Source organism: Cucumis sativus, chromosome 3 (assembly GCF_000004075.3).
Source record: "Cucumis sativus cultivar 9930 chromosome 3, Cucumber_9930_V3, whole genome shotgun sequence".
Taxonomy (NCBI): Eukaryota; Viridiplantae; Streptophyta; class Magnoliopsida; order Cucurbitales; family Cucurbitaceae; genus Cucumis; species Cucumis sativus.
In genome coordinates this window covers 9,887,639-9,958,890 of record NC_026657.2, presented here as the reverse complement: position 1 = coordinate 9,958,890, position 71,252 = coordinate 9,887,639, and the positions used below count along the sequence as shown (strand labels likewise).

At 31.0% G+C, this 71,252-nt stretch overlaps 7 protein-coding genes across 7 annotated transcripts; 3 read left to right on the top strand and 4 right to left on the bottom strand.

Annotated features, from left to right (window-relative positions):
- Positions 1-9,521: 9,521 nt before the first annotated feature.
- LOC101203694 (protein tesmin/TSO1-like CXC 2) lies at positions 9,522-14,274 on the top strand. Its single transcript, XM_004134078.3, has 10 exons — positions 9,522-9,870; positions 10,559-10,719; positions 10,837-11,584; positions 11,982-12,454; positions 12,561-12,638; positions 12,818-12,998; positions 13,075-13,170; positions 13,260-13,326; positions 13,458-13,617; positions 13,700-14,274. Exons 1-10 carry the CDS (start codon positions 9,817-9,819, stop codon positions 14,046-14,048), a joined length of 2,367 nt encoding a protein of 788 aa, XP_004134126.1. The 5' UTR covers positions 9,522-9,816; the 3' UTR covers positions 14,049-14,274.
- Positions 14,275-21,234: 6,960 nt separating this feature from the next.
- Positions 21,235-29,563, top strand: LOC101218746 (protein NETWORKED 1A). Its single transcript, XM_004134387.3, has 5 exons — positions 21,235-21,555; positions 21,698-21,868; positions 22,283-22,550; positions 23,340-27,595; positions 28,071-29,563. Exons 3-5 carry the CDS (start codon positions 22,448-22,450, stop codon positions 29,184-29,186), a joined length of 5,475 nt encoding a protein of 1,824 aa, XP_004134435.1. The 5' UTR covers positions 21,235-21,555; positions 21,698-21,868; positions 22,283-22,447; the 3' UTR covers positions 29,187-29,563.
- A 1,203-nt stretch (positions 29,564-30,766) lies between these two features.
- On the bottom strand, positions 30,767-32,971 carry LOC101203444 (40S ribosomal protein S3a). The gene is made up of 7 exons (XM_004134077.3): positions 32,838-32,971; positions 32,697-32,744; positions 32,501-32,606; positions 31,860-31,997; positions 31,579-31,764; positions 31,208-31,408; positions 30,767-31,070 (listed from the first exon to the last, which is right to left on the bottom strand). Exons 1-7 carry the CDS (start codon positions 32,846-32,848, stop codon positions 30,975-30,977), a joined length of 786 nt encoding a protein of 261 aa, XP_004134125.1. The 5' UTR covers positions 32,849-32,971; the 3' UTR covers positions 30,767-30,974.
- A 1,472-nt stretch (positions 32,972-34,443) lies between these two features.
- Positions 34,444-35,801, bottom strand: LOC101218509 (leucine-rich repeat extensin-like protein 6). Its single transcript, XM_004134386.3, has one exon. It carries the CDS (start codon positions 35,747-35,749, stop codon positions 34,589-34,591), a length of 1,161 nt encoding a protein of 386 aa, XP_004134434.2. The 5' UTR covers positions 35,750-35,801; the 3' UTR covers positions 34,444-34,588.
- A 2,789-nt stretch (positions 35,802-38,590) lies between these two features.
- Positions 38,591-43,934, bottom strand: LOC101203205 (sulfate transporter 3.1). Its single transcript, XM_004134076.3, has 12 exons — positions 43,535-43,934; positions 43,247-43,454; positions 42,985-43,156; positions 42,823-42,888; positions 41,258-41,371; positions 41,010-41,126; positions 40,693-40,819; positions 40,000-40,286; positions 39,719-39,909; positions 39,506-39,591; positions 39,342-39,418; positions 38,591-39,122 (listed from the first exon to the last, which is right to left on the bottom strand). The coding sequence occupies exons 1-12, from the start codon at positions 43,848-43,850 to the stop codon at positions 38,943-38,945; spliced, it is 1,941 nt and encodes a 646-aa protein (XP_004134124.3). The 5' UTR covers positions 43,851-43,934; the 3' UTR covers positions 38,591-38,942.
- A 12,299-nt stretch (positions 43,935-56,233) lies between these two features.
- On the bottom strand, positions 56,234-58,386 carry LOC101202972 (protein IQ-DOMAIN 14). The gene is made up of 4 exons (XM_004134075.3): positions 57,750-58,386; positions 57,419-57,658; positions 56,706-57,332; positions 56,234-56,563 (listed from the first exon to the last, which is right to left on the bottom strand). Exons 1-4 carry the CDS (start codon positions 58,164-58,166, stop codon positions 56,543-56,545), a joined length of 1,305 nt encoding a protein of 434 aa, XP_004134123.1. The 5' UTR covers positions 58,167-58,386; the 3' UTR covers positions 56,234-56,542.
- Positions 58,387-64,884: 6,498 nt separating this feature from the next.
- Positions 64,885-69,307, top strand: LOC101202733 (VAN3-binding protein). Its single transcript, XM_011652656.2, has 7 exons — positions 64,885-65,338; positions 65,435-65,569; positions 66,497-66,926; positions 67,037-67,342; positions 67,746-67,795; positions 68,173-68,230; positions 68,774-69,307. Exons 1-7 carry the CDS (start codon positions 65,096-65,098, stop codon positions 68,980-68,982), a joined length of 1,431 nt encoding a protein of 476 aa, XP_011650958.2. The 5' UTR covers positions 64,885-65,095; the 3' UTR covers positions 68,983-69,307.
- Positions 69,308-71,252: the final 1,945 nt, after the last annotated feature.

Sequence of the window (71,252 nt, the reverse complement as noted above, 5' to 3'; positions counted from 1 at the left end):
CTTAGTCCAATTTTATTTTCTACATAAAGTAAATCATTTCATTACGATGAATATAGGAGGTTTTCAAATGTATATATATAATGAATTATTTACACGAAAATAAACACTAATAACCGTTGATTTTTTTTTTATGAAAGTAAATATTTTGTAAATACTTTTTTTTTACCTTTCCTATCAATAGACAAGATAACCCATTACTACATGCTTTTAACTTTTGGTACAAGCACTTTGGTTGAAAAAAATCAATACATCACTCAAACAATTGAATGATTTGAAAAATATTTGAGATTAGGGAGGTAAGAATAAGTCAAGTAATCTGACAATCCGAACAACCCAACTCATATTATACGAGTTGGGTTGGGTTGAAAATTTTGAACTTTTTCGAATTGGATTCGATTTCGAGGTGGAGGGTTAAAAATTTTGGTTCAACCCAACTCAATTCTAATTAATAATATATATATATATATTATATATATATATATATATATATATATATATATATATATATATAATTTAATAAAAGTTAAATAATTAAGTTAACTTTGTCACTTTGAAGCAGTGTGTTACATCCCTCTCCTTTAATTTTGAACAATTAACAACTTTGAACTTTGCAAACATTAAAATTTAGAAACAAACAAAAAAAAAAATTATACAATTCGACAACTCAACCCATATTTTGGTTAGATTTAAAGTTTAATTTGGGTTAGTAACCCAACCAATCCGAAAACATAGGTTAGGTTGAAATTGTCTTTCAACCCGTTTACACATCTACTGACGAGACAACAGAAAAAAGCAGAAACAAAATTAAATATTTAATTAATTTAATGTTTTCAATAATATATTTTGAGGATATATAATCACTCTAATTATTTATGCCATCTTGAATATTATTATGAAAGATATTGAAAGAGACGTCGAACTTTAAATACGAAAAGTAAAGAAGAAAAAATAAACAAAAAAGTTTAAATTTTGAAGCTATTTTGATAATGCCAATTTGAATATATATAAATCAGATATTATACCTTTTTCTTTTCTGTACTTCGAAAAAAAAAGTTATACCTTTCTTGATGTTGAAGATTTTGGTAATGAACTTATCTTCTCATATTCAATATTAGTATGGAAGAACTATTTTGGTAACGTGTTTATTCACTCCTTCAAACTACTATCAAATGCTCGTTCAGTGACACGTTATTTTTTGTTTTTCGTTTGTCAAAACATTTTTTTTTAACATGTGTGCTTTAGACTAATCTTTAAATTTTATTGATAAGTCAAAACGAAGACCGTGAAAATATACATGACCTAACTCATCTAACACAGGCAATAAATTTAATGTATAATAACGTAATTTGCCAAAATAGAAAACTAGCATAGTGCGACAGTGTTATATCATCATTTACAAGAGAACTCATAATCTATATACATTGGACTTTAGAGTTCGATATATGCTAAGAATAGTAAATTTCAAAATAAATGATAAAATACTAATAAGCTTTTATAGTTAGATAAATTTAACGATGTTCACTAACACACTTCAATGCTTAAGTCAAAATTAAAGAGTGAAAGAATGTGGAAGCTAACTAATTGAATTCAAGTCATCTCATATGAAGTTATAAGATATTCCATTTAGGATATTGCATGACTGCTTTAAGGATATAATCTTATAGTTAATTAATTAATGTGCTTTGTTTTGTACGTGTGGATGAGGTCGAAAATGAGATCAAAACACGTCTTCCTTTGATGCATTTTGGTCATATATGGAATGATGTCTTGAGTCTAGCTAAGGCATGCTTGGAACATGCCCCGACCCATATATATATATATATATATATAGCTATTTCATGAAGTTTGACCTCAATCTTTGATCGAAGTTGAGCACATTAATTTGAGCTTAGCTTTAATACACATGAATTAATGTAATCTTCATTTTCGTAACTAAAGTGTCATATCTTTAGTCTCAACATGTTATTTTATCAACTTTGTTACTTATTTACATACTTTATATGGATTATTATACATGCATTCCCAAAAGAATCACCTATATAACAGTGATGAAAATGAATTTTAACAGTACAAGTTGCACTGCATCAGACATGCATAAAAAGGAAAGAATATAATAGTTGTTTCTAAGAAACAGAAGAAAGAAGGTCAAAAGGGGAGAGAGAGATCCTTATTATTTGGGAGTTGTGTGTTCATTTGAGTTTTTATCATGTGCATGATTTTTTTATTATTATTCTTATATATATATATATGATTTATGGGGTCAGAGACATAAAGCTCTTTTACTTCAGCAACCTTCTTTTTGGTCTTTATTTTTCCCCCCATATTCCCTCCCAATTCTACTCTCTTTTCAATAACAAAAACAAACAACACCAAACAGTGGAAGAAGAGCTTCAACCCTCCTTTTTTTCAACCCCATCTTTTTCTTTATGTACTAAAACTCATAACATAATGGGTCCCCCAACTAAACTAAACCTAAAAGCTACCAACCAAACAACATAAAGTCAATTCCCACTTTCCTATCTATATTGCTTTCAACTTTCCTCATTCAACTATTCCTTCAATTCTTATACAGACTTCAATTTCTCCATTTTACTCTATAATACAGTACTCAACATTCAATATGTTTGCGTTCCATCCGATAGAAATATACTTAGGGTTTATCCAAAACCTTAACATTGCATTACATATCTTATGTTCAAATTCTTTAATTAACAATGCAATTTGATTCAAACATTTTTCTTTCTTTTAGTTTAATAATATGTGAAGTCGATAAAATTGTATTCTTTTCATACCTAGAATGTTGAATAACAAGTTTAGTCTTCACCATGTTCGTATAAAGCCTTGTTTGATATAGATATTTGAATTTGAATTAAAAATATGTTTAACAAGCTTCAAACTTTTAATTTTTGTATTTAATAAATCATTTAACTCATAAAGTCAATTTTTGTTTCAAATTAAATTCTTGGAAAAAAAATTAAGGATAAGAACTCATGCCATGGAGTTTTGAAAAAGTTTTGAAAAGTTAAAATAAAATAAAGAGTAAATAGTCGCAACTATATATATTCTTAAAAACTTTATAAATTAAAAATTCTATCCTAAATCTTGAGTTTATATAAATTTTGAAATCAAACTTCCAAACTCACATAATTGTATAAATTTTAGTTTTGAGATACAATTTTTATTGTGGGTCAAGTTTTTATGTAGAATCAATTATAAGTTCAATCATATATGACATGTGTGAAGCATATTTATACAAGGACGAAAAAGACAAGTAATGAATTAAGAGAAGGTGTCTAAACAATCTGATTACTTAAATTAAATCCTAGACTACACATAATAATTGATTACTTAAATAAAGTTTAAGATCACATAAGCAGGAAAGACAATAAGAACAAAGACAAAATAAAAAACACAACCTTTTCTTTCTACTAAAACTCTATTAAATATATTTAATTTCGAGTCGTTTGTATTTGGTGGAATTTGGTTAGGTTTTTGGTTTCACACACACCCATTTAATTATTTTCTTGTCTTGGTCAATGTTTGTAATTATAAAACCCTCTCTCTGACAAATTTGACCCCATCAAAATAAATAATAAATAATAGCAATTGTAATAATTAATAAGTATAAAGAATATAAGCATTTATACATTATAGAGAGAGTCTCTCATGCTCTGCCACCGAATCTATATATAATGATGGACATGGGGTGTACTGTGGCATTCCTTATGAAGCATGCCTTTATTTCCACATGCACTCGACACTATCATTTCTTTTTCTTTTACTATAACCTTTCTAAAGTTATATATATCACTTTCTAAATTGTTTTCCTTCACCAACTTCATTTCCTCCTCTCTCTCTCTCTCTATATATATATATATATCTTCACCAGCAGATTTAAAAATTTTGTTGACACAATTTTGTAATTCAATAAACTAGTTGGTGTCTCATATGCGTCGACTCTTTTTAGGTTTATCAAAAGAAAGTTTGCTTGGACTTTGTGGATTTTGATAGTTGGGTTGAATATTATATATATGAAGTTCATTGACACAACAAAGAGGATTAAGAGCAAGTAATTCATTATGAAGTTATTTGAATTTTTTAATGTGAGCTTTTATTAAACATTTCTCTATTATTTGGATTGTAGAACCTTAATATATGTTTAATTATGACATGATGTGGCTTATTGCAACCTTAAGGTACGTGAAGTTTGACAAGTTACATTGGTTGAATAAAACATAAATTTGATTCATATTTCAAAGCATTTTTGTTTTATTTCAACCATCCAAATAAGACGTTGAAGCTTAATCTTAGCTGTGTAGAATAAAATATATGAATATTTACATGTTAAAATATATTTTGTTTAATTTTGATAGATTTTAGTTTCAAATATGTTTATTTTTTATCCACACATTAAAAAAAGACCATTACAAGTCATTTAAATCAATAAACGGAAATGGTCACCTTTTTAAAAAAAATTAGTATACATCCACTAAAATGAACTATAGTAAAAAATATCGATGATGAAAGTATCACAATATGATATTCTATTAAATCAATATATTACTCTTTAAAAGGAATCTTTAAAAGAAAGCTAGAAGGCTTTGTATTTCTTAATTGTCTCTTTGTTCGTATTAAAAAAAAATTGCTTTCGTAAATATTATGTTATAGATATATGAACCAACTCTATTTTTTAAAAATAAGGTTAACGTTCAAAATAAAATTGAGGCTTTGTACTAAAACTTTTCCTATGCAATTATAGTTTTCGAAACTCTTTATGGTATCTTCTGTCTCCCTTAATCCTTGGTTCAAGCTTTAATTTCCTTGAAATTGATACCATGTTTTTCCTTTATTTTTCTACATAAGTGTGTTGAACATGCGATCTTGTAGTCCAAGGGTTTTCATGTTAACACTAATAAGTGGCAAACAACCGTCCTTAAGTTAATTAAACAATGTGTTCTAATTTAATTAAAAACGTGGAAAATCCCAACATTATTTAAATTTCAACCTTTTGAGTAAACTAACATGAATATGAATATATATTAGGCATCGCATATTAGACCGATAGTAAAAGTGGAGAATGGCAAATAAAGTAACAAGACTTTTTGAAGAATAGTTATAGCTAGCATTACATAGCTGGTGGTGCCTACCTATGTTTTTTGAATCCACATTTGTTAGGTAATTAAAATTAACAATCCAATTGCACATAATCGAGTTAGAAGAAATTAATAAAAGCTAAGCAATTTTCTATATATATATATAAAAATGGTAGATATTCTAATGCACCATTTTGGTTTGTTTTTAAATTAAGCTTATAAACAAAGAATATAAAAAAAATTAAAATGAAAAAAAGACTTATATAATATCATTTAATGGAAGAAATGAAAATGAATGATTGGCATCAAAGATAATAGTAGTACATAAGTTTATACAGTGTTAGGGTTAGAAAAATGAATTAAAGTGAAAGAATAAATAAATAATAAATAAAGAAAAGAAGAAGAGAGAAAAATGGGAAAGGAAGTGGACGTGGACGTCGTACCAAATGGAAAATGGAGACAATTTGTGTACGCGCCTCTGCCAGCACAGCAAGACGAGGCTGACGTGTCTTCTTGCCACGGTGTGTGTCACGCCACAAACATGGACCCTCCTCTATCCTTCTAATATTCCCCCCAATAATAGGGATTCTCTTTTTTGGAATTCAACTATGACCATTACACTTTATATGCTTTTATGCTTTCAAATTTGTTTAGTTTTATAAAATAGTTTATTCACCATAATCATTTTATGTTAATATATTATTTTATAAAAAAAAACAAAAACAAAAGGTAATAAAAAGATTGATAATAAATTAGTAGTGAATATTATTTTTGGTGGAGTGGTAAGCGATATTTTCCTTTATTGATTTAGTTATTTTGAAAGGGAGTCCTAAAATTTCATTAGTCAAATATATTCTTTTTTCTTTCGAAAAGAAGTCAAATGTATAAATACTTTACAGATGTATCACAGAAGCAAGATGCCTTTATTGACTCCATGATGAGGTAATAATAATAAGGTTTGTTTTCTTTGAAAAATAAGTTTGTACTAAAATCAAAATACACATTTAATATGTTAATTTGGTTTCGTTTTTTTGCATTATCAAACTATGATTAATAACTCTAAACCTAAAAAACACATAAATTCTTTTTTTATTTTTTTTTTTTAAATTAAAGATAGGATTTATCATCCAAAATTTATAAACATCTTCTATAATAGATTTATGGATTTTAAAATACAACCATTAGAGCACAAAGGTTGAGTAACTCTAATAAATAGGTGTGAGTTATTAAAGAAACAAATTAATTAATTATTACATAATCTATTTTTTTCATTTGTTGGCTACTGATTAATTGCTTCTTATAACTCAATAAAGCATAATGCTAAAGTAAGATGCAGCAAGTATTGACAAATTTGGCCTTAAATTATATATATACGTGTTTGTTTTTACAAATAAAGTGATGGACAATTTATATTTATGACAAGCTATATCAAGACAAAGCATAGGTCACGTTTATAAAGTAAAGTTTTTAATTAGGCTGAGTGTTAGAGTTTAGGTCTCCTTCATTTTTATTTAATTAAAACTTGATGTTTGGTGGAGTAATTATTTATTTGACTGATTAGAAAACAAAGTACAATGTGTTCTTAATTAAAACAATTTAAGTGTGTTTAACCAAGTAATTAAAAAGTGCATTATAAATTTATATCAACCTTTATTAAGTAAGATAATTGAAATAGTATGATTTGATGACTAATAGGAAAAATTAGGTGACAATGAGAGAGACTTTAAAGCATCAAGTTATACTAAGAAGTGAATTACTAATTTTAGACCCAACACCACAATCAAATTAAATGATCTTTTTGATTATTGGGTTAATTAAAGAAATAATGTCATTGTTCCTTAAAAAGGCTGGAAAATAACGTAAAAGCTTTTTGTACAATGCTTACTTTTATCAACCAAAGAGGAATTGCATTTTGACTTTCCCAAGCAATGCCTAGAAATAATGTTTTTCACCACAAATCAAGATATTTAAATAAAAACCCTTCTTCTTTTTCTCCAAATTTGTATATATTGGTCTGACTTTTGGTTAGTAGTAAACCAATCATAAACTATGATAGATGGATGATTCATGTTCTAAGCTTAGTTATTTGTGGTTTTAATTAAAGAGTAATTAGGAGCTATAAAACAATTGAGTCAAGTTGGAAAAAGCCCTTACTTATACAAAGAAATAACTTCTTTTTTTTTTCTTAGATTAAACTTAACATATTAAACAATAAAAATAAAATATCCAACATGGGTAGAGTTGATGGGGTAAAGGTATTAATTATATATGTTAATGTTGAATATATATTGTTTTATTAATTGGAAGGGATAGAAAAAAGAATGGAAAAGAGAGGAGGGAGGTGGCACGTGAAGGGCGCGTGGGGGAGGGGAAGGTGGAAAATGGCACAAAAAGCTCGTGTGCACCGAAGATTGAATGCTCATCAATGTAGAGTAACTATTACGTCATCCCCTGTTTCCCGCCCTTTAATGCTCGTTTAAAAGGAATTAATTTAATTTTAATAAAATTACATTTAGTACAGTTTGTGTATTTATAAATTAAATTCCATTTCGCTATTTTAGGACTTTGTCAGTTATTTCTTTTAATTTTTACTATTTTCTTTTACTGTCAGACCCTTCAGAGAAATACAGAAGTACCAAAATTTAGCTTTTTTTCCTATCACAAATTAAAAACCATAACTTTATTCATTTATTCTCACATTTATTTCGTTTTATAAATTCATCAAAGTTAATAATAAATTTAAATAATTCATATTATAATCATACACTTGTAATAGGGGAAGCACCTACCTTTTCTTTTTTCTTTTTAGATATTTGAGTACTTGTGCATATATGATAGTTTAAAATTAAAAAATATGATAAAAAGTACGCATATTATAACGAGACTATAATAACCGTCTATTTTATTTTTAATAAATTGAATATCAATTTGATAAAGGTATACAGGTTCTAAGGAGACTATAATCTATGTTTTAATAAACAACATTGTAGATTCATTGTAGTCTAAGTGTTTACTTGACGAATAAAATAAAAGTTTGTAATTTGTACGAACTATTTATTTGTAGTTCAAACTAACAAATTTGAATACCTCAAATTAATTTTAATATTAAATTCAATATACATTTTAAGTTATATTGATGAATAGTGTTCTAACGTGTGAATCGTGTTGTATAGATTGGTAAAAATATGTAAAATATCATGATTTTATTAGTGCTTTCCAGTGGTGTAACACTAATAATGTTGAATTTTTAAGAATTCTATTGAGCAAACTCTTTTAAGTAATATTTTTCATGGTTATACTCTCGTGTTCTGAATTTGATCGATGCATAGGGGATTCATTGTATTTCACTTTATTTTATTATTCAACAACACCTCTCATATGGAAGTAAAATTAATTGTTGTGATTTATTTTACAAAGATGTAATCTATTCATTCTATCGTACATTCACATTGAACTATCTATATTAGTAAGATTATACCTTGAAAATGGACTGATATGAAAACTATAATTCAATATTTAAAATTTAAAACTACAAATGGAGATATTTTTTTCTTATCTACAAATACATTTACCACATTTACATAAAAACATACTATAAGTAAGATCAAAATTTTAATTAACAAAATATTATAATATATTTATATATATAGATCTTTTCAATTTCGATAATTTTATTCATTTACGATATATCGTCATGTCCGGCCGCAAAAGCACACGCAACAAAAACAAAAAAAAAGATGATATACTAAAAGTAAGAAAAGCAGAAAAGTTTAGTCATATTCATTAAATAAAGTTGCAAAAATTAACTATGATTCAATTAATATTATCATTATTTCATAATAAAACTTTTATTGAGCAACCAATGCATTAAATTTTTTTTTACATAAGGTATAAATTTATTAGCTTTGATACTATAACAGTCCTATAATTGTCAATGCTACACAAGAATCTTACACAATTTCAACTTAGGAGTGTGAAACAAACCCTTTTTAGCCTTGGAGATTCAATTCAATTCACAAGGTGAAAAATGATGATGTGAAAAATTAAATGCTTTATTTTCAACAAACAATAATAATCATCATAACTTTGGAAACAATAGAAAAACCCAGAAAATTGAAATCCACTCAATGACTATGGAAAAAAGAGGCATAGGTAAAAACAAGGATTAAAGGAGAAAGAAAAAAGAACAAAGAAAAAAGAAAAAGAAAAAAGAAGTAAATAAAAAATTGAAAATAGAGAGAGAGGCAGAAAAATCCATTACCCAGAAAAGCAGAATCATACAACCATACGTTACTTTTTTATAAATAGTTTAGTAGATAACAGTTTATTACAATAAAGAAGATTGAAAAAAAAGAAAAAGAGAAAAAAAAAATTGAAAATTTTACTGTGAAAAAGCTAAAGAAGGGCAATTTTTTTTGTATTAACACATCGACAGCTGTGAAGAGGAGAGTGTGGGAGATTGTGGTGGGACTCAGCGGTAGGGTCTTGGGTTATCCCCACGAGAAAATCTACTATCCCGCCTTCCCGCTCCTTTGAATCTCATCTTCTAAGACCCCATTTTACTAAGAACAAAGAAAGCTAGGTTAAGAGGGGAAACCTAAGAGTCAGTAACCGAAGAGAGCAGTGGTGGGAGTAGCTAATTAGTGAGTGATTCTTTGATTTTTTTTTTGCTTTTGGGTCGTCTCCTTGAGGGATGCTGGAACAACCCATTTAGCTTGCCGACATGGACACTCCGGAAAGGAACCAGATCGGCTCTACTTCCGTCTCTAAATTTGAGGTGGATGGCTTTCATTTCAAATGGGGGTGACCCTTTTGCTGTTTGATTGTGTTTTATGGTTATTTTGGGAGTTTTTGTCATCTGGGTTCGGATTGGTTTGTTGTTTTTGTGCATGTTCTTTGATTTCTACTTCGTTGACTTCTATACCCTTAATTGGCCGATCCCATTTCTGCTTTTGTGGGATGTGTTGGTTGCATGCTTTGGATTTGTCTTGTGAATTCCTTGATCTGTTATCTTTGTGGGCTTTGGTTGGTTTTTCACGAAAATAGTGTTTTCTAAGTTTTTAATTTGGTGAATTTGACGTTTGTTTTTCTACTGATTTCTCTTTGATGGTCTGTGGAGGACTGACTTCCTTGAGCCTTTTGAATTCAAGGTTCAGATCTCCAATTTCGGCAACATTTGCTTTCATAAAGGCCGTGGTTCTGTTTCTATGCTCGGGTCCTTTTTACTGTTACTTTGAAATTTGAAAATTGGTTGCGGTTCACCAAGCTTTAGAGTAGATCTCTATCTTGGTTTTGGCTCGTGGTTTCATACTTAGAAACAGTGTTTACTGGCTTTTGAAGTTCTGTGGTGGCTTTGCTTGGTGTTCCGTTTTCCTTTGGGGGAGAGGGTGGGGGTGTTTATGCATTAGATTGGCTTCATACTTCATTTTTCTTTTCATGTCTCAAGTGAATTATTGATGATGCAGGATTCCCCAGTTTTCAACTACATCAATAATCTTTCTCCGATTCAACCTGTTAAGTCCATACATACTTCTCAGACGTTCAACTCTCTTAGTTTTGCTTCCCTTCCATCGGTTTTTACTTCACCACATGCCAGTTCTTACAAGGAATCTAGATTCTTAAGAAGGTGAAGTACAGACCCCTTTTAAGCCTTTTTAAGATGTTTTTTTCAAAAAATTACTTGCAAGGAAATGTCGCTACAGTATTCAACTCTTCATATAATTGAAACTTTATTTTTCAACAGACACAGTATTTCAGATCTATCAAAACCAGACTTTTCTACCGAAGATGGGAGTAAAGTTGAGACTGATGGAGGTGCTACAGGGAATGTGGCTCAATTGCAGGATGACTCTAGTCCACCGGATGAAAAATCTGATTCTCTTTCTAATCCATCTACTGAGCTGCCTTCTGAGCGTCCAGAGTCTACTAAAGAGGAGCCACAAGCATCAAAAAGCGATTCTTCTCGTCCAGATTGTGACCAAAAGCTACCAGATAGTGTTCTAAAATCAGGTGAAGATCTGGCTTTAAGTGACTCCTGTGTTAAAAATAAATCTGGGAATGGGTCATCTGAAGCAGAAGGGAATAAGCAGGTCATAAACCACACTGAAGAAAGAGAGGGGACTGGTTATGACTGGGAAAGTTTAATGACTGAAGGTGCTGATCTTTTGATATTCAGCTCCCCCAATGGCTCGGAGGCTATCCGACTAGTTCAGAAACCATTAGACCTTGTGACAGGGTTTGCATCAAGTACCTTGTCTCAGATCATGGAAAATGACAATGCCGATCTGTCAAAAATGAGAATTGCTGATCCAGTAGAATCTAGTGGTGGACAGCATGAAATTGAGTTTTTGTCATCTCAAGCTGGAGAAGCTTGTGAACTAAAAGATATGGACCAAGGAATCGATAGCCTTTCCTTTCCAAATTCAAGTAACTCTATGAGTAGGGAAATAACAGATGATGAAGTGGCTAGATATATAGCAGATGATTGTAAGGTATTAACGTTTAACTGTCTCCACTGAAACATTTTATGAAAATTCCGTGGTTCAACTTTTTGCATCATGCATGCCAGATTTTCAAGGAAATAATGGGCAATGAAATTGAGATAAGGAAAAGAATACATGTTGATCATAAAGGATAACCTCATATATTTCTTTTAAACTAAACTTTTCAATGTTTTCATTACCCTAATTGCTAAGCCACTACCTTGTAACATGCCAATTTGAATCTGCTGTACTAACATATAGAGCATGTTTCACCATTCGTCAATCCCATTAATTTTGAGTATCTTGTTAGGTTAGATTCGATTATGAACTCTTTTTTAGCTATTAAGTAATGCAATATGTTCTGGATATTTAATAATATTAGTTATGGCTTGTTGTTTGCTAACAGCCGGCGTCTAATCTGTATCGTGGTATGCGGAGGCGGTGTCTGGACTTTGAGGCTGCAGTTAGTCGAAGAAAAAACTTAGAAGATAGTTCAAATGGTGGTTCTGTGTCGAAGCGTTCAGAAGAGAAGACAGCGTCCATGGATAAACAACTTGTCCCTTATAAGTCTGGTGGTGTTGCAACCAGATGTGTTTTAACTGGAATAGGTTTACACTTGAATGCTTTGGCAACAACTTCAAAGGATGCTAAAAATCTCAACCACGACAAGTTTTCATCTGAGAGGCAACTGAATTTGCCCAATTCAAGTGCTTCATGCCATTCACCTTCAGGTGGACTGGATCCTCTCTTGACATCAGCTGTTACTGAGAGGGACATGGATCCATCAGGGAATGGAGCGCAAAATGAGGAAGATGGTGCTAGGGCATCTGCATATGTGCTTGCTGAAGATTTCAACCAAAATAGTCCCAAAAAGAAGAGGCAAGTCAAACATTTTTAATGAAATGGCTATCACATGAAATTCTTTAACTTTGATATTTAGCTGCATCATCTTGTTATCTATAACGGAGGCCTAATGGTTTTGCAGGCGTAGGTTGGAACCTGCTGGAGAAACTGAGTCATCATGCAAACGCTGTAACTGCAAAAAGTCCAAGTGTTTAAAACTGTGAGTTCCAACTCCAGCAGTCTGATTGAATCATTTTGATAATACAAGAAACTCGCGATCTACTTGCCCTGCAGGCACTTGGTTTCTGAATAAAAATTTGGGGGTTATGGTGGGAAATTCATGTACTTTTGAACTTGTCTTCGTAAATGTTGTATTTGACTTTTGTCCTCTATTTGCAGTTACTGTGAATGCTTTGCAGCTGGCGTTTACTGTATTGAGCCATGTTCATGTCAAGATTGCTTCAACAAACCTATTCATGAAGATACCGTTCTTGCAACTCGTAAGCAGATTGAATCTCGCAATCCACTTGCATTTGCTCCCAAAGTGATCAGGAACTCGGATTCTCTTCCAGAACCTGGGGTATGAAAATTTCTGTTTAGATTTTTCTTTATTGTGAAGTTGCAAGATGATGACATGGTAAATTTGTTTCTTTCAGGATGAATCTAACAAAACCCCAGCATCTGCACGGCATAAAAGAGGATGCAACTGCAAGAAATCAAGTTGTCTTAAGAAATATTGTGAATGCTATCAGGTTTTACCCCTTGGATATACATGTTTTTATAATTATCATTATTATTTTCCTGAGCCGGATCTTATTTAAACCATTTGTCTTTCTCAAAGGGTGGTGTTGGATGCTCCATTAGTTGCAGATGTGAGGGTTGTAAAAATGCATTTGGAAGAAAGGATGGTGAGTTTTATTGGTGATTCCGCTTGATTATCTTGATTGCATTCTGATTGACTGGTTTTATTGTGCATCTGATATACAGATTGTATTCCTCACACAATTTTCCCTGATAGTATAGATTATTTTTGTTTCAGGGTCTTCTATATTAGGATTAGAAGCTGAATTAGAAGAAGAAGAAACAGAAGCAAACCATAAAAGCATGATGGACAAAGGTCTGCAAGGCCCTGAAATACAGAATAACGAAGAGCAGAACCCAGGTTCTGCTATTCCCTCAACTCCATTACAACTTTCCAGGTACCTCTCTTAAATCTTCAGCTAAACAACAATTTTAACATGTTCATTACTGTAGAAGCGTTGACAATTTCTGCATGTGCAGGCAATTGGTTGCCCTGCCATTCTCTTCAAGAAGCAAGCCCCTGCGTTCTTCTTTTCTAAATGTTGGATCCTCATCTGGATTTTATGCTGGCCACAAGCTTGAAAAACCGAATATCCTCCGAGCCCAACCGGATCTTGGGATAAACACTAAACCTGTTTTGGAAGATGAAATGCCAGATATTCTTCGTGGCGAATGCTCTCCTGGAGCAGGCGTGAAGACTGGTTCCCCCAACAGCAAGAGGATATCTCCTCCTCAGAGTGATTTCGGTTTATCGCCACTGCCACGAACGGGTCGGAAATTGATACTGCAGTCAATTCCATCTTTCCCTTCTCTGACCCCTCAACACTGAAAATGGTGAGTCTTCCGAGCAAAGTCTGCTTCAATTTGCCAGTTAGTTGAAAAATACGTTGCTCAGTGGTACTCTGTTTGAGCTTTGTATAATAAAAAGTAGTCTCCCTACGCTCAATACCTCCAACTTATCTTGTAAAATATTAGTTTTCCAGAGGTTGTACCTGTAGAAATGATGGTTGGACTGTTGATTTATATAGATCCATGATTAATTTGCTTCATTTCAATCTTTCTTTTTATCCAGACTTTGCTGACAGCCATCTGGTTTAGATTCTTTCTAGTAGATCTAACGAAGGAACAAACCCCCTAGTCAACATATTGCCCATTTTGTCCACTACACTCCAATTTCAGCAAAAGTAATCACCAAATGAGCTTGAGTTGGACCAAGTAGCTTCATCAAAGCCCTGTTCTAGGTCCAACTTTCATCCATGAACCATGGCCCAACCCGTTTTCTGAGCCTCAGAATCCTCCTTAATTGAGTCTTCAGTTTTGATTTGAATCAACAGAGAGAGAAAGATAGAGAAGGCAGGCACATGGGTGGGTTATAGGCTTTTGTCCTTTTATTTTCGGCTAGTTCTGGGTGGGAACAGACATGTCTGGGATTTTTACTTGTTTGAGAAAAAACCCAACAAATTTACATAACCATTCCAGAATCTCAACTTTTTCCAGTACCCTTTTTCAGAATTACACTACTAGCTAGCCACACAGCTGGGTATTCCACTAGAAAACAAAAACAAAATCTGAAAGTTTATCTTTTGTTTGGGGTCCAAAAGATTCACATGCCCCTCTTATTTTCCACTTTTCTCCTTAGATACCTTGAGAGGCAACTTTAATCATGGGGTTTGGTAGAAATGTATTAGGTTTTGCTGTTATATTAAAAGGGCGATCATGCCGACACTCTATAAAACTTTATTCAAACCATTGTCCACACAAATACAATCCCTTGGTCCTAAAGTTCATTATGGTGTCTGTTTTTCTCGATATATTCTTGGAATTAAGAAACAGTACACCTTCAGAACACATTGAAACTTTGCTGTTTTTCCTTGGTTTGTGCTGATGAAGACATTGAACAGAGCATGTTAGATGTTTAATGCCAAATTACATGGATGCATATGCTTTTAATGCCTAAATCATAGGGATGGTAAGCTACATAAATGAGGTTAGTTCAACAATTAAGACTCTTTTAAACTTTGGACAACCCTTCAACTCAACAATTAGAAACTTCATTAGTTTTTACCAAATGTATGAAACCAAACCTAACATTTGGAAATACATGGATTAGTATGAAATTAAAAAACATATACAAGGACCGAAACCAAATCCCTTGACTTTGCAATTTCAACCTTTATTCTAACCTAATTATAGATGAGATTTGAATACTACATTGGTTCCTATACTCTTAGTTTTGATTTATTTTGGTATTTACTTTCAAAATATTTATTTTAGTAACTATACTTTCAATTTCAATTCATTTTTTATCCAATATTTTTCAAAATATTTGTTTTTGTCCCTCTGTCCTTTGAAAAAGTGATCGTTATGGATAAAAAATGTCGCTTTTTTAAAGTTGAAGAACAAAAATGAATCAAAGTTGGATTTTCATAGTTATGGTAGACTGCTGGTAAAATTTTCAACATTCTAGAATTTTGAATTTTCATAGTTATGGTAGACACAATTCAAACCCATATCCCTCTCTCACCAAATAGTTTGATGAGGAGTTTGAGAGGGAAATCACATCAAGAAGGTGGAGGGTTTTTATATTCATTTCTCATTTTTATTTTGGCTGTTGTACTGTTTCTTAAAAGCATAATGTAAGCTTTTTGGTGAGGAGTAAAATCAAACAGAAGTTGAAAAAGAAAGAAAGCAAAGCCAATTAGAAAGGACTCTGTCTTTGTGCTGGTGGGTACTCACAAGCAAATTTCACCATTGTTTTTTCCTCTTTTTTTTTGGGAGATTGCATTTCTAATTTTTTGGGCTTAAAGTCATTGTCTTTGCTGAACAATATATACTAGACTTGACAATCTCCACTGATGAGTTAGAGTTTTGATTGATGCAGAAAAATATGCTCCAAAATCTCTTTAATGTTGGAAGGTTTACAACATTTACTGCAGATTTAACTTTTGCAGTTGGAGTACAGCAACTTCTTCTTCATTAAAGTTTGTATGTTTCAAGTTCAATCTCTACTTCTATTTACCTCAATGTTTTTCTTCTCTCTCTTTATTATAAAGAAGTAATTAGATTTCATTTCTGAACAGATTCGATTCTACTCATTTGAGTTTGGAGTACTAAAATTTTGGACAAAAGGAGTAAATTTATTCCCTGAATGTAAGAGTTTTGTGATAGTTTGACCACTGTAATCAAACCGTGTTCTCTTGGAATGAGCAACGTTCATCGTTCAACTTCAACCTCATGTCTATTGACTTTTGAAGTAATTTTGTGACTAGTGAAAAAGCATTGAATTTAGGTCGAACAATAAGGATAAGAACTACACGCAAAAACAAACGGTTATGAATCAAATTTCTCCACTCCATTTGTTAGTTAGAACAATAAAAGTAAAATAACCCATTTAAACGCATTCAACTGGTTAAGATATAAACTATCAACAAAAAAAATGGATCGAACCATGGAATCATTAGGATTAAGATAAAAGCGAAAATGAAATCACTAAAAATGGAGAGACACGAATCATAGGGGTATGAAAACAAAAGGCAAGAAGTATGAAAGAACCCATTTGGCATATGACAAGTGGACCCATAAGTAATCCAATGAGTCAAAAGAGTCCTACATCAGCACCCATGTGGACATTATTTAATGGACGGTTCTGATCATTGACTACTTGGCTGTACAATGACCTAATTCTTACATTGGACTTGGACCCAATTAATCTCAAATATATCAATATATCAAAAAACCAAATTATTTCAATTTTATCATCACTCATGAATCATGATTCCAAACTTTATGTTAAGAAAAAGAAAGTAAACTTTTTGGAAAGAAAATTAGGTGCAAACAAAATCTAAATATATATAGATAGCATAAAGGAATAAAAATATAAAGATTCTCATTTCTCCTTTTATCTCAATTATATAGATTGCATTTTTGAAATGCACCTTTTTCTAAAATTATAAAAAAAAAAAAAAACATTCTATCTCTAGACCATGCCTTTTAATTCTAATATTTCAAAACGTTTATGTTTGTTACCATATATATTTTTTTAAAAATTATTCAAACCCATACTCAATAATATCATTAAAATTACTTTTATATAATACACAACTATAGTTATAGTTATGTTATTTTATAAACTAAAAAAAAAATTACATTTACAATTTTACTTAAAATAATACTATATATTTATTACACATCTTCAGCTAATTATAACCACCATGACAAGATACAATCATAGGCTATTTGCATTGTCATGTCATGTCAGCCTTGCATTAATCAATTTCATCTATTTGATTGTTATATTTACAATTGTTTTATGAAAAGTGATTTTGAATACCCGTAAGATAGAAGTAGGAGGACCGATAAAAGGTGACCTATTAATGAAAAGAAGTGGCGGACCCCTACAAGAGGGAGACAAAATTCACCCACAAATTGAGACACCAATAATGTAATGTAATGTAAGGGTAGGCCATAAGAGAAAGGAAAATAAAATTTTCAAACAATGTGTTGGCAATTTTAATTTTTAATTTTTTTGGAAATTTTGTTTTCTCCCTTTTCATATTACAATTTGGTTAATGTTATTATTATTAATAATAATAATTTAGTATAAGCTTTTAAAGGCACCGACAGATTCCCTTTGCTATTTTTGGTGTTTCTGATCTTAACAACCCCACACTTATGTATTAAGTTTTTTTATTATATCTAAAATCAATACATATTATTGCATTGAAGAGATGATAGACAAACTTATAATTGCAAATGGACTGAGTTTCATTATCTTTTTTTATTAAATTTATCAATATCTAATTTCATCTTATCATTAGGATATTGAAGAGATGATATCTAAGTAAGGATCATCCAAGTCCTTGAAATTGAGAGGCATATGATTGAAAATTATTTGATCTTGTGAATTTAATTAGTTTATTACACATTCAAAACAAATATGTGTAAATTTGAATTCTAATAGAATTTTTAAAATTTTAATTTTGTTTACAAGACACAAGCAAGTTTAGAACACATCCAACATAAAATTGATTTCAAACTTGTAATTTACCAAATATATATATATATATATATATATATGTTTTTTTAGGAAATAATAATGTAGTGTTAATAAGGATTTATATATATATATATATATAAAGTATGTTTGTCATAATGAAAAAAATTATTGAAGTGTTTAAAAATTGTTGGTAGTTGGCAATGGAGAAGTTGGGCAGTGTAGTCAATGCTAAAAGATATGATTAGTTTTAGCTATTTGATAATTTCAAACAACTATATGATTAATAATGCAAGAAATAACTTTATCAATAAATAGTAGCTTTTAATTTCTTGGGTTAGACTATATATATATAGTGTCTTATTTTTCACATATGGTGACAATATTAGTGTATTTAAAGATCTTTTATTATTAAGTTATAATTGTGTGTGTGGACGAATACAATTATTTATGAAAGAAGTTAGCCGACTTAAAAATTAGATGAACGGCATATTAATTCTAAACGTTAAATAAATATAATCTTTCACAAGTTACAAAAGTAGTGTATATTTGTTATTTGTAATATACTCAATAAAAGAATATATTCTTCGATCTTAGTTCGATTTGAAAAGAAGGATCATCATTTTGGATCTCCACCAATATATTTTGATCCCTATTTGTAAGGATGGAGGTAAGGACAATATTTTGTTTGACTTTTGAATCATGGACTTTGTATTCTAACCTAATTCTCATTTAATCATCAAAATGTGATTCAATCGGTTTGTATGATATGGTATATTAATGTGGACAACCTACCTTATAACATTCATCAAAATACTTTATTAGTTATTGTTATTATTATTGTTATTTATTTTTTTAAGTTATGGACTTGCCACCCTCAAATATATCATGAAATTATAAAACGCCTTTTTTTTCTTTTTAACATTGTTATCAAAATTATCATCGCAACAAATAGAAACTCATATATGCATTAGTAGATTTGAGTCCAACAAGTTCACGTTGTCTCTTTAAGATAAATTTACTCACCATAGTACTTGAGTTTCGAGAGTGTAATTGTCTCACAAGATAGAACATATCAACTTTTTTCTAAGAGTAGCACCATGTCTAGAGGATCAATGAACGAAAATTTGTAGAACAACCGAATGATTATGATTTGAGAATCAAGACTGATCCAACAACCCAATAGAAAGTGATTAGGTCGTAGATAATGAAAATGATTTAGTTATAGACTTATTCGTGGTCATTCGAAAAGTCATGTCTTTTTCTAGTTATTAATTTTCATGAATTGATGCGTTCATTCACACAAAAAACACAAACTATTACTTGAAATGGTAATAAGTACTTTAAATTAGGTATGAATTGATAGTTTTTTCCTCTCTCTTATCAAAATTTCTATATTCAAGAGAGGATATATCCTTTGAGAGGAGACATTCTAAATATCAATATTTGGTTCTCTACCCACCAAAGCAAGAAAAAGATAAAGTTATTTTGAAGTAAAAGAAATAGAGATTTTATAATTTGGAGAACTTGGAAGTTAATGTATATATTTCAATAATACTAAATTCAAAATACAGAAAATTATTTGTGGAAAATGTGAGAATGAGTTAAAGTGTAATAATTGAGAAATTTGTGTGACAAGGATTTAAATTGGGGAAATTAGATGTATTGGTTATATAATTTTTTAATAATAATAATAATAATTGATAATGATAATGATAATAATGATAATAACAATAAATTCGTATTACCAATAATTGAATGAAAAATTGTATTGGTGAAATTATAAAACTATAATTTGTAAATTTGGTGAATTATAAAGTAGGAAAAAAACGAGTAGAGATTTGATTTATTTAAAAATAAGATGTAGCTTCTACGTGAAGTTTGCAAAATTAATGAGCAATAAAAGCATAAAAAAAATGTAGTATTAGCCATTAATTTGATTGATTATTGTAATTTAAAGGTCATTTAAACCAATTTAATGACTTGGATCCTATCACTTCAGTTCTCTTTATTTTTTACTTTTTAATATACCATTCTCATTTCTTAGAGCACTTTCCAAGGTTGTTTTTATTATGGAGAGATTATTAAAAAAGAGAGTAAAATGGACAACATAGGTATGATTCGTAACAAAATGTAAAAGTTTTATTTTGGTTCTTAAACTTTTTAAAAGCAAATACACCATTTATATATTTACTTTACATTGAAATTTGGAAGCAAATCATAAAATTGACATTGGGTAGAAAAAATAATAAAACAGATTTAACATATTTGATCAGGTAAAATAAACTAGAAAAAAAAAATAAGTACAACACTTATTTAGAATAATTTATGTAGACAAATACTTCCACAATCAATCATAAAACCTTTTAAAGAGAAGAAGAAATACTTGAAAGGAGGACAAAAAAAACAAATTACAAAATATCTCAAACTTGAGGTATTGAAAAATTTATACGTAGATAAATTGCATAATACATATAAGTTGAGAAAGTGAAGTAGAATATGAATGTGTTAGAATGGTGATTAAAATCTAGAACGTACTGACATTTTGAGTTTTTGATAAAATATCAATTTATTGTATGAGTCAAACTCAACTAATGCTTGTATCTATCGAGTTATGTGTTTGAAAAAAGAAGGGAGGAAAATAATTTGAAATAAAAAGAAGTAAAAAATTGGGTGATTAAATGAGGTTTTGAAAAGTGGTAAGATTTTGAAAAATGAAATGCAGTAATTAGCATTTAGAAACCCAAAAAAGAACACAACTTGAACATCATCATTCATCACCACACCCAACCGTACAGAATAGAAGAAAATTTAATTTAATAATTGTCATTAATTAACACACAAATCTCAAATAAGATAAAAATTGATAAAGTAGGAAGTAGCTTTTGGCTATTCAAGCTCCTTAATCACTCTCTACCCACTAATCTTCCACAGGGTGGTGGCGACAAAAGACAGCAAAATCGAAAGAATATGACACCTTTCCTTTTCTACAATCTAATTAATTCTAACTATACCAATTTCAAATTTTGTTTTTCTGGGTAATTTTCCTGTTTAATTTCTAGATTTATCTTAATTACCTACCCAAAGTTAATCTTTTTGTGTTAATTGCCTAATTCCTTGCGTAACCCATCTGCCTAATTCACTCCTTCTGCTTAATCTTCGTTCTTTCATTTACGCTGCTGGAACGGCCGACCCATCATTGAACGGCTACTGTACAAAGCCAAAAAATATAATGGGAATGTGATCTTCAGAAATGGAGAATAGCTGGGAGACAAGGAACGAGTTTCAGCCTGTGACAGAGACAGAGACAGACACCAAAAAAATGGGGTGAAGAAGCTGATTGGTTAGTGGGGGGTTTTCTCTGATGACCCATTTTGTAGCTATTTCTCAAGTTTTTTCATTTGATCGAAGACTTTGCTGTTTCACCCCTTCTTGGGGAGACCCATTTGCTTGAAGATTGATTTTCTGTTCTTCCTGAACTGTAGAGTTTCTTGTATGATTGGGATCAAGCAAGCTGTTTCAGCCGTTCTAGAGGCTTTTGGCCCCTGGTTCGAAAAAGGGTTGGTTTCTGAAGTGTGTTTGAAGAATGAGATAATGCTTTAACCTTTAGTTCATTGTACTTTAGCGACTTTCTTCCTGATTCAAGCTTGGCATAGGTAAGCTTTTGAACAAATAATTTCTTCCTTTTGTACTAAGAATTTTGTTTTGAGATAACAATCTAACCGCTTCTCCTGATTATGCTGCTTCAAGAATCAACTTATTCAAACCTTTGTAAAATAGTAGTTCTTTGAAATGACCAAGTATTTTTAGAGCTCATCACCGAATTTGAGAAAGTTCTATGTGGCTGGAGATCTGGATTCTATCTGTTTTCCCCATTCTTTGAGTGGGTTGACTTCTGATGCAGGGAATCGAGGGTTTTTAATCAAGAAAAATTTGCAATTATTGAAGTTGGTTTTGTTTGAGTAGCTTGCTGGCATGCCTTTTGTTAGAAGCTTTCTATTGAAGTCTAAAAGGCCAATATGAACAAATTTGCATTTGTTTCATAAGGACATTTTCTCTTGAAAATGCAGGTGAACTCAGTGACAAGAAGCTGGAAAGGCTCATGGATTATTAACTAGGGGGTGAGTTCAAATCGTGCTAGTCTGGCCTGGATCCGTTACCTCGACTATTACTGGTGCAAGGACCAGGCTTTTCCAAGGTCTAAACATTTTGTTTGGTTGTTGTTTGCCGGAGTCATGGCAACCTTAATGCATTCTGAATCTCGGCGCTTATATTCTTGGTGGTGGGATAGCCATATCAGCCCCAAAAATTCAAAATGGCTACAGGAGAATCTAACAGGTTATACCTCTTTTCTTCATGACTAATCTTACTGAATCACTGATAACCAATTCATTCCTACTCCATTCTTGAGTGGCTAATTTTTGGGAGCCTTTTCTTTTATGCCACTGGCACTGCTTAGTGCTTTGCTTCCTCTTCAATGGAAGTTTAGGGTTGCATTATTCTTGCATTTCTTGAGCTTCACATTCACATTCATAGTAACTAATCTTTCTATTGCTTGCCTACATTTTTAAACGTCTGAGTTTTGGATGACTTGGTATTGGAGGGGTTGAGTTGAAAGACGTGTAAAGAATAAAAAGTTTTGTGTAACAAGAGAACTGTTGATTAGAAAAAGCTTGTAGAAATTTTTTAGCTGAAACTCTCTTTCCTTGAATTAATCATACCTTGTCTCTTGGAGCTGGCTTTTGGGGTAGGCACAATCTTTGTTGATGGGGGCGGATTATTTCATAAGCATGATACGATGCACCGATTAGAGGGGAAGAAAGTACTTTTTAATATTTCTGACCGTCAGCACTTATCAAAGTTAATGTTGTATAGTGTAAATGTGTCTCACAATTGCCACTTGCATTCTCAAAATTCTATCTTCTCCGGATGTCTTGATGGATAAACTTATGGATGCCAGCTTAAATTTGAATGATTCAATTGAAATTATATCATTTTTGCTTCCTCTTGCAAATTTCGGATCTTAGTAATTTTATTGAACATAAAAAAATCAGGTGGCTGCATGTCCCCCTCTTGCCACAACGAATAACAACTAAATATGCTAACGTAATGTTCACTTTTTTGCAGACATGGATGCCAAAGTAAAAGCAATGATCAAACTAATTGAAGAGGATGCAGACTCCTTTGCCAGAAGAGCAGAAATGTACTATAAGAAACGTCCAGAGCTTATGAAATTAGTTGAGGAATTCTACCGAGCCTACCGTGCTTTAGCTGAAAGATATGACCATGCAACTGTGGAACTTCGCCATGCACATAAAGCCATGGCTCAAGCCTTTGACAACCAAATGCCTCCTTTTATGTTTTCCGATGAGTCTTCTGTTTCAGAAGCTGAATCCCACACGCCAGAAATCCACCTCCCAAACCATGCACTGCATGCCAAAGATGACTTGCACAAGGAATCGGGGAGTTCTTCGTCAACAAACCAACATCCATTGAGAATGAAAGGAGATGGTGCTGGGGAATCTAATTCTTGCGTAAGTAAAGGAGGTCTGAAACAGCTCAATGAGATGTTTGCATCAAGAAAAAATGGGCCAGAAACTTTAGAGGTTAGTGAGGGAAGCATTGGAACGCAATCAGTTTTTCATGAAGGCGAATCTGATCCTTCTCAATTATCAAGGCAAATTAATGATCACGACTCTCAGGTCCTGTGTGAGTCAGTCTCAGAAAGTGATGAAAAATTGGATGCTGAAATTCAAAATTTAAGAAAAAGACTGAATCAGATGGAAGCTGAAAAGGAAGCTTTCTTTCTCAAATACCAGAATTCTCTGGAGAAGTTATCCAGCTTGGAGAAAGAACTTAGTTCTGCTCAAAAAGATGCTGGTGGACTTGACGAAAGAGCAAGCAAAGCTGAAATTGAAATAAAAATATTGAAGGAAGCCCTTCTAGATTTGAAAGCAGAGAAGAATTCTGGCCTTCTACAATATAATCAATGTTTGCAAAAGATATCTAGCTTAGAAAAGCTATTAGCTGTAACCCAACAAGATGCTGAAGGACAAAATGAGAGAGCTGCTAAGGCAGAAATTGAAGCTCAGAACCTTGAGCAACAACTTTCCAGATTAGAATCTGAAAAGGAGGTCAGTCTTCTTCAGTATGAGCAATGCCTAAAGAAGATATCTGCTTTAGAGAACAAAATATCTCTTTCTGAAGATTATGCAAGGATGCTTGATGAACAAATGAATAGTTCAGAAGCTGAAGTGAAAGCACTGAAGAGATCTCTTGATGAACTTAACGAAGAGAAGGAAATTGCATCTCGCAATTATGAGCAGTGCTTGGAAAAAATTGCCAAGATGGAAACTGAAATATCTTATGCTCAAGATGATGCCAAACGTCTGAAAGGCGAACTTGTGATGACTAATGCAAAATTGGAGACGACGGAAGAAAGGTGTGCTCATTTGGAGAAGTCGAACCATTCGCTTCAGTTCGAGGCAGACAAACTTGTACAGAAGATTGCCATTAAGGATCGGGAGCTTGCTGAAAAGCAAGATGAGTTGAAAAAATTGCATAATTTAATGAATGAGGAGCAATCACGATTTGTACAAGTTGAGAAAACTCTTCACACTCTGCAGAAGTTACATTGTCAGTCTCAGGAGGAGCAGAGAGCTCTGACCTTGGAGCTTAAAAATGGTCTCATGATGCTGAAGGATTTGGATATATGCAAACATGGGATGGAGGAAGAGCTTCAACGAGTTAAGGATGAAAACAAAATGTTGAATGAATTGCATTTTTCTTCCAATACTTCAATGAAGAATTTAGAGGACCAATTATCTGGCTTGAAGGAGATAAAAGAGAAGCTTGAAGAGGTGGTTTCCCAAAAAGAAGAGCAGAGCAACTTGCTTGAGAAAGAGATCTATCATTTGAGAGAAGAAATTAAAGGCTTGAGTGGAAGATACCAGGGTATAATGAGACAATTGGAGGCAGTAGGATTGGATCCGCACTCCCTTGAATCCTCTGTGAAGGAATTTCAAGAGGAAAATGCCAAGCTGAGGGAGGCCTGTGAAAAGGACAGGAACAAGATCGAAGCACTTTATGAAAAACTCAGTTATATGGATGCACTTGCAAAGGAAAATTCGAATCTCAAGGTATCTCTGGCTGAATTGAATGCTGAACTGGAGAAGATAAGGGAGAAAGTCAAGGAATCCCAGGAGGTTTCCCAATTTACCCAGGGAGAAAAAACTGCTCTTGTTGCAGAGAAATCTTCCTTGCTTTCACAACTGCAGAATGTAACTGAGAATATGATGAAACTTTTAGAGAAGAACACATTGCTGGAAGCCTCCCTATCTAGTGCAAATAAAGAGCTTGAAGGATTAAGGGCAAAAACAAAGGGCTTAGAAGAATTTTGCCAGTTGCTGAAGGATGAGAGATCCAATCTCTTGAATGAAAGAGGTGCACTGGTGGCTCAGCTTGAAAACATTGAACTGAGACTTGGAAACCTGGAAAAGAGGTTTACGAATCTAGAAGAAAAATATGCTGATCTGGAAAATGACAAAGATTCTGCCTTACATCAAGTGGAAGAATTGAGATTTTCCCTTCTCATAGAAGAACAAGAGCATACAAGTTACAAGCAGTCGACTGAGGCCAGACTTGCTGGTTTGGAGAACAATGTCCATAAACTACGAGAAGAAAGTAGAGTGAGCAAGGAAGAAATTGAAGAGCTACTAGACAAGGCTGTGAATGCCCAAGTTGAAATCTACATATTGCAGAAGTTTGTTGAGGATTTGGAAGAGAAAAATCTTTCTTTGATTATTGAATGCGAACAATATGAGGAGGCATCCAAGTTATCAGATAAACTTATTACTGAACTGGAAGGTGAAAATCTTGAGCAACAAGTTGAAGTAGAATTTATGTACAATGAAATTGATAAATTAAGAGCAGGAATCTGTAAGGTATTAATGGCACTTCAAATGGATCAAGATTGTGGGCAGGGAAATGTGAAAGAAGAGAGAATTATGATAGTGGATATTTTGGCCAGAATTGAGGATTTGAAAGCTTCTGTGTTCAAAAACAAGGACAAGAAGCAGCAACTGTTAGTTCAGAACTCAGTTTTATTAACTCTTCTCAAGCAACTGAGTTTAGAGAGTGAAGAACTTCTGTCAGAGAAAGAGAACATTGTGCAGGAGTTAAAGATCATGAAGGGCCAACTAGCAATGCATGAAAATGACAAGCATGAGCTTCTGAAGATGAAAAACCAGTTGATGATGCAAGTTAGCCAGTGGGAACAGCATGAGCTACTGCTGAAGGCTGAGATTGAAACTCTAAATGAGAAGCTAATAAATCTGCAAGGGGCCTGTCTTATGCTGGAAAAGGAAAATTTTAATGTTGCTGAAGAAAAAAAAACGTTGCTGAAGAAATTTCTGGACCTTGAAGAGGACAAGAATATTATTCAACAAGAGCAGCACAATTTAATCATCCAGGAAGTGATTGCTTTCAACATTCTATCATCAATTTTTGAAAGCTTCAAAACCGAGAAATTCTTGGAAATAGAAAAGCTTGTTAAAGATATATGTCATCTCCAAGTGGTTAATTCTGATTCAAGGGAAGAATTCGGAAAGTTGGCAGAGAAATTTCAGTTGAAGGAAGTGGAAAATTTGCATTTAAATGGATCTGTAGAGAAATTGTCCAAGGAGGTACATGAAGCAGAAGACTTGAACGATGAACTTAACTATCAAATTTTACTGGGAAATGATTTTCTGAGGCTAAAGGCCCAAGAGCTATCTGAAGCAGAAGCAGAGCTTAAAAATTCTCAAAATGTCAACATGAAGTTGTCTGGGACAGTTGAGGAGCTCAAGATGGAAGGTAAGGAATCGATGAAGATCAGACACGGCCTACAGAATGAGAATTTTCAACTTTCTGAAAAGTGCTTAAGCCAGGAGAATGATATTCAAAGCCTCTGTGAAGTAAATAAAAATTTAAAATCTGAAGTTGATTTGTTGAATGAGGAGGTTGGGAAATGCAAAATTCGAGAGGAGTGTCTAAGTTTAGAACTACAGGAAAGAAGAGATGAATTTGAGCTCTGGGAAGCTGAAGCCACAACATTTTATTTTGATCTTCAAATCTCATCAATACGGGAGGTTTTGTACGAACATAAGGTTCATGAACTTGCACAGGCTTGTGAAAATGCTGGGGATGAGAACGCTGCAAAAACTATGGAGATTGAACAACTCAGAGAAAGAGTCAGTTTCCTAGAAACTGAAATCAGAGAAATGGAGTCACAGTTGTCTGCATATAAGCCCGCCATAGCTTCTTTGAGGGAGGATGTAGAATCACTCAAGCATATTGTTCTTCCTCAGACTAGGGATACCTGTAGAGGTTTTATAGGAGAAGAGGTAAATTTTTTTCCTTATTAATTATATGCTACAACGTCCTCAGCAATACTTTCTAATTATTCTTCTAAATGATTTCCTACTTTAGTCAAAACTATCTAATGTAAATTTTTATTTTCTTTTGGCTCATAATAGTCAAATTTTGTGCTCAATATCATTGAAGCTCTTCACTTCTTTACTCTATGCCTGAATATATTCAATACTCATACACAACGAATACATGTGCAAATATGGATACACCTATGCCTGTTGTTTGCTTTAAATAGAGTGGTCAACTTGCAGGTCTAGCCTAAAATTTGAATGGAATGATTATAACTTGTATATATTAATCAGAAACGTGATAGTTTTTTGTGGACTTTTGTACTAGTCTATCAGATTGCAATTACTTTTAAGCTTGTATATGAAAGCCTTGTATCTCAAGAGTGTCAAGGAAACTGTTGCTGAAATGTAATACTGATTTATGTTCATGTTCTGCCAGGGCGAGGAAACCACAATTCATGTTGATCACAGGATCTGTAATGGCCACAAATATGAGATATTGGATTTACAGAAGATTGGGGCCATGATAAAAGCAGTTGAGAAGGCTGTGATCAAGGAAAAGGAAAAACTCAGCAAAGAAGCTACTGACAAACATATCAAAGACTTCAAATCAGAAGGAGCCCCCCGTCAGAAAGTGACGATGAAGGAAAAGAAAGATTTGGTAGATGGAATTACTAGTAATCTGAAGACAAGAAAGAAGAAACCCGACAATGGAATATTAATGAAAGATATTCCATTGGATCATGTATCAGATAGTTCTTTTCAGAGAAGAAGCAAAAGGGAAAGTAGTGAGACCAATGATCAAATGCTTAAGTTGTGGGAAACTGATGAGCAGGATTGTGACCAGAATTTGGTTGATAGCTCGCCACCACAAAGCCCACCTGATCCACAAATCGAGTACCCACATTTGGAAATTGTAGAGCATAAGAGTCCAGACTTTTCCTCAGAACTGCAAGCAGAGAAGGAGTTGAGCGTTGATAGATTAGAACTATCTCCCAGTATTAGAGAACGAATTCGAAGAGGCCGAAAAGGAAAGATTTTAGAGAGGCTTGATTCAGATGTCGTTCAATTGACAGGTCTTCTAACAAGCGTTCAAGATCTGAAAAAGAGAATTGAAGTGAACACCCTTGAAATGGCCAGAAACAACGAATATGACACGGTCGAAAAACATATAAAAGAAGTCGAGGAAGCCATTTATCAGCAAGTAAATATGAATGGTCAACTGAAGCAGAATTTAGAACGCAGTCCTTCATCCTTTGAGCGAAGACCATCAGTCGAGCTCGAAGCAACTGGAAACATCCCCCTAAGTAAACTAACAGAGCAGGCACAAAGAGGATCCGAGAAGATAGGAAAACTACAGTTTGAGGTACAGAACATTCAGCGTGTTGTGCTGAAACTTGAAGCCGAGAAGAAAAGAAAAGGGAAGAACAAATTCTCCAAGAGTAAACCTGGTGTTATTCTGAGAGACTTCATCTGCAGAAGCGGAAAACGAAGTGAAAGACGAAAGAAGTCGTGCTCTTGTGGATGCACAAGACCTACTACTCATGGAGACTGAATAACGTGATAGTTTGTCAGAACAGTACTAATGTTATAGAGGCAGCAGCAGGTAGAGATCCCCTTGTAAGTTGTATAATTGTAGCATGGTTGTCTGTAGATCATCTGTGGATCTGTTTGAGAAATATTCTTTTTTTTTTTTTTTTTTTTTTTTTAACTTTGATCTAATGATAGTTTTTGTAATAATCATTATGTCCTTTCTAAAACTTGTGCTACACTGTGCTGGCTTTATTAATTTTGGTGAATAGGGCCCCTGCTGCTCAATGCAGACATAACTGGCACATGGAGTGGCAAAAAAGTTGCCCTTTGAAAAGGAACACTTAGCTTGATTTTGATAATCGGAATCTAGTAAAGGATTTTCATGTGGATTCTCATGTTTCTGTGTGGATCATCATAATGTTCAGATACCATGGTGTGCTTTACATTTTTGGATGCTCTTTCTCACTTTCCTTTCCCTCATTTGTTTTCCTCTCCCCCCGTAAAACTCACCCACCATTAGAACCGCGGATTGTGGAGAACTTTGTTTGTTGAGTGGTTCCTCCCTCTGTATTTCTCGCTTTCCAAGTTCGGTCAAAGCTCCGAATTGCCTTCGGTAAAGCTCCATTTTATTCACTTTTTGTTGATCCATGTGATATTACAAAATTTAATTTTTAATATAAAACAAGTTTATAAATTAATGTTATACTATAGTCTATAGATGTATGAGGTTTTCTAAAAATAGAAAAACAAACAAACAAGTTATTTAGACTCTAGAAAAAGATACTAAATACAAAATTCATTCTAAATATTTGATCAATTTTTCTATTTTTGTAAAGTTTTAATTTATTTAAAAATCAAAAACTGAAAATGTAACAAAATAATAAATAGGGTTTTTTTCCTATTTTTGAAAAAACTCATACATTTAAATTAATTTATTTTTAATCTTTTGGTTCAAGAGATTTGTATCTTATCTTATCAAATAAAATTCATAAACCAACTAAGATCCCTCACACAAAATTAAAATTTATATATTATGGATCAATTAACTTTTTCTAACAAATGAAATATAACAGACCTAGATAACACAAAGTTGACAGTTCAACAATTTTTCTAAATTCTTTCTAAACATTCTTTAAAAGTTAAACACGAACTTGGAAGCTAAAAAAAAATGCAGCCATTTTCTCACAGCTACCTATTTCAGCAGTTTAATTTTGAAATACCCATTACTGGCCACAACTTTGACTCAATTTATATAATGGTTGACGCCTAATAATTTATACCATATAGTGAGGCTTGGTCGATAAATTATTATTTTTAAGAAAAAGTACATTTCCGTATTTTTAATTTGGACACTACTCTACCTTTTACAAAAAGCTTTGGTTTTAAGACTAAATCATTATATGTTAATATTGAAAGTAGGAGTGAATATCAATCAGTCAATAAATAGTCCACCAACAAACCAACACCAACTAAACTCATCTTTGTCTTCGATCGACTACTACCATCAATTCAATTGATTTTGGTTAGGTCCCAATTACTACTCTCTTTCTTAAAAAGAGAGTTAGCCTCATACAAGACTGCTTCTCCTCCAGGTAGTACCAATGGAAGGGGAAAAAACGGTGCAATTTGCTAAATTAATTCAATGGAAGTATTCTTTGACTAATAGCACAAAATTGCCATCCTCAAAACCAACTCTCTGATTAAACTGAGAAGCGGGTTAATACTAAAGTTTAAATAAACAAAAGGGGCCAAAATTAAACAAAAAGAAAACAGATTAATCCAACTCAAATGAACTTTAACATAACTGAACTCAAGCTCCAACAACTTCAGTAGCCCCCTCTACAGCAGTTTCGTCAGCAGGTCTCTCAACCTTCACGCCAACGTCTTCTGAGTAGTCGCCGTGAACCTACAAGTCCAATCAGGAAGACCGATGAATAAGAACACAAAATCACAGATGAAACTTAAAAACTCTGAAATAATTTTGTTGGTGCTTGATCAGTTTAAACTATTAAAGAGTGAGTGAGAAATGAACAAGATAAATACCTCCATCAACTTCCCAAGATCAAATTTGGGTGCTTTCAAGATTTTAACTTTCCGGATAAACACATTTTGAAGAGGGTAGATACTGGATGTTGCCTTTTCAATCTCCTTGCCAATTGACTCGGGAATGAACTTGCGAACCAATTCCTTCAAATCGCAGGAGGATGCTTGGTTTACCATGATTTCTCTCATCTTACGGCGGATCTGAATTGTTTAAAAGATCATTAATGCATGCTAATTTACGCATATGACAACTACTTCCAACAAATGAAATACAAAAGCAGATCAAGTTGAAGTAGACTTGGTAATGCTTGGTATAACAATGTTAATTCAGTTTTACAATAAAATACTTTAAAGCAGTTCTTCAAACATACCTGCCTGATCTGGCTCGACTGAGCATAACAGGTCCTTTTCACTTGGTTTGGCCTTCTCTTGGTAAATCCAATACAAAACATTCTAAGGGTGTAGTTGTCAGTGGTTTTGACATCTACGTGAGCTTCAATCAAAGTATGCCACTTGCGTACTAAAGACCTCAATTTGTCAGTGGTGAAGTTCATTCCCTGAACATTTTAACGAAGAAAAAAGATGATCAAACTGAAAGATATAAAACTAGATGCGCATAAAATCTGCTAGTTAAATGGAAATTCTATCTCACCCAGAAATTTGTCAGTACATTCCTCCCCTGAACATCTTCTGCTCTCAATCGAATCTTTCTGTAGGCATGCTCTTCATCTTCCTGAAGATCAGCCAACGAGATCTCGAAGACTCTATGTTTGAGTCCTTCAGATGCAATCTATTGATAGCAACAAAGGAAAATTAACCTTCCCTTTCTATGATACTATATATCAAATAAAATCTACAAGAACATATACTTAATGTCTAAAACTTAAACCACTGCATCATATGACTTATGAAAACTCTAATGCATTGGAACTCACAATGGGGAAATCAAGTCATCTAAGAAATATAAAAAAACCAATCTTTGATGCCTAGATACCAAATATTGCCGGTCCATGAAAACACCAATACGAACTATAAACAGAAATTTGCAACCACTCTAATACGAGAAGCCCATCAGATTTAAACTCAAAATAAAAAAAAATGGAGATTGCAATGTATAATTTATCAACATGGATATAAAGAAAATCTTTCATAAACATGTAACTCATACATTGATCGAATTCAGCAATGCCTCTAAGATTATACAAGCACAATTTCATTTCACACACTCCACACCCAATTTCCAAATAAATTACAAACACAAAAGTAAAATCAATTAGAACAAGGACGATTTACCTTGGTACCCTGGGTGCGAGTAACAAGAGTCTTTCCGACATTCTTAACAGTGAAAACTGAAGGAGCCTTGATATCATACCAATCCTTCTTGGCAAATGGATCGGTGCTGAAAGACGAGCAAACAACAGATACATAAACGTACTCCAAAACTAAAACAATGATCTTAGACACTGAAGGAGCAGATAAATTTACTCACGCTTTCTTCTTGCCACCCTTCTTTCCCTTTGAAATCCGCTTGTTCTTGCTGATTGAACAGAAAATGAGAGTTAGAGATAAAAACAAAATGCAGCATGAAATTGAAACCAATCGGAATAAGAGAGAGAGAGAGAGAGAGTACCCGACGGCCATGGCTAAAGGAGGTGAGTTGCCCTAACTCTGCAGATGAAACGCTGCAAGGCAGAGAAAGTTTGAGAGCCTCCAAAAACCCTAAATCCGTGTTTATATAGCTCTCTTTTTTTGGTTATTTATTTATCTTTAAATTTAATTAATTTATTATTATTATTTAATTGTTAATCTAACTATCTTACATTTTAATAACTTGGGAAATATATATATATATATAATTATAAATCAATTCTTTTAGATCTTGGAGGTATGTAAATCAAACTTATGATTCAGTAATTGTATGAATTTAAATAAAGAATTCTTGTAATAGTTTGTTCATTTAGATAGATAGAACATAAGTGTAATTTTATATTGCACTGACTAAAATGACTCATTGAGTAGGGTGTTTGTGTTTCAAGTGAAGTAACAAAATGACTTTGATAGGCCATTTATTTGCATTCAACCACAATTTCTATCATACATTAGTTTGCTTGTATTTTCTTTATTCGAGTTTTCTCATATATTTGATTGTATTTCCTTTGATTTTTTCAATAATTTATTGTTGATTTTTCATACAAAAACCATACTTCTATTTGTCGCTTTCAAACTCAAAAGCTTTTCTCAAACCTTTTCGTAATTGCATTTAGGTTTATTGGGCCGACTTGACCTAGGTTCAACCTCATGAACCTAAGTTTATTGGGCTGTTTGGACTTGGATATGGTCCGCCCAATCTTAAATAGGCATGTTGCCCATACTTTGGTTTGGTCTATTAGTTCAAATTTTGGGCTTAAGTTTAATTAAGGTTGAGTCAGATCCATTCAATATCCACTATGTGTGTTTTATAACTTTTTAATGAAATATTGTTAAATTTTATTTATATTAATAAAAATATTGATACTGCAAATTTTTATATAGTTTTTAATTTTATTTTTAGAAAACTAGTGCATATAAAAATCTAAATATATTTAAAAAAAAGTAAAATTGAAAAGTTTACTTATTTTAATATAATATAATATATGAATAACTATACATATGTATATGAATATTGGGTTAGTCAATTGATAACTCCATTGAACAAACTTATAGATCTCTATGATTTTCAAAATATAGATTCATATCAAATCCAAATGAATAGATGGATTAGACTCTGTTGCATATTTTGGACCTCTTGATGAGACTTTGATCTAAAGAAGTGGTAGCTCCATGATACACACCTTTAAGTTTTTTTTGTTTTTCATTGAAAGAAGATCTACCAAAGAAAAGTATTAAGTGTGTCACTTAAAATATACTAAATAATTTTTTTCAAGGCATCTCAAGAGCATTTTTAAAAAACAAACACATGTTATATCTATATTTTCATATGTTGATTCAATATAAAAATCTGGTATAATTTGACAAAAGTAAAAAATTATTGATTTATGGTAAAATTTGATAAAATAAAGTTTAGTAATGATTAGTGAAAGATTTGAAGATTTAATCTCTTATACTTAGTAAATGAGTTCAACATTTATCAGGTAGGCTCTTCTAGACATTTTCTTGATTTTTGAACCATGTGAAATATATATAAATTTTGAATGAAGTGAAATTAGGGCGAAACATTATTGTAATATGAAGAAAAACAAATTAGCCAATATATAGTAGCTATCAACACACACATCACATCGCTAATCACTAATTAAGATTTAAGATTAAGAAAATTAGTAATACCATGAAAATAACTTGCAATTCTATAAACCCTTTCACGAAAGAAATCTCAAACAATCACTAATAAGGTGGCGGCGGCGGTGGTGGTGGCCGAAGGGTACATCCAAAGACGCTGCAATCAACAGGGTTAGAGTAGAAAGCTTTGCATTCTTCCGGCGAACGTTGGAATGGCCTATCCGGCAAACAATTTTTCTGGTCATCACTGGCCTGAAGTTTCAAGCAAACCGGCGGCTCACTGCAGAAGAAATTATACGAGAATGTGAAGTTTTGCAATTTCGGCAGCGAGCAAATACTCGCCGGAATTTCGCCGGATAATTGGTTATGTGCCACATTAAGCTGCTCCAATTTCTTCATTCCAGCCATTGTCTCCGGTAACGGTCCGACGAGATTATTATCGCTGACGTCGAAGACAGTGAGATTGCTCAACGACCCTATTTCCGACGGCAAACACCCAATCAACCCACTGCCCGTGATTATAATTTCATTGAGTGTGGTGTTCATATTTGATATACTAGAGGGGAGGCAGCCATTGATATTGTTATTAGCAAAAACCAGAACAGAAACAGGGGAGTTGCCGATGTTTTCCGGTAAGGAAAAATTGAAATCGTTGTTGTTGATGAACAGAGCATCGAGTTTCAATTCAAATAGGGAAGAAGGGACATCGCCGCTGAATTTATTGAATCGAATGTCGAGGAACTTGAGAGCTGGGAGAGAGAGAATTACAGAGGGAAATTCGCCGGAGAAGTCATTGTTGCTGATATCGAGTTCGAAGAGTAGAGTGAGGCAGCGGAAGGAATTGGGGATGGTGCCGCAGAAGCGATTGGAGTTGATATGGAACAGAGCAAGGTCGGTCAGGAGGCCGAGGTCGTCAGGCAGGGTGCCCGAGATGTTGCCATGGTTGAGGTCGATCCCAGCGACAGTGCGGATGTCGGGGTCGTCGAGGGCGGGGGCGCAGAAAACGCCGGAGTAGTTGCAGACGTCGGGGCCATACCAATTGGCAGTGAAGTTAGATGGGTCTTCAGTGATGGCATGTTTCCAAGCTTGGAGAGCGGTGTAGGCCTTAAGAAGTCTGGGGTTCGGGAGAAATGGCGGAGGTGGCGACGGAGTTTGTTGATGGGAAGGTTGGAAGAGGAGGGTGAAGATAGAGATGAGGAGGAGAGCACTTGGGAGAAGGGAGGTTGAGGTTTTCATGTCTCGAGGAGGTTTAATGGGACATGGCATTGGTAGTAACTAAGTAACTACAACTATATAAGATTTGAGTTATGATATAAACTATTCCACGAAATGAATTGACTACTTCTAAGCAAAATCAATCGTACCTACCAGTAGAAAAAGAGAGATTTATAATGAAAGAAAAGAATGAAAAAGATAGCATTGGTATTATTAAAACATTTTCATTTGTAATGTTCAACGCATGGATGTACGTACCCTAAAGTGTTTTTTTTTCTTATACATACAATCACACATATATTTGAATTATGAAGAAATTTTAGATAACGATCGTTACCTCAGCCAAAAACGCGGTTTTATTCAAAATTAGCTGCTTTAACCCTAGCGGAATGGCCTATTCAATGAGTATTTATTTTCATTGTCTTTTCCAAAAAAATACAAATTTTAGATTTTGCACTAACTTCAACTTTTTTAATTCTTTTATACTTTGACGTTGACAATTTCGTATTTTGTAATTTGACTTGGGTTCTTAAGATGTGTTAGTAAGTTCTCTATTTTCTTTTAGTTTAGTAGTAGTAAAGATATAGGTAGAGATTTTAAACCTAATTTAACCACTAACTCATATATACTAGTAATAGTTGTGAGCTACAATTAAGTTGACGGTTGATTTTCAAAAGACTACATTTAGGTCATGAATGGTTTGTCTTGTGATAACTACAAATTTGCTAACATATTTTCCATGCATGTTACATAAACTCGAACTTTTGAATTTCGTTTGATGACACGATTGTTTTTTTCTAAATTACATACTCCAAATTCAAAATCACAGTGATGATTAAGGTTTATCTTTAAATTATTTCAATGAAATTAATATAGAGAGAAAATGAAAAAATGGTAAAAACTATCAACACATGAACATATATAGTTCAAATGTCATGAACTTGTACGATTAATGTCATGTTTTAATGTTCGATGATGACACATTGTAAAAAGAGAAAGAGGGTTAGAAAAATTGATTATTTTAATTATTTAATTTTGTAAATGATTTGCATGGGAAGCATAAGGTAGAATGTTGTTGGGTCATTGAATTTCTCAACAAGAAAACAACTCATTAACCCAATGATTTAGACAACCTACTTATCCAACACATTCATTTCCTCTTTCAAATCCAACCCCTCTCCCATCAAATGTTCTTAATTAAACTATATATTTCCATTTATTCTTAAGTTTTTTCAAAAATCACCTTATAAGCTCTTTATTGCATTTTACTTGGTAAAAAAAAAATGTTTAAACGTAACTATTGTGATTAGGATTATCTTTTAAAATGTTTCTTTTTAGTTTGTATATATATTTTTAAAAGAAATACTTATAATTTATGTCAAATAAACCTTAAATTTTCATAAGTCAAATCAATCCAAAAAAATTTCAAATGAAAAGGAAAAAAAAGTTGAACGCTTGACTCGATATTATTATTATTTGATAGAAACATTAAACTTTAAAGGTATAAATGGAGCGTTTTCTCATATATATATATATATATAAAAAGATTATAAAGGAATGATGAAATAGGGCAATTCAGATGGTCTCACCAAACAAAATGATACTCATAAGTTAGAGTTAAAATGAAGTGTTAGTTCAACTTACACATAAACCAATGAGAAAGGAATGAATAGATAGGAACAACACAGTTGCATGCTAAGTTTGCTCTTTGGCTAATTGTGATGTGCAATTTTTGGTTATTACTACTTTTTGCACCCTCAAATATGTTGACACAATTAAATTGATATTCAAAATAAAAATATAAAAAAGTCAAAAAGGAAGATATTATGCTTATGGAGAAAGAAACATTTTTAAAAGCAACCAAACCCCAATTAGTAAAATGTTAAAAAAATAATGATTTCTACAACAACTAATGTAATTATATATGTATATCCAATGCAATGTTGAAAACTTCATTTATCTTAAAATCAAGTGATTACCTTGTTAAATTTTAGGTATTCAATTACTTTCACTCTAATATTATTTTAGTAATTAGTCTATTTTATAATCAATTTTCAAACTAGTTTAAGAAAATGACTAAGTTTAAATTATTTACTAAAGAAAATTTTATAGAAATATGGATATGTAAACCAGCCATTAGTTTGTGATCTATGATTGGTAAGAATTTTAATATATTGTATAAGAGGAATGAGCTTAGACCATATATAGGTTAACTTACAAGTTTATTCTCTTGACGCTTCAACGCATGTTGATTTGATGTTAAAATTCTCAAAAGTATTTAATAGGACTCATAAATGTCTAATAAAATTGATTTTTAGGGATAAAAAAAAGACATCTAAAAATTTCTTGATTAAATTTGTAATTTAATCCTAATTGAGCAAGTGAAAAAAAGTCCAGTTTGGAGGTAATTTCATTTATAAATGTTAAGATTGGGGAACAGCTATTGGGTCATTTAATTAATTAAAGACACATTGAGAAAATATTAATATTACTATTATTATATATTTTTCTAGAAGGATGAGGTAACACTTCAAAAGCTTTACCAAAAACAATTTGACCCTTTATCTCAAATTGCATATTGTGAACTCTGAGAATAGCCTTTAAACACTTTTGAACTTTGAACATTTCCATTTGTCTTTTGGGGATGAAAAGGTCAATTAGTTGCCTTGTTATGTCAATAGTTGTTGGATTTAGATAATCACTTAATTACTCATATCTCAGTCAAGTTAATATGCTTTAGTGATATCACATTAAGGAAATCAAAAAGTAAATACTTTTTTTTGAAGTCACTATAATACAACTTTAATTATTGTGTAATATGTTAATTTAAGAAGTTTCTGTATTTTTTCTTCTTAATGCTTTATAGAGTAAAAACAAGATTAATAGAGTCAATTATGGGAATAATTAACTTCTTTAATAAGTAAAATTATATCAAAGCAGTAATTTCTCGTATAGGATAATCATGTCATGAAGGAAATTTGATGGCAACGATAGTGAAAGAAAATATAAACAAAAGACATGACATGATATGAAAGCTCCGTGAAAATGATTTCTTTTAAATGATTTTCACGCTATTTCATTTTCTACTATTACAATATTTAACCTCTCACCAAAAAAGGAAAATAATGGAAAACTATTATTTCCAACATGTTGCGTCTTGATTGGTGGAATATATTACCATGTGAGCTTGGTGTGAGGACCCCATCGCCCAAATTGTTCACCTTTTGGTAGCCTGGAGTAATGGCTAGACGGGTGAATTTAATTCAGCAGCAACATGATTTGGCTTGCAAGTGTGGAGCATGAAGTTGCAGGCTGTTACAGCCTCTCCCACTGTAAGATAGATCCATTCTTGTCCGATCGCCTCGATGAAATTTGCCTCGTGTAACTTTTTTATCACTTCACTTCTTGGATTGCAAAGTACAAGCTATAATCACATAACATGGCGGAAAAAATTATTACTTGTTCGAAGTTTAATTTCAATCGGCTTCAACTCAATCATGTGCATTTACATTTACTATTAGATTATTAGATTTTGTTTAGAGTTAAACAATGTATAGGGGTGGGGGATTTGTGGGTTATATATATTAACCAGTTGAGTTATATTCAGGGTTAAACAAGATTCTACTTTGGAGGAAATACTTACTTTGAGACCCTTTCTTTCAGTAGTCTTCTTAAGCTCTTCAAGCATGCTGATTCCACTTGAGTCGATGCTACTTACGCCTGTGTTCAAAATTTCAAATCATGTATATGAGATAAAAAAGGAAGGTTGTCTGTTCTTTATGTTCAAATAGTCGTTGAAGTACTTACCGGAAATGTCTAGAATTATGTACTGCAAGCTGGTTTCTCCTGATGATTTTATCCTCTCTTCTTCGTCTGTAATCCACCTTGAAAGCCTAAGAGAGAAGAGAAATGTAAATGAGGATCAGTGTCTCCATTCTCATATTTATCCTCATTATCTCCATTCCCATATTTATACATATGAAGATCATTATGGAAACTGGGTTTGGTGGTTGCTAATACCTTTCTCTTAGGTAGTTTGAGTTGGCAAAGTAGATTGGGGCCTCCAGTTGAAGGATGAGAATACCAGGCACACGGTTGGCTGTTGGGTATTGATCAACGCTTCTGTAAATTGTGGAGTTGGGAATATTGCCTAGTACTAAAGTTCTTGGCCTCGCCATGATGAGAAGCACCCTTAACAAAGAGAGTGTAATCTGAAAAACCAGGTCAATTGATACAAATGAGAACCAAATTCGAAAATTTGGATAGTCTAAAAATTAAGTTCATTATATTGATTTGCTCACCGCAACAATCAAGCCTGTTTCAACGCTGCCAAAGACAACACCGATATATGCACCAAGGCAGACGACAAAGTCAAATTTGTCAATTTTCCAAAGGTGGATTACTTCTTCATAATTGATTAGGCCAAGCATAGCAGTGATGATTATGGCAGAAAGCACCACCAGGGGTGTATAGTGAAAAAATGGCGTCAAAAACAACAGAGTGATCATCAGAGCAATTGCCATGACAATATTCGAAACCGCAGTTTTACATCCTGCATTGAAATTCACTGCAGTCCTCGAGAAAGGGCCTGTATATTTTATCCATATTAGTCCTGAGTGATAAGCTCAACTAACAAATAGAAGTTAGACCATCATAGCATATATTGATAACACATCAATTATCGATCATAATAAGTTGCTATTGCAATTTCTATCAGCTAATTAATATTAAAATTACAAACTCTATAATTTAGGTCCCTAATCCGTAACCATTTTGTTTATAGTTTTCAAGAAATATGATTTCTTCATCATAATTTATTTACGAAGGTTTCATCAAAAGAATATAACAAATCAAAGAAACTCATACTGAAAGTAGTGTTTAGAAATTTCACTTAAAAAAACCAAATGATTATCAACAGAATCTTAATAACTTCAATGCAGATGTCTAATAATTGAGGACCAAACTTGAACTCCTCCATTGAATTTGCAGCTTACCTGCAGTAAGGTAGCAAGAAGTGCAAGAACCAATAATGTTCATCATCCCAAATGCTATCATCTCCTTGTTTCCATCAATGTGGTAATTCTTAAATGCAGCAAAACTCCTCCCCACTGCAACCCCTTCCTGCATTACACAAATGATTCAGCAAAATGATGGTCTAGCAGAATTCACTTATTTTTCTTTCTTCGGGACATTTCATCAAACAGTTGGTAATAGTGTTTGTAAGCACACCCACAAAACAGTTCAAATTACTGTTTGAACTTCTATCCTCAACCTATATTACCAATAAAGAATAAGACTAAAAGAAACTTACAGCGAGGCCTATGATTCCGATGATGATCCCTGTTTTGATAGTAATGGCGAGATGAGGGGATCCAAATACTAAATCAGATGCAGAAGGGGGATTCAACCCTTTCTTCAAACTCCCAATCTAAATTACAACAAAAACAGAGAAACCCAATAAAGATTGGGAAGTTGTTTGATTACAACACAGCCCCCATTAAAGAAGGTTTGAAAAAAGCAAAAGAAACAGAGACAGCAATGGAGGATTGAGTGAATTACCACTTGAACGCCATGTTTTTCAGCGTGGGTTAAGTAAACGAGAAGACTTCCCAAGATTACCGAAGTTAAAGGCGCCAATGCACTTATCCAAAAGAAGATTGATTTCTTCTTGCTCTGCAATTCGTTTTCATCATGAACTCTAATTAGCAACCACTAACAACATCATTTAAATTTTGTTTTTCAGAATTCTCTTTCATCCTATCATATAATATCATACTTCAAAAAATATACATATACATATATTTTTTAGTGTATTTAGGTTTTTCAAATATAAAATTTAAAATACATAACTTTTTTTTTTAAAAAAAAATGTTTAGAAATCTAGGAGGATTTTTTAAGAATAAGAAACACAATTAATTTTAAATAAACATGTGTTAAATAATTTACTATAAATTTAAATTTGATAAGATAAATTTATCTAAAACATTTTTGTAAATTAATCATTAAAAAATTATAATTAACGTAAGAAACATTATAAGAATTGTCAAAAATACCAAATTTGACAAAATATTTATAACATATAGCAAAATTTGCTTCTACCAGTAGCGTTAATAAACAACGATAGGAATTTATCAATTTATATGATAAAATTCAAAATTGTATTACAGTTCGTAAATATTTTAGTTTATTTTACTATATTTAAAAATGTCCAAACATTTTCATAAATTATTTAATAATAATTTATAGTTAATCTAATATTTATTTGATCAACCACTGATCTTTACCGGCTATATTTTAAAGGTAAGATCTAATATATTTAAAATAATTTTATGAGTCAAAATTTCATTTTGTTACCGAACAAAAAATACAAAATTGAATCAAAATATTTAAAAAATATAATAAATTTAAAATAAAATCTAATTAATAGAAGATTCCTTTTACTAGTTTTTATCATTAGGTAAACATTTTCAATACTTTTATAATTTTTGTTTGAGTTATTACACCTATGATGGAAATAAAGCTACCTAAATTGATGTGTTGACCAAAGATATAGGTTAAATTTTGTGTCACCATATATATTATTATTAGTGTTGGTGTTGGAGTTATTATTATTATTTTCTATTTTGGGGTTTCATGTTTTAAAATTTAATGAGTGGATAAGGATTTATTCAGTCATTTATTCAAATATTTGTTGGATATAAAAGTTTTTAACACATAAGGCAACAACATCAATAGTTTTTCTAATTACAATTATTTTGATAGACAACAATATTAATAGTTATAACTATTCAATCAAAACCAACATGGTATGTGTGAGTACAAAATAATTTTGCAATCTGAAAAGAAAAAAACAAGACTACTTTTTTTCTGTTTTCAATTTAAAATTTTAAAAACTTCAAACTAAAAGAAAAAAAAACAGTTTCCAAAGTAAAATGTTTAAAAACAAAAAACAAAACATGTACGGCTTTAGTTTCTTACTGATGCGTTTGAATTGGTACAGAAATTTTAAAGGAAGGAACAATTTTTTTAAAATTACTTTATTTTTTCATTAAATAAATAAATAAAACCATGAGATAGAAATTTAAAATACCAAAAACTACAAACAAAATGGTGGAAAAGCTTACCAAATATCTTGTGAGGAGGAGAAAGAAGAGAAAACAACAACCCAATACAATACTTTCCCATCTCCACTGTCAAAGTTTTACAAAAAAAAAATAACATTAAAAATTGTAAATGGAAGAAAAAAACTTTGGAGTGAAAGAGAAACAACAGAAAGAAAAACTAACCTTGTGAACTTGAGTGAAAAGGGAGCGCATAACGGATACAATATCAGTCTCATGTGTAAAATGAACCAATCCAGTTATGCCTTTTAATTGCTGAAGACAGACCACCGTTGCTGCACCACCCATGAACCCTACTATTGTTGCATGTGACAAAAAGTCCACAATAAGCCCTAATCTGCACTTTCAAAGTCATTGACGACTATGAATATATATATCTACGTATGTCATAGTTGTAATTTGATATATGTCAGAGCTAGTAGTTCACCTTAGAAATCCAAGAGAAGCTTGGAAAACTCCTGCGAAGAAAGTTGCAGTAAAAACCAATTGAACATATTCCTTCGGATGCTCCACGGGGTTGACTTCCTTCCCCAACATGGCAGACATAAGCAACGATGCTACCGCCACTGTCCCCACCGCTATATCTTTCGAGCTTCCAAGCATGGCGTATATCAACGGAGGTACGAAACTTGAATCTACGTTAGAGAAGAAAAATCATTAACCAACGTGGCATTAAAAGCAAGAGATTAACGTGTGTTATAGGGTAAAAACTTACAAAGTCCAATGATAGGAGGAATGCTTGCGAGATTAGCATAGCTAATACCCTGAGGGACTGCTAAACTAGCGATGGTGATACCAGCAACAAGGTCAGCTTTAAAGAAGTCCAAAGTGTAATGAGGAGCCCAATTGAGGATGGGGATGAAGTATTTAAGCCATAGAAAGATCTGAGTGGGTAAAGGTTGGTTTTTGAATTGTTTGAAAGGGTCATCAGGGAAGAAGGTTTCTTTGAGATTAGAAGCTAAGGAGTCTAAGAAGGGCTTCTTAGGAGGAATGGCTACTCTATGAGGGCATTCAAAATCTGCATTACCCATATTTTGTAAAATTCCTAAGTCTTGGGGAATAATGGGATTTTTTCTTTTGTGTGTGTGGGAGAGTTTGGAATTTGGGTAAGGGTTGTGAGGGTATATATTGAGAAGGTTATTGCTTAGTGGAGGATCTCCAAAGTGGATTGCTGGAACCCATTTTTTGGATGGACACGTGGCAAGTCAACATCTGTTTGACCAAATGAGCAAAGAAAAAGGAATTAAAACCTATTTTGTTTATGGGAATGGGGTAAGGCTAAGAGGTAACAACCCACTTAAATTTGAGGAAGGAGTGTTTAATTGGAAATTTAATCTCTATTTAATAGCTGTTTTTAATAACGTTATTTGTTTCCTTTTTTCTTTTTAATTAAGCTTTTGAAACATCTATTTCTTTTTTATATAAATGATTGTAAAACACAATTAAGTTTTGAAATCTAACATTGGTTATTTAAAACACCTTTTTCTTAATTTGGAATTTCACGAAAGATGGTATGAGAGCCAGCATAAATGTAAAGTTAACAAACAATATTTTGAAATGAAGTTTTCATCTTGTTAGTTTTTAAAAGCTAAAGAAAGTAATTTGAAAAGCTTGTGTCACTCTAAGAATTCAAATGTTTGTACTTTTAATAAATGTGAAAGTTATAGTACGGAATTTTGGAGGAGATAAATATGAGGTTTTAAAAACAAAAATGAATTTTTTTTATGAATAGTAAAAAATTAAAATTATTTATAAAATATCTATCAAAGAATTGGAAAATTTTTACTATATTTATTTCTAAATCATTTTTTTTTTCTTTTTCTTATATTTGAAAATGTTTCGACATAAATTTTAAAAACTAAACTATTATCCAATGAAGCTTTAATTTTCTGTTCTCAAATCTTTTAAAGTCGATCTTCTTAGAAACAATGTTAGCGCTGAAAATAAAATTTCTATCAAACTAAATTGAACACATACATATGTATATATATACGCAAACGAAATCCAATATAAGACTAAGGCACATGGTATGTTTCTCAATTATATGTCATGGTCTCAATGGCCTTTTCTGTTGCTTTATTTGTGCTTAATTGTTTTCTATAAAATGGAAATAGAAATACACACACATACATATACATATATAAAATCTCCCGTAAATTTACAGTACAAACAACATTGCATGAATAATATATGGTGTTAATAAAAATAACAAATGATGATATGATATGATATGATATATAATAAGTGGATATTCGAGGATTACTTATTCATTCAAGCAAGATTTTATTGTCCATTATTGTTTTTAGAATAATTTGGTTCCATATTGGTCAAATTGTTGTCATGGAAACTAATTGAAAATTAATATACCTACTAATTTTTAATTTTACTCAAAATATATAATTTTAATAACAAAACAGAAAAATAAAATAAAATTATGTGCAAGTGCTGTAGAGGGTAAGGTCATATGGACCCAACTTTGTGAAAAAAAGCTGTGGAGGGATTGTGGGAAGTACTATCGAATCACTTTTTTTTTTTTTTTAATTTTTTATCAAACATATATATAATATATGTAAATTAATCAAATAATTGTGAACTTTTACTATTTATTTTTCAACGCATAGGTGTACTATATATTTGGAAAAAAATATGTTTCGAATCACCTTTTAAGTTTATCTTTATATATATATTAATGTAACACTCCAAATTAAAATTTTACTAGGTGAATCGGTAATTATCCAAATTATTTTAATATTAATGATTCACACATACAAATGTCAATAAAAAATCTCTATCTTTTTATTAGTTTGACTTTTTTTCTATAAAAAAATAAAGGAATTATTTAGTTAGCATGACCAACTTGAATTCCATTTCCCTTTTGCACTTAAGACCAGAAAAAGAGATGACCACAAACTTATGCCAAGTGTCATAGAAAATTTCATATTTGTCTCTATGGTGTGACACTGAGTACCATACCAAATAAAATATTTCACATAAATTTGTAGAGTAAATCCAACTTTTATCCTAAACTCTTCAATTTTGTCAAGTTTTAAGTACATATAGATGTTAGTTGATGTTGGTTTATTATAAACCACTTAGTTATCAATACATCTACAAATAAATTGAACTATTCACAAATTTATTACATTTTATAAGATATTTGTTAGATTAAAGTACTAGTTTTCGTTTAACATAAACATATAAATGAAGATGGTCAAATATTAATAAATAAATAACACACATTTAAATAATAAGAAGGATGAAGCACAATCAATATTCAGAAATAAAAGTTGAAAAAATTCCTAAATTTGAAAACTACTTTTCTCCATCCAGAGAAACTAAATGTTTTTGATGTGTTTCTTAAAATAGATTTTAAAATGGATAAAATTAGTATGATGTGTCACTTTAAATTATATCTTAATTACTCAAAATCAATATCTAAGTTTTAATTTTAGTAGCGTTTTTCATACTATAAAACTTGATTTTAAATGGTTTAAAAAAATAACTTTAACCAGTTAATTTGTATTGAGAACAAAAATTTAACATGAGTAGAAATGGAAGGTGTGGATTATATTAGGGCTGCCGAAGAGAGGTAGTGGGAGATTAAAAGGATTTGAGAATGATTAAGGAATATATTAGGAAAATAATTAAGAGGTATATATATATATTAATTAAGGTTGAATGATGCTGTATTCCATTACTTAGGCAAGTGGTCACGTTGATAATTATTATAATTTGATTAAAACCCCAAAGAAACAGGGAAAAAGGAAATGAATTAAAAACAACAGAAGAAGAACAATCTATGTGGAGAACTGTCACAGAGAAGCTTCCATTTTGGGAGACCAAAAAGAAATTAATGTGTTTCATGTGGGCGTCCCTATAAATAATATATGGAAATTACTTTTTATATTTATTCATAATTTTGTTTTTTTCAATTTGGGACAGCTACATATCCAAGATTGATTTGATTTAGGGTGGCTTTTGTAGATATATGGTCCTTTGAATTTGGAATTTTGTTGGAAGTTTTTTTAAAAAAAATTAATTATGATTTCAATTATTAGTTTCTTCCTTGCTTTTCCCTTCATCAAAATGGTTTTAGCTTTTGAATAAGTATATTATACATTGAACTAAAGTTTATCAAACACTCCAGGTTGAGAAATGACCTAACCAATTTTAGAGATGAAATAATTAATCATATTTTTTTAGTTAAATTTTGTAGGATAGAGTATCAAAATTTTGATGCTTTATTCATTTAAGTAGTAATAATTGACATACAATTATTTAAAAGAAGGACAAACAAGAAGATAAAAACAATCACGTCGTTGGAAAAAAAAAAAAAACAAAAGTAAAACACACATTGTTAAGAATCCAAGAAGTGAAATGATACTTTCTAACCAAATTTCATTCTAATAATGTTAGCATAAATACCACGAAAGATTGTGTGTGATATCACGTCAAAGATACGTGAGTACCTTATAAGCTTATCTCAAATAATTTCTTTATCAAAAAGTTCGATTATTTCTATTTTCATAACGAATCTTTTGGAACAAAAGTAGTCCGATATGATTGGTCAAGACCTACTTCGATGACTATGTTAAACACCTTCTAACCAAATGCCAACAATGTTCAACATATTTCAACACCAAGCATGGTGTGGCCAATTTAGACAATAATCATCCTCGAAGCAACATGGTCATCCACCATCATATATAGAATTAGCATAATAATTAGCCAATAAAGTTAATATATGTTATAGTAACAAAATTAGTGGGAATTAAAGATAATCAAAATTAGTGAAAGCATGCTTTCATTTACAAATGGAAAATAATTGAGTAATTAAAGCTGGATAGAATAATTGAAGAGCCAAATTAAAGTATAGAGTTATAACTAGTGCAAGTGTTTTCTAGGGTTTAAGTCTCCTAGTTCTCTATTGGTAATGGATGGTATAGTGAAAGTTAATTATTTGTGCACTAAAATCTAATCACTCATTCCTTTGACCTAAGTTACATATTATCATTATTATTTTAAATAAGCTTAGAATTTCCCCAGATGAGTTCTCTAAATCCAAAAAAATAGGTTAACAACTTCCCCACATAATAACTCCACTAACTACATTTCTCACTTTTTCTTTTCATCATTGTAATTTTGAAAGTTAGATTTAGGGTTAATTATATTTCATCACATTGTGGTTTTTACAATGCACCCATAACTCAATTACTGTATAAATAAATATGTTTGCAATGAAAAAAATCTGTAATTTAAATTTCACTGCACATGGACTCTATTATTATTATTAAGAGCTTGCGTAAATTTTATATATGGAGAATGATATGAAATTGAATTATATATATGTCAATAATTTCGTTATAATTTTAATCCACTCCAATAATAATGCACCAATAACTCCAATATTAGTGGGTAATCACTAATATAAATTTGAACACAAAATGAAATTATAGAAAGTTTTAACTTTTGATATTATATAGCCAAGTGGTTTGCATGCAAAATCAATTTTAAATTAGGGATTTATATGCATGTGGGGTCTGAGCTATTTTTGCTTATTTCTTTTTCTGTTTTTCTGGAGAAGAATCTCGTAATGTGTTATTTTACTTTCATATAAAATTGACACTAATCTCATTGTCACTTATAATTGAAATTTTATATTAAAAAAAAATCAGCAGTTAAGATTAAAATATTGTTTTAAAAAAAAATTAGTGATGAAGAATGTTTTCTCTTTTTTGAACCGTCAGTGACCTGGATTCTTTTTATATTTATTATAAATATTTGATGTGGATTGATGATTTAATATAATCTTGATGATCTTACCTTACTTTAATTTGAAAGATTTTTCTTTGTAATGGTTTTAATTACACTAAGAGTAGATTAAAAATATACATACATAATTCTCAAATATATGTGACTAATTTTCTATTATTAGTAATGAAAAAACCAGGTTAAATAAATTATTATAAATTCACTCCTAATTTAGAAGATTACTTTAATTTTTATTTTTATAATATCAATCTCTAATGTAGGAATTGTTTACTATGGTATTATCAAACCATGTAGATAACACCCTAAAGACTAAATGTTATTTTTAATTTTGTATGTAACGTATTAATTTATTTAGGTCAATTATTAAGTAAAAAGTCTACGTGAATAAATCATATTTAAACATTTGGTTCGAATATTAATTAATAATACGAGAAAGAAAAGAACAATTTATGCGAGTGAAATATATCATATTTTATCTTTTAAACATATAAATAACTCATAAATTCATAGACGTTTTGAATTTCTACTCGTACATACTTTATGTATATTTAAAAAGAAAAATGTACCTACAGATGAGTATACTCTTGTCGTATTTGTGTCATGCATTTATTCTTATCATTGACAATGACCCATCTATCATCATATAGTTTATTCACTTGTTGAATTACAATTTATTAGAAATACAATAGCACACAATCAATCAGTTCATGATACATCAAAAATAATTTGGCTTAGAAAAAAAAAGAAAAACGAAAAAAAGAGCATAAATGATTGAATGATTAAGGTACAAAAAGATTGAAAAAAAACTATTTATTCTTTTCCCACATTAATTATTAAATGTACTACAAAAGAAAAAGTTTTTCCTCTTTTTGTTTTTCGTTTTCTGCTTTTGCCAAACTCCAAAACCCAAAAAGAATGGATGAACCATAAAGAAGGGGTGGGACTGTGTGGTCCATAATATGGTGAGGCTTCATGAACTTTGGGTGGTGGTTCGTACCGAACCGATAGAGTCGGTTCCCAAAAATTATATGTCGTACTGAAACCGCACTTAACCCACACACTGCCATTTTAATGGTGGAGATGGAATGAAGAAAATAGGGCTAACCCCATGGCTAACATTTCAACATGTGTGTTTTTGTTTAATGCATTATTCTTCCTTTTACTTTGATGATGTCCAGTGTCTGCTACCCTCATCTTTCTTTACCACATCATGCGAAAATAGACTATACAAAATTTTGACATGTCACAATCTACAATGAAATGCTACTATGGCAGTAAGAGTAAGAACAAGAAAATAATAGAGAAATTAAGAAGTAAATATAATAATCAAAGATCAATCTATAAGGGTTAGAATATTTTCTGCATGTGAAAAAGTAATCACATAAAATGTATCTCCAACTTCACACAATTGAGTTAGTTCTTGGTACCTAAAGTGTTACAATTTAGAATAGACTTCTTTTATATATAATATTTAGGTTATGGTTTATTATTTTTCTATTTCTTGTGTGGGACTACGTGTTTTTCTATTACTTATTTAGAAGTCCGTGAGTGAACAATTGTAAATCATCATGAAACTTTTTATAATTTATATATTGATAAATGCAATAAAAGTTACATATTGATTAAATAAGTGAATGATTAATGTTTTAGAACGAAAGACTATTCCTAATTTATATATGTATGTGGAAGTTTATTGTTCTTCCTAACATATCAATGTCACACTGAACAACACACACATTGATTGAAACATATTCATCTAGAAACATAAATTAAAACGAACATTAGAGACTGTTTTTTGATGCATAATGTTTTGATAATTGATTGAGAAACAAAATGTCGTGGGATAAGGTATATGGAGAAAAATAAGTGGAAGAATGTAAAAAGGGAAAGTAGACAAAAGGGAAGAAAACAATCTAATGCCAAAATCCCACATGCCTTCTTTCTTTGTTTCATCATTGTTATTTGGTCATTGGTGGCCCATTCCACTACGCTCAAAACTCTCTTTTCTCTTTACATTTTTTTTTTCACATTTCATCTTTAATGACAAAGATTGATATGATCATATCCTTCGTTTTTCTAAAGTTCAAATCCATATCTAACATTCCTATATTTTCCATCTATCTCTTAATAATCCCTTCAAATCTATGTCAATCTCCTTATTATTTGATTGCTAACTACATTTTTTGACTTCATAATGAATTCGATATCAAATCAAATTATTTCAAATTTCTCCTTTTGATAAGATTAGTGAAAGATGGATGACGTGGAGAGAAGTAAGGAGAAAGAGAGATTACACTATAAAGTTGGCTATCTAGTTTATCTCGCGACAAAGGTTGATGTTAACAACGAAGCCATAAAGAAAATAGCTAGTGACGATGTAGATATTGCTATTCTCTCAAACCACACGTCTAATAAAGAAAATTATTAAAAGATGCTCAATCACAATCTACTTTAAAACAATGTACTCAAATGCTTGAGAAGTACACATAAAATGAGACGTTACACTCATTCAAGTAATAAATTAATATATCAAATCTACAAATTCCAACGAAGAAAAATGAAAAGCCTCCAACTATTTGGATTAAGTCGTAAAATATTTTATCAAATTATAAGATTAAATTTGAAATCTGTAATTTGACCCTGTTTTAATTTAGTAAAAGAGGGTTGAAAATTGAGGAAGAAAAAGGGAAATTTTGAAACGCATGCTTTACAATTTTGTACCTAACAAATGGGGAAAAGATATCATAATCCAAGAATGATACACGTAATACGTACTTGGCCAATTCTTTTCATCACTTTTTTTCGTTAAACAAATGTGAGAAATGAGAGTGGCCGACATTATATATTATAATCCATTCTCACATGTACATCTCCCCTGTCATCAAAACTATTTTAAAGTGCTATCTTAACCCTACAATAATGTTTCCAATTCTTAAATTCTCTACAATATTATTATTAAAATATTTAAACCACATAATTATGTTATTTCTTTTCTTTCAAATGAAATTTGAATATTTCACTCAAAATATATAATATATGAGTGGATCAACTTCTTACACGCCATAACTTAAGTACTTTCGTCTTTATTTTAGGTTTAGGAGGGGTGTGACGATCGACTTTCTTTCTACAACACGTTAAAACGTTAAAAATTGAATATTTGAAATAATAAGTTTTTAGATAAGTAAGATATTAACTAAACGCATAATATTTTAGTTCTTTTAATCAGTCAATTATTTATAAAGTTGGCTTAATTTAACTGTAATTGATAGTAAGTTTGATCAAACTCAAGAACGTATATATACAGAAGAAATGTCTAATGACAACCATTGAAATTATGTTTGCCAGCAATTGCTTGATACCACACGTCCTAACAAGATTCCTCTACAAATGGATGATTATGGAGTTAACTTTAATTTTCAGCCATATCTATGATTTTGGAATTCTCCCTAATTAATGACAGTTTTCAATACAATTTTACCACTAAATTACCTAGAGATAATATAGAAGGATACTGATATAGCTTGTTTTCAAATATAACGGGAGGAATCAAAATATAATAAATATAGCATATTATCATTGCTATTTTCTTAAATTATCAAATAACTTGAAAGTTTAAACTAGTGAGTGAAAACAAATTTAATATTATGTCTAATGCTTTCCTTCATCTGTGGGATTCGAAATATGGAAAAAAAACTCAACAATTAGAAATGAATACTGAATGGGGTAGAAATAACGTTGAATGATACATATAGACATATTTTGCTACTGTGTTAAATCACCAATTAATCGATAAATTTAATATTATATTTAACGCTTATTTGTGTTAGATCATCATAAGACTATTATCTTTGTCTATAGTGATACATATAGACATATAAAGTAGTCGATCATGATCTATGGAAAAAAAATCATGATATTTTTAATATTATTTTTATGCTGTAAAATAATTTTTATAATAATTATTATAGAAAATAATTTATTTAATATTTTCTTTTGAGTTTAATAATGTAGATACAGTTGAAAAAGCAATAGGTACAATAATGTATATAAATTATAAAGTTTACTACTTACATTGGAATATATAATGTTAGCTTTTATCTCCTCCAATCAATTTAAATTTTTAGGTCAATAACTCTTTTCGTCTTTCCGTCGTTGGTTGTAATTATTTTCACTTAGTTTTTTTTACCGACAAATCAAAATCAAATATACATAAAATTATACTACAAAAAAAAAAAAGCAAGAAAAATAGTCATGTGTAATCATCTCTATTAATTAATTTTAGCCTTTCTAGCTAACCCATTAAAATGTTTTGTATTAGCATACTACTTTACACTGTGAATTATTAATAATTTTAAAAAGGAAAAATGGTAAAAAAAAAATGGCAAAATTCTTACTCTTATAGTGTAATGAGTTATATATATATATATATATATATATATATATATATATATATATATATAATATATATATATATATATATATATATATATATAAATTGTCACATAAAATTAACCATTTGTTTAGATTGGCTATTTAAAAAAAAAAAATCTGACATCACATCTAAAGCTTACTCAAAATGAAGAGGAGGAGATGAAAATTTACATTATAGAAACTTAATTAAATAAAGAATTTGTAGGTAATGGATTTTTCTTTCTCCCACGTGTAATGTAGGTGCAGAAAATTAGAACATGAAAGATAACGAAAAGGAAAAATATTGTAAACTTCAAATTGGAAGTTGCCTTTAATTAGTGCTCAGGTCAACTAAAGTGCATTTCCCAGAGTCTTCAACTCTCTATTGAGTGATATCATATAATATTTTACATATACATATATAACATACAATATATATTCTAATAATAATAATAATAATAATGACCGCAACTTACTGTTCTATCGACAAACGTTTGACTTTTAATTCTTTTTTAAATTAAGTCTACAAAATATCTATTTCACATATGAGTTTCTTATTGCTTTTTTTTTTTTAACGAGAAAACGAGAGATGTGGTGAAATAGGTTATCTACGAGGATAAATGAGTTGCCATGACAACCTTTTTATGAGTTTCTTATTCTTATCTACTTTTTATCCATGTCTTCAAATTTTAAGTTAAATTTTAAAAATAAAATAATATATTTTCAATTTAAGTAAGAATTCAATCATAAATATACAAATAAAATAAATTAGTTTTAATTTAAGAAAAAAAACTAATTATGAAACAAGAACTAAAATAGTTTAGAATGAGTTTGAGAGTATTTTTATTTTTAAAATAGTTAAAAACGTGATTTAACTGACTTCTTTTTAACAAAGAAAAACTATAATATTTATTAATATAGTCAAAATAGGTGGAGAATTAAATGAGAGTGGCATATGGTGGATAAATGAATAATAATTGAAAGAGAAATGTAAGTTGAAATGGAATTGGTATGGTCCAAAAGATTATCAAGTGTTTTTCCTTTTTCCTTTTTTTTTTCTCCAATTGATTTCATTTTGGACTATACTTGTGAGATATTATATTGTTGGCAAAATATGTAAAATATCTTCCTATAATGGAGAGGACTATATCTTGAAATTCAAACCTTAATTTCTATGTGATATTTAATGCAACCAAAATAAATGTCAACAAATAAAAATAAAATGATCATAATTGTTTAACATTATCGAATTTCTATTAACCCATATAAAAATAATAATTCAAATGAAATTGAAGGAAATAACAATGTATAAAAGTTGAATTGAAGTAATAGAGTCTGATACCATTTTAAAGGAAGGACTAATCTCCATTTTAGTTAGGAGGAAAGGAAGCAAAAGGAAGAGAGGAAATGGGTGAAATTTGAGGTTCCTTTTAAAGAGACAACTTGGAGTTGACATTATGTTGAGGTTTAGAAGTGATGGCGCAATCTCATTGGTCCCTTCACGTTCCTTTCGGTGTCACAATCACTCTTTCCCCCACATTCCATTTATTTTTCGTTTCATTGGCCCATCACATTATCATATCCTCCTCTTCTTCCTCTTCTTTTCTTAATTTTAAGAATATCTTTTATTGTCATAAATTTTGAAATTAAAATATGATTCTACCAATTTCATCCATTGTTTATCACACATCACTTTGGTCGAGTTTATATTTTAGAGTTCATACATTATGATAATCGAAAAATTAAAAACAGTTGATATATATTTACTATTTATGATAATTATAAGAAGTTGATAGTTAAAACGTTTAGAAAGTTATTAGGAACGAACTATTCACTTAGCTGAAAAGATAATTTCATTTCTTTTGAAATGGTGAATACTCTTAGGTGATATAAAACTCATGCATTTGACATTTGCTACGATGAAGATGACTGAATGTAATTTATATCGATTGCACTTTTTTTCTATACAATACAGTAACACATGCTTACTTTTCCTAAATATTTTGAAATAATGGTTTAGGCAATTATTAAAGTACACACTACTGTTTAGTTTTTTTCTTTTGAAGATTTTATTTTTAGTGATTATCTTATTCTCCCAAATAGCTTTAAGGCAAATTCAAGGTAGTCATTTAAGCTAATAAATTATAGAAAGTGGTAATTAAACTTTAGTTGAGACCCTAAAATAAACCATAATTCTAATTGGGGTGGGAGTGTTACTCCTAAATTTAAAAAAAAAAGTGTTTTCTTCCCTAAACAAATGGAGAACAACATCACCCAAATTCCATATGGACGACGGCCCAGTTTTTTCCTCGATCTTTACTCTTGATGGTAGCCCAATCAGCTAATTTTTCGGCCCAATTTGAAGCCCAATACAGATGATTTGAAAGTGACGATATATTGTTACTAATTACCATAAATAACAATTTTAGGAATAAAATCAAATGTATAGTAATATTAAGAAACATTGCAAATATATTTGTCAATTATTAATAGACCAAAACAGCATCAATATAATCTATAAGTGATAGAATTTTATCATCAATATATTATGACAATGCTTTTAATTGATTAGATAGGATGAAGTAAGTTGTATATAAATAGTACGAAAACAATAATAAAAAAATATAAAACATAATTTAATAGATAGAAATGAGAGGGGAAAGTCTCATATATTAAAGAAATAGTAGGTCATTTACACAATTAAATATTGAATTGTATCTTAATAAAAATTAAATGTATTATGATTTTTATTTATTTTACTTTCCTTTGGAGTAAGAATGTTTAAACTCTCGACCTTACAAAAAAAAGGAAAAATTGGCGTAAATTATTGTTGAGATATATTATTATTGAGCACTTATATCTATAGTCACCAACTTAATTTTACCCTGCATAACATAGAAAGTTGGTGGATCGAAATCCAAGCTTAATGACCTTTTTAGGAGAGATAAATAGATTTATGGAAAGGATTAATTAAAGAAATAACTTTTCTAATCAATGAAAAGTTAAGCAACAAGTTTCTCTATCATCAACAACATTTTATATATTGGGCAAATTAAATAACTATTTTATTTTTTTTGTATAAGATAGGTTGGGTAAAGATTTAAATTTTTTAACATCTAAAAAATTTAAGCATAATTTAAACAATAAGATGGGTACTACTAAGAAAGATGAATAAAATCATACTAGTTTGAACATGAAAAGTATTGTCCAAGTGACATTAGTTCCACAATAATTGATATAAATAAGGTTATATTTTCATCTTCATGATGATTCTACTGAAAAAAACTTACTAATTTGAATTGAGGGAGAAGAAGGGAGTTTTTAGTTCTATAAACACAAAGGATACAATAAATTCCATCAAACTTACAAAACTATTACAAATTATAATTACAATACATTGAGAAGTGTACTTTGAAAATCTAAAACAAAACACACACACACAAAGCAAAAAAGAAAAAAAGAATCAAAGAAAGGTCAGAAATTTGGAGAGCTTTCCTCTAGTTTATTATTATTTTTCTTTTTAATTTCTTCGTCATCTTGGTTAGTACCTGTTTCCATAAACCTGCATCAAAACAAAAACAAACAAAGAAAATTTACTTTCAAAATGGGATTTAAGTTAAACTAAACATTTCAAGAAAACTTTGTTTTTATGATCTAAAATGCATTAAAGCTAGTATTTTTCTTTATCGAATATGAATACGTACTTCATGTGATGCGATGGATCGACAATAATTCGAATTTGTAAGCACCGAGCATGTCGAGCCACATTCACTGTCCTTAAGCGACACCGTCGACCGATCAAGCTTCATCGGCCACGGAGGATAACCGTAGTTTTGAGCTGCAGAGCCCAAATGTGACGACGATCGCTGCATTCTCACTGCCCTCGGAATGTTCCTCCCCTCCACCGATGCCCGTCTGCGGCTCGGCTGCCTCTCAAACGACTCCGGCCGAGCCTTTGGTGCACTCTGCGACCGTGCTTTCGCCTTCGACGATTCCGTGTTCGCCATGTAATTTGGGAACAATGGGTAGTCGTAAGACAAAGATTCTGCATATTCCGATCTGGGAAATTCGAATGGGAGTCGATTCTGGTCTGATTTTGCCATGGCGGAGAAGCATTGTGGGCTACTTTGAGCTGTTGCATAAGTATAATCTTCAAAATGGCCGCTGTATGTTCTCGGGCTCATGTCAGTCATCGCAGACGGCGCCGGCGAGAGACGATAGTTCTCTTGATTCGAATAGGCGTATTGGCTGTAGCTATTTCGATTCTTAAGGCTTCCGCCTAAATCCATCTCTACGATCTTTATGTTCTCTTCCATTTCTCTGTCCATCTCCTGCATAAGAAAAACAGAGTCGAACCAAATCGCTAAGAACGAATTATGAAAAACTGATCCAGTTTTTTATGGGATTCGAAAATTACTTGATGGGGTTGTCTTATTCGACTTTCTTGGAAGGATTTTCTGTGGGATGAGTGCCATTGATGGGCAGGGGGCTTTGAATCTTCCGCCATTTTTATCCTCTGTGTTCGAGCTCTGGCCTGCGCCGTCACTAACGCTTGCATGCATCGCAGAGTTTCGGTGGCTCTTTGTCTCACCAAATGGCCTCTCACCATTGCTTGTAATTTCACCAATCCTTTCAAAGCACACAGAGCCTTCCTCGCCTGAAATTTCAATGACAACACACAATTGCTTCAAATCTTCAATTTGGAAATCGTCAATTTAGGGGAACATTTTGAGTTTCTATATATATACCAGATAAGATCTGAAAACGGATTGGATTTTAATCGCAGCAGCTTCTTCAATCGCATTAACTTTCCCATTCGACGCTGCAGTCAAACGAATCACAGCAGCGGCAGCTTGTGCAGCTGCCACTGCCGCCGCCGTCGCAGCTGCCACTGCCATTGCGTGTTTTTCCTGTTCCTTTTCCATGTCAAACGTAGTGGTGGCAGGTGGTGTTGCAGGGACAGAAACATTCAACTCTGGCGGATTCACATCCTTGGTCGGAGATGGTCGCCGGAAACTCCATCGTTTCTTCTCTTTGGGAGTGGAAACCGGAGTGGTTGTATTTTCAGAAGAAACCGAAGATATCTGATTTGAGATTTGGGAATGTTCTTTGTCGAATTTCTTGCCGGAGAGGAAATTCTTGAGCCATTTTCCGGCCTTCCCCATCTTTGTTTCTCCTCTCTAAGAAATGGAGATTTGTGGTTTTTGCTTTAGGTTCTTGAGAGATGAAAATGGCGGCCTTCAGTTTGATGATCGATCTCTGTGGGCTTCATTTGTCTGTTGTTTGATTTGTCATTACTCGTAATAAAATTTATGGAAGCGAAAGCGTTTTGTGATGATGAAACAAAGTGGAAAGCTCCTGTTTGATTTTCTTCTTCTTTTTTGTATTTGGCTTTCTCATATTATTACTTCAAATTCAATAAATAAATAAAATAAAATATATTTCTATTGCCAATTGGGTTTTCTTTTTTGTTTTCCTAAACAATGATTAATCTATTAATTTTATTCTATGTTTGTATTAAAAGTGAGATATTCATTTACACCAATTCAATAATTATTGGTGGCTTTCTATGATAAAAACAGATATTTGATTTTCAATTTCCAGTTTATAATTTCTATCTTTGTTCTAACATTTTAATCGGTTTGATTCCATTTTTGTCTCTAAATTTCATATTCAATTTTAGTTCAATGTATAAAATTTTTAAAACATTTGAGTTTTGTATGCCATGTAAAAAAATTTCAATTATTTAATTTTAAAAATAAGTTATTTTGAACCAACCAGAGTTAAACCAAATGAACCATTAGTGGTGAGTTTATGACAAAATAGGTGGCTCTAGATTTATACATATAAAAAAAAACTTACCCACATTAGAAACATTTTTAAACCTTTAGGAAATTCTAACTAAATTCTTTTCATAGTATGTAGTTGGGTAGAAAAAATGTAAGAGTGACCAAAAAGTTTTGAGAGAGCGTTCTTGTAGAAAATTATTCTTTATGATTGTAACAATTTTTCACCCAATAAATTTTTCGTTTTAATAAAGTTTTTTGTGTAAATATATAAATTTTATTAGTGTTAATTATTGTCCATTCAAATTGAGATGGAAGCTGAAAACATGATTTAAATATTTGTTGAAATAAGAAAGAAAAATGGAGGTAAAAGCTTTGAAAGAACATGGCTACTCTTGTAAAATACTCTAGCGAATCATGTGCGGTGATGCTGCCCATTACTTCTTTGTAGTTTCTATCATCATTTTATATACGTCAAAAAATAGAAACAATTTTTTTAAAAAAAGGGATAAATTATTATTGGATAATTAGTTTTTTGTCTTTTTTTGAATTGAGTTGATTTTAGATGATGGATGAATTTACAGTAAGAATGAGATGGGTTCTTTTTCCTAATGGAATATAATTTAAATTAAACGCAAGAGTACTATAATATTTCTGAATTTAGATGATGGTTTGATTTCTAAGAAATATTTAAACAATATTTTGATTAAAGGAAAAGAAGAAGAAGAAGAAGAAGAAGATTATAGTAAGTTTAGGGTGGGTTAAAGGTGATTTAGGAACAATATTTGTAAAGTTTAAAAGTTGGAAAGAAGTTTAATTGAGTGATAATTAATCCGGAGGAACGTTAGAATGTGTCAAATTAATAATTAATAGTGTTTCTAAAAATGATTTTGTAGGGTGAATGGGAAGGAGTTGAGGTGGCATATCTTATAACTTTGTATGTAAAAGAGGTGGATTGGAATGGTCAAAGTGGTTCTTATGAGAGAGATGATTTTTCTTTTTCTTTTACTATGAAATAAGTTATTCCAAAATAATAACAATAATAATAAAATAAGAAGAAAAAGAAAAGTCACTCTTTCCCAACATTTTAGGAAAACAATCTATATGTAAGATCTCAACTACTTATGATGTGACCAATTAATGCAATTGCTTCAATTAATAGATTAGGGAATTTCATTTGCATCCATTCCAAAACGTCATTTCATTAACATAAATCTTGATTATTCATTAATTTTACCATCTAATAAAGGATGTAGTTATATGGATCTAAGTTTGATGGCTTGACCTATCTAAACTATTATAATTAAAACGAGCATAACTCATACGTAATTGACATGACATTCTTTCTTAGAGTCATCAATTTGATCATTTGTTTTCATAGTCATTGTATTAAAAATTTGTATGTATATTATTAAGTTGATAAAAAAAAAAAGTAATTTATACTGAAAGCTATGATGTATTACTTAAAACTTATGTCTAACCATTGAATCGGTTATAGTTTTTATTTTTAAATCAACTTGTTCATGCATAGTTCTTATATGCATGTAAGATTGTAGGGCATGTTCAACTTAAGAGTAAGAGTTTTTCATTGATTTAATTTAATTATAAATTATTTTTAAATATAAAAAACCAAACTAAAATATATATTTATTAAAAAAGTGTTGATTCTAATTTGATTGCCATAATTTAACAATTAGAACAAAATTCAAACTTGGGCATAAATTTTAAAATATGAAAGAAAAAAACATTTAAAAGTTACGAAAAATATAAAACAAGAAGGTCCCTAAGACCAAAAAGATAAGATTTAATTGATTATACATCAAATGAAAACAAATAATGTTGTAAACAAAATTGGAATAAAAGAAATGAAATTATTGGATGATGTGATGAATATTGAAAATGATGGAGATTTGACAACACACATATACCACAATTTAATTGATAAAGAAGAAAAAAAAAACAGTGTATTAATCTTTTGTATCATTTAATAAATAATTAAACAGCAATTAGTTGGCAATCACATGGTCTGTTTATATATTATAAAAGTGCTTCCCCCCATTGAACTTTTTGTTTTGCCTTTGGGAAGCAATAATTTCCCATATTTAATCTCATCTCTGAATATTCATTAATTATATTCAAACTATACTTTAAATAATATAATACCAATCTTCTCTTACGTCTACACGGATTTGTGTTACATTTCTGTTCATAAACATTATCTTTTAGATAATCTTTTTAAATAACTTTTTGCAATTTTAATATATATTAATCTTAATTAAGTATTTAACAGTCTCATTAATGTAACTTTGATTAGTTTTATATGAAATTTAAACTTGGGAATCTGAAAGAAAAACTTAATAAATAAATAAATAATTGATTGATTGATTTGTAGATTCGATTAATATGTACTGGTTTATATATGCTTAGGTGCTCACCACATGGAGATCAAATATGTATCCATGTGCAAGATTAAATTAAAGGTATTAATTAGGGCATAATTATATTTGTTTTTTTTTTCTTTTTTGTCTCTCTACTTTATTTCATTTCATTGTATTTTATTAATTTCACCATTTTCTAAGAATTAAATTTAGATATGAATTATGAAGGTTAATTAATTAACTTAGTTTCGAAATAGGTAAACGAGATGAGTCAAGTGTGAGTTTATACTAAAAGGATTATAAGTAAGGAGATTGATAATACAACTTCATATCGTTGGAGTGAGACATAGTCAATGGATGTATATTATTAATTAATGGTTGTCGCTGAATTTCTAATTTTGAATGTATCTAAATATAACTTTGATATATTTAAGTTTTTATTTGATCTTTGTATTTTATTAATTCAAATTTTATTGACTTTCAATTTAGTAATATGAATAATATTAAAAAATAGCAAAAGAAAAAAAGCTAACTAAATTATAATAGGATAAATTAAATGGAAGATAAAAGAAGTGAGTATAAATATTGAAATCTAAATACAAAAGTAAAAACTAAGAATTAAAAGAACAATGGTTCATTGATTCTAATTGAATATTGAGAAATAATAATAACAAAAAATCCCATACTTCAATCTCTCTATTGTATTTCCTAAAACCCTCTTATATGATATTCACAACTCACACACTCTTAAATACTCTACATCTTCTTACAGGACTTTGGTATACAAAAAATCATAGTCCTTACAAATGGCATCTGTACAATAGAAAGGAAATCAGCTTAGTGTAGCATATGATGACAGCACACACAAGCAACAACATTTTTGCAACAATATGGAAGTGAGATGTAAATGCATCTAATTTCTTATATCTTTTTACCCATTAGCTTCCTTACTAAACAATTTTCTAATAATGTAGTGTTTTCATAATTTTAAACTGTAATTGGTTTTGAAATGACTAAAGTATTCTCTTTTTTTATGGTTTAAGACAACTATAGAATACTTGTATTTTTAAATACAATACATTTGTCATATCAAATATTTCAATGTATTTTGAGTCTAAATAATTTTAAAGTTGCTTCTAAACATGTTTTCTTCATAGTCTACAAATTACACATGTATTAAAGATTCTCTAATTTATCCCTTCTTTTATTTGTTTGGCATTTTAAGATAGAAAGGCATAATATGATAAATTTCAAGAGACAAGAAAACAAGTCTAAAAAGGTACAAACTTCTTCTTCTTCTTTTTGGTCTTATTTATTTCATCTAAAGGATGGGATCAATTTCAAAATTTTCTAAATATTTTATGAAAAAGATACCAACTTTTCATATTGTTAATTCCACCACTCATCTTTCCCATATTGCTATGATTTGTTTTTCACTATCAAAACAAACATAATGCTTTGATTATATTTTGAAACATTATATATGTATTTGTCTTATAAATTTGAGACAACCAAAAGTTAAATGAGTGTTTGGAATATTGAAGTAGATATGTTTTTATTTTTTATTTTTAAAAAAGAAGAAATTGATAATTTTGTCAAACAAGGCCCTAAAATTTCACAAGTGTATCATTTATGTTTTATATGGATACACTTATGAAGTTGATGATTTAAATTGATAGGTTTATGAAATTTGAGGATCTAATTTTATAATGCAATGAAAGTTTTACATCGATTAGATAAGAGTATAATGAATGGTATACAAGTAAAGATAAGTATTTGTATTAGTAGGAGATATTTTGAAATGGTACATGGACTAAAATGAGGCAGATGTATGTTAAAATATAGATAGGGAGAGAGAGGGTGGAATAGAAAATGGGTATGGGGGATTATGGAGAGTGTCGCGTCAGCATTGAATTGAATTGTTGTTGAGGATATATGGTGTGGGATCTCCTTCACGTTCCCATGTTTTCTTCTCCCACCGCCACCACCAACTTCTTCCTTCTTTCCATTTAATTTTATGTCACCCATTTCCCCCCAAATTAACATTTTTAAACTTTTATTCTATACTTCAATTTTATATAAAGCACATCACATCATCGGTATAATGTAATTGGATGAATCTTCTTTCTCTCTCCAAAATATTCCAAAAGTTACACAATTTTGAAAATCTAATTAATATCTAAATATCCATTTTCATAAGCTTTACATGGGCTTAGCCCATTTGCTTTTGACTTATTAGGCATGTCCCACTCTCACATTTTGTATTCGGTCAGATTTTTAATCACCGGCCCAATCCAATTTATGTCGACATCTAGCCTAATTTAAGGAATGAAGGGCATGGGGAGAGTCCAGACTGAAGATTGGAGATCATTATTATGGGCCCAGGCCCAAAAGAAGAAAAACCTCAATTGTGGGCCGTATATAATTCTGTTTGCATGTGACAGACAATGTGTTTAGCCCAATACTGAGTTTTAGTTATAAAGTGATGAAATCAACTACAATTTTTATTCCCCAGTTTGATACAATATATATAGACGAACATGTACTGAATTTGAGTGTGTCAAGTTTAATATCGAACAATAAAATTGAAATGAGCTAAACTTTTTGAAGTGTGACTTCACTGTTTAGGATTTAAATGAGTAACTAATTCACTTATGTTGAATGTTTGGATCCTAAGTGAGAAACTAAGTTAGTATTGTTAATGATGGTGGTGCAAAGTAAGGTGTTGTTTTAATTGGCAAACGTTGAAAAACACACCCAAATAATAATTTTAAATAGATAAATAAAAAGTATACCCAAAGTTCAAAACAATAAAGAAACGTCCTTACTCCTTAGTATGTAGATTTCCCTCAAAAATCTTGTTTGGTTTGAACGAAATCTCTAAAAGGAAAAGAAAAAAGAAAGTTCCATTTCTAAACGTTGAAAAAAAAAAACACGAGCTATTATCTTTTAACTACATCAAGCAACCTATCTTAACTTGGCATGCCATGATATGATTGCACATGTTAACCAACTACATCAAACATGAGTTTAGTTCCTAACTTTTTTATAGTTTCTATATTCTCATTCGTGTGATGACAATATTTTAATAAGCTTCAATATCATAGATCAAAAGAAGTAAAAAGTACATTATTTTTTAAGGATTCGGTTATATCTAAAATTTAAGTTGTTTTCACAAACAATTTTTTTACTTTCACTGATTAACTCCAATAGACTAATGTGTTGCAATAAACTCGGAGAATAATCTATGATGAGTTCTATATGTTATGAATATTTTTCACTATTTTGTCACTTAGAACAAAAAATTCGATAAAATTTAAGAGAAGTTGTATCATATAATTAGAAAAATTATAAAAAAACCGTCCATATCGGCATTTTCTTTACATATTGCAAATATGATAAATATGAAAAGTAATTAGATATACCATAAGACTACTAGAGGGATATCAAAGAGTTATCCGTGTTACTTTTGCAACTTAGAAAATACAGTGATAATTTTATTTGTGTTATTTTTAGAAATGTCTCAAAATTAGAAGTAAATATTTTTTGAAAAAAGGAAAAAAAAAAGGGGGAATGGGCTAAAAGTGGAGGGGCAATTTGCATATATTGAGGAAGAAAAGGGGAAATGGAGAATATGTTACATCGTTTTGTTAGTTTAACCTCCGGAAGCTTAAGATTAAAGCACAAGAAATTGAATATCACAAAGATTAAACAATAATAATCATAATAATAATAATAAAGTGGTAGAGAAGAGACAGAGTAGAGACACACATTGCCAAAACCAAAACATTTCTCCATAAATTTCCCCCTAACCTTAACCAACACTCAATCCTAATTCATTCATTTCTTCTCTTTTTCTTTCCCTTTTTTTTTTTTTGTTTTTTTTGTTTGTTTTTCATCTCAATCTCCGCCGCCGCCGCCGCCGCCGCCATGTCCCGCCCCACCACTCACACCCCTCTCGATTCCTCCTTGGAATTCTTATCCAGATCTTGGAGAGTTTCCCCCTCCACCACCCACTTATCCAAGGTTCCGACCACCACTCTCGGCGGTGGTGATATTGTTTTAGAAGATTCCGGCGGCGACGCGGAGGGGTTCTTGGTGTTTATGAATCCTTTTTCATTTACGTCCTCTGAAACTTCCCAAATGGTTATGGATCGTATTTTGTCACATTCGGTAATCTCCCGATTCACAATTTGTTCTTTGATTTTGTGTTTTGAAATTTGGGAAATTTTTTTATGTTCTTTCTTTGTCGTCGTTGTTGTACCGTAGCAAGACGTATCTCCTCGGACTTCCGGTAGGTTGTCGTATAGTAGCGGACCACTGAATGCCGGGCACAGCGGCGGTGGTTCATTGAGCGATAGCCCACCGTTTTCTCCCTCCGAAATCGCCGAGCTGGACGCTAAGGTTCTGTTCTGTTTCCCTTTCTCACTCTCTCCCCAACCACAAATTTACGCATTTTCCATATCTTACGACTATTTCCAATCTACATCACAAACCCATTTTCATAACAAAAGAAACTTGCATGCATATGAACTATAGTCCACTAAAAAATGCTGTCACGTTATTTTCTTAAAATTTCATATTTAATTACACCATTGTAGAAATGTGAGTGAGGGCCGTAGTTTTAGTTTTAGTTTAGTTTATCAGTTGTATCTAAACATTCTATTAAAATTTAGAATCAAACCTAAAAAGTATTCTCACACTTAGTTTTACATATTAATTTTCATTCAAGATTATAATATTTTTTTAATTCATTTTGAAAATTTAGTAAGAAAAAGGTAAAGTTTTAAACAAATGATACATTTTTTTTTTTGTCTCAAAGTGACATAATTAAAACTGGTGTCAGCTTCAAATTTTATGTTATTTTCTTTCACATTTTCCTTTTTCTCGTCTCTATTACTAAATTTAACCTTTCTACGGATCAATAATCATTTTGAATTAGAAGTAATTAGTATTGAAAAAAAAAAGAATTAGTTAAAACACATTAAGAAGTATATTTATAACTAAAAATAAGAAAGAAAAAAAGGGGTTAGGAAATGGGTAAATCGAAGATTAAAAGAGTGTGTATAGAGAAAAACAGTTGACATTTTGAGGACCAAAATTGGTTAAAACGTTATCAACCATGGAAACTGTGAAAGAGACCTATTCTTAAGGATTTTATGTTCACCGGTGGATCTCCTAAAAACAGGGGTTTTCCGTCAAAGCAATTTCATTCAGTTTTCCTTTACCAACCAATAATGGCAATCCTGAATCTCAATTCTTGTTCCATTAAACAAATACCCATCTCCCCTAATCTTCTCTAAAATAATGAATCGACAACATTCCGTGCAGCTTTACCGCTCCAATTATTCTTTCAGTTCCCATTTGAGAGCCACCGTGAATGGCTCCTCCGGCTCTGCTGCCGCTCTAAGTGGTGGAAAGACGGTTGGCCGGTGGTTAAAGGAGCGTAAGGAGAGGAGGAAAGAAGAAAACAGAATTCAGAATGCTCAGCTTCATGCTGCTGTTTCGGTTGCAGGGGTTGCCGCTGCCATCGCCGCCATTGCCTCTGCTTCTGCTTCTTCCACCGGTGTCAACGACGGGGAAGATGTTCCCAAGACTGATATAGCTATGGCCTCCGCCGCTACTTTGGTTGCCGCTCAATGTGTGGAAGCCGCTGAGGCTATGGGAGCCGAACATGATCACCTTGCTTCCGTTATTAGCTCCGCCGTCAATGTCAGGTCCGCCGGCGATATCATGACCCTCACCGCCGCCGCGGCCACAGGTTGTGTTGTCTTTTTATTTATGAGCCCAACATTCCTTTTTTCTTTCTTTTCTTTTTTTGAAGAAAGGAAAAATTAAAAATGTGTATATGTGTTGATGGAAATGATATAGCATTAAGAGGAGCGGCGACGTTGAAGTCTCGAGCGATGAAGGATATGTGGAATGCAGCGCCAGTAATTCCTATAGAGAAAGGGGTAGGAGCTTCGTCGAACATTGGGTACAATAATAATGATAGCAGCAACCATGGTAATGTTAATAGCATTATGATGAATCAAAAGTTTAGTGGTGAGCTTGGACCGGTTGCTGCTGCATGTGATCAGTCAAATCTTCAAATTCAACGTGGAGATAGTTTCTTCAATGTTTGCTATAGAGGATTGCTTGCCAATGGCTGTGAGCTACTTAAACGTACCCGCAACGGTAATGTTTCTTTCTTTTTTAATCACCCAAACTTTTAACATTATGATCGTATATAATTTTTGTAATTCATGAATGAAAAGGTTTATGTTTCTTTGTTTGTTTTTAAAAACAAATCTTTAAAACCTTGAGTTAGCACAAATTTAAAAAGCCAAAAAGAAACGAGATTGGGAGTGTGGGAGTGTGGGATTTAAATAAGGAATAACATGCACCATGAATGTTTTCTTTTTCTTCCTATACATGTTTAGATTTAATTTGTTTATACAATCATATTTACAACAAAATCCTATCATCTTTTTCATATGCACAATCATACATTTTTTATAATCCAGCTATAAAAACAAAAATGAATCTCTTCAACAAAAAAAATAAAAGTAATGATCCTTATATTCTATTGAATTTGTAGGTGATCTTCATTGGAAACTCGTCTCGATCTATATCAATAGAACAAATCAGGTATTTGCTCATTCTATATATTCAATTAATTTGTAATGATATAATGTTTCTAAAATTGATAGTACATGAGAGTATATACCCTATGCTCATTTTGGTTTTTATTGACTATATTAAAGTGTATGATTGAATCAAAACGAATTTTAACGTGGTTAAAGAGATTTTTCTAAAGAAAAAATCTATTGTACCATACAATATCTCTTCATTGATTGTATGCAACGACCAATGTGCTTTTAAAAATAAGATGACGTAAAAGTGGAATACTTGATTGACTAAACGTCATATATATATATAAGTAAAGTCGGTAGATGTAGTGAGATTAATATGAAAAGGAAACGAGAAATTAGAAAGTGAAAGGGGTTTGTATTGATTGTAAACAGGTTGTGGTGAAGATGAAGAGTAGACACGTGGCAGGGACCATAACCAAAAAGAAAAAGAGTAAGTTTTATTTAGTTCATTAAATTAATAACATCTTTAGACTATATGGTGTCTACTAATTTGAACAACACCTATTCTTTCATTGATTTTTCTCCCTTTCTTTCATGGGGATTAATGAAAGCTTAAAGCACTCGCAGCAAAGTTGGAAAACAATACCAAACCAATCATTTTCCCTCGAATATATATATGTAGATTACTAAATATTAATTTTACTATTCAAATTTCAGATTTATTTTAATTTGATTTATAACTTTCAACATCTATCTACTTTCTTCAACTTTATTTATTACAATTATTTTAAAATAAAACAGTGAACCTTTAAGAAATTAATATCATAAAGTGGGTATTTGGTGAAAAATAATATCATATTGAAACTTAGTGACTATAAATGCTAATTTGATGTTTTTTTTTTCTTTTTCCATTTTAAACCATTCATTTTTTTTTTCAATTTAGTCTTTTCATATATATATATATATATGACTAAGGTTATTACTGATAAAAAGTTAAGAAGTTTAAAGTTCTCACTTATGAATGGTTATCTAGACTTGGTGGTGGATGTAGTGAAAGATATTCCAGCATGGCCAGGGCGGCACTTGTTGGAGGGGGGTGAGGATCGGCGTTACTTCGGGCTGAAAACGCTGCTGCGAGGGGTGGTGGAATTCGAGTGTAGAAACCAAAGAGAATATGAAATGTGGACACAGGGAGTTTCTAAGCTCCTTCTTATGGTAGCTGAAAGGCTTTGTAGGTTTTGAACTACACATCTTGTTTGTCTTTTTGCTTACCTTTGAAGTGAAAGAGATTCAAGTAAACAATCTATATCTATATATATATATTTATCTATACATATATATATGTGTGTGTGCTCAGAGATGAGTAAAAAGAAAATGTGAATGAAGTTGTTTTGTTTGAATTTAATTAAATGGGGAAGACAATTTGTGAATTATAAGTTATTTTTTCTTTTCCTTTTTAAATGTACTTTTTTTTCTTCCCTTTAAGTGTTCATGTAATGTGAAATGAATTTAATTGGGGGAGTTTGTTTCTAAGACTGAGATTGGAATTGAGATTATTAGTCAAAAAGAAGACATGCCAAAAGGAACAAATTCTTGATTTTGGTGTTGGGTTTTATTTTCATTTGTATTCTCCTTTCCCTCCTTTAGTCACTCATAGATTTGTATATATAATGTCTTTAGAAAGTATCAAATTTAACAATCAATGTTTGTTGATCACTACAACTCTACCTTTATCTTAGGTAGTGACATCTAGATCCTTGTTCACATTTCTTGCAGCACAAGTTATCCCTCTTATTTTAATATATATGAGATTCTAAAGTAAATAAACCAAGTTCAATTTAAGGTATGGTTCCTATTTTGTAATATTATGTAATGTTAGAGAGTAATTTAAAAATGGTTGAAACCATTTTCTTTCCTATTCAAAACTAATCTATATGGAGACCTTAATCTATCAAAATTAATTTGGTGTTTAAGTTTTAAATTTGTAATCACTCATCAAAATTGTTTTTTGAATTATTTAACACGTGTTTGAAAGTACTTTTAAAGAAATAATAAAAGTGACTTTAAAGTTTAATCATTATAGAACCACTCTAAAAGGTATTTTTAAGAAGAGATTTATCTAAGTTGAAAAATCAATTGATTAATATTAAAAACTATAGAGTCCACTATAACTACCAATGACTCACGGTAAACAGTAATTTTAGAAATAATAATTAAATGTATACTAACAATTTAAAAAATCGTATAAATATAACAAATTGTGTCAATTCTAGATTAGTCTATGAATAATAAACTAACATTTCTAACATAGTCTATTAATTACGTGCGTGTATCGTTAATATTCTAAAATGTTGTTGGACATACATGCATCATTTGTATTAAAATTGAGGTTGGAGATGAAAAATGGGCTCAGAGAACATTGGGCCGTAAGTGGCAAAAGAAAGGCCCAAACATTAGTTGGGAGAGCCCAATTTCGAAAGACTTAAAAGGAAATTTGAGAGGTGAAAATGGTAATTGAATTGATGGAGAGGAGAGAGGATGCGTTGGAAATCAGAAACAACCACTTGGATTTTGATTTTCACGGAACAAAATTAATCTTTTAAAAAAAGAAACTGTCAGTTCAAGCATTGTTAAAATAAATAATTATTTTAATATATATATTTGGTAAAATTAAAAAGGGAAACAAATAATTCTTATTAGCCGAAAGCAAAACCAAAGAAATATGTATATATAAAAAAAAAACAATAAAAGTTTGTGCAGGGAATTGGTCAGACCGACATGACGTTTTTGAGCTTTGAACGACAACTGTGTTCCCTCTACTTCTACCTCCAAACCCTCTTTTTCTAACTTCAGTTCTTGCAAGAAAAAAATAACACTTTTGGTTTTTTGTTTTACGTTTTACGTTTTTAATTTTACTTAATTCTGAAAACATGTGTGTTCAACAAAATAATTAATAATAATAATAATAATAATGTTATTACGTGTTTTTTAAATAAACTAAAATTCTTGTAAATACACACGGATATTTTATCAGTTAATAAATAAATTATAAATATTTCACTAATATTAAAATTAGTTTATTATCCACTCATAGTTTTGTGATTTATATATCAATGTCAACGAAAATTTAAAACAATTGTTTAAGTATAATTTAATTTATGAATCTGCTAATAAAGACATTTCTAATATAATGATATACAAGGTAGTATAATTTATCAATCTCAAATATGCAAAATCAAAGTTAGATCATTTTTTACAATAAACATGTAAAATATTAACAAATAAAATTCAAAGTCATATTTTGAAATGTATAACAATTAAACTTATAAATTGTAAGTAAATTAACTCACTCATAAAAGTTTATGAAAATAATTGATAAATAAAACTCAAGTCTCACGTATTTTTTTTTTAAAAATAGTTGTTTACATAATATTTAATTATTCCTTCAAGATGTAACAAAGATAACAAAAAAAAAAAAATGATTTGCTTGTAATTCTAATCAATATTTAATT

What these genes read in the sequence shown, in the direction of transcription:
- LOC101203694 (XM_004134078.3), top strand. Translation starts at nt 9,817, where the DNA reads ATGGACACTCCGGAAAGGAACCAGATCGGCTCTACTTCCGTCTCTAAA. An exon ending in AATAGTCCCAAAAAGAAGAG is followed by an intron (nt 12,455 to 12,560) that starts GCAAGTCAAACA and finishes ATGGTTTTGCAG; the next exon opens with GCGTAGGTTGGAACCTGCTG. An exon ending in AAGTCCAAGTGTTTAAAACT is followed by an intron (nt 12,639 to 12,817) that starts GTGAGTTCCAAC and finishes CTCTATTTGCAG; the next exon opens with TTACTGTGAATGCTTTGCAG.
- LOC101218746 (XM_004134387.3), top strand. Translation starts at nt 22,448, where the DNA reads ATGGCAACCTTAATGCATTCTGAATCTCGGCGCTTATATTCTTGGTGG. An exon ending in GCTACAGGAGAATCTAACAG is followed by an intron (nt 22,551 to 23,339) that starts GTTATACCTCTT and finishes ACTTTTTTGCAG; the next exon opens with ACATGGATGCCAAAGTAAAA. An exon ending in GAGGTTTTATAGGAGAAGAG is followed by an intron (nt 27,596 to 28,070) that starts GTAAATTTTTTT and finishes ATGTTCTGCCAG; the next exon opens with GGCGAGGAAACCACAATTCA.
- LOC101203444 (XM_004134077.3), bottom strand. An exon ending in CTCGCACCCAGGGTACCAAG is followed by an intron (nt 31,998 to 32,500) that starts GTAAATCGTCCT and finishes TGCTATCAATAG; the next exon opens with ATTGCATCTGAAGGACTCAA. An exon ending in AGTCGAGCCAGATCAGGCAG is followed by an intron (nt 31,409 to 31,578) that starts GTATGTTTGAAG and finishes TAAACAATTCAG; the next exon opens with ATCCGCCGTAAGATGAGAGA.
- LOC101218509 (XM_004134386.3), bottom strand. Translation starts at nt 35,749, where the DNA reads ATGCCATGTCCCATTAAACCTCCTCGAGACATGAAAACCTCAACCTCC.
- LOC101203205 (XM_004134076.3), bottom strand. Translation starts at nt 43,850, where the DNA reads ATGGGTAATGCAGATTTTGAATGCCCTCATAGAGTAGCCATTCCTCCT. An exon ending in TCCTCCTATCATTGGACTTT is followed by an intron (nt 43,455 to 43,534) that starts GTAAGTTTTTAC and finishes TCTCTAACGTAG; the next exon opens with ATTCAAGTTTCGTACCTCCG. An exon ending in TTCTTGCTACCTTACTGCAG is followed by an intron (nt 40,287 to 40,692) that starts GTAAGCTGCAAA and finishes TAAAATATACAG; the next exon opens with GCCCTTTCTCGAGGACTGCA.
- LOC101202972 (XM_004134075.3), bottom strand. Translation starts at nt 58,166, where the DNA reads ATGGGGAAGGCCGGAAAATGGCTCAAGAATTTCCTCTCCGGCAAGAAA. An exon ending in CCGTTTTCAGATCTTATCTG is followed by an intron (nt 57,659 to 57,749) that starts GTATATATATAG and finishes TTGAAATTTCAG; the next exon opens with GCGAGGAAGGCTCTGTGTGC. An exon ending in GATCCATCGCATCACATGAA is followed by an intron (nt 56,564 to 56,705) that starts GTACGTATTCAT and finishes GTTTTGATGCAG; the next exon opens with GTTTATGGAAACAGGTACTA.
- LOC101202733 (XM_011652656.2), top strand. Translation starts at nt 65,096, where the DNA reads ATGTCCCGCCCCACCACTCACACCCCTCTCGATTCCTCCTTGGAATTC. An exon ending in ATATCAATAGAACAAATCAG is followed by an intron (nt 67,796 to 68,172) that starts GTATTTGCTCAT and finishes GATTGTAAACAG; the next exon opens with GTTGTGGTGAAGATGAAGAG. An exon ending in CATAACCAAAAAGAAAAAGA is followed by an intron (nt 68,231 to 68,773) that starts GTAAGTTTTATT and finishes ATGGTTATCTAG; the next exon opens with ACTTGGTGGTGGATGTAGTG.